Source organism: Helianthus annuus, chromosome 8 (assembly GCF_002127325.2).
Source record: "Helianthus annuus cultivar XRQ/B chromosome 8, HanXRQr2.0-SUNRISE, whole genome shotgun sequence".
In the NCBI taxonomy this organism is placed as follows: Eukaryota; Viridiplantae; Streptophyta; class Magnoliopsida; order Asterales; family Asteraceae; genus Helianthus; species Helianthus annuus.
Genome location: NC_035440.2, coordinates 1219137 through 1273584, shown reverse-complemented (window position 1 = coordinate 1273584; position 54448 = coordinate 1219137). Strand labels below are relative to the sequence as shown.

Sequence of the window (54448 nt, the reverse complement as noted above, 5' to 3'; positions counted from 1 at the left end):
GGTTACTCTCTTATGTCGCGGTTTTTCTCACAGGCGTTCTTACAGGCGTTATTGTCGGTGTAACCGTTGCATTTTTCTATAGTACCCGTCAAAGGAACTGTGAACCCAGAGCTATGCCACTGTCTCCGCTTCCGTCTATGCCACTGTCTCCGCTTCCGTCTCCGTCACCGATTGTATCCCCGCTTTGCCCTCCGGCTATATATAAATCGCATCCCCAGCTTCCAAAGAGACCACAATCTTATCCGAGGTTTCTAGGATATGACTGTAATTCAAAACTAGGGAAGATGTCGCTCTGTAGTCGACAAACGGATGCTGTTTTTTAAACTCAAGTAGTATCGCCCTTTTTTTAAAGCTTGGGAAAACCCATGGGTATCATGAAGATGTCGCTCTGTAGTCGACAAACGGATGCTGTTTTTTAGACTTAAAATGAAAAACCATCTTTTGTTCGACCCAGCCAGGGGCTCTGCCCCTTGGACCCCGCCAGGGGCTGCCGCCCCTTGGACCCTGCTCCCAGGGGCGCTGCCCCCGGACCCCCGCCAAGGGGGCACTGCCCCCTTGGAACCCCCGTAGAGTACGGGCTCCGCACGTACACTTCGAATAATAATAACTCAAACAAGCGTGCACTCCCGCACCTCCTAACTTGCTTGATGTGTATTATTATTCGCTTTGATCACCAAGTCAATCCCCGATTACACTAAAATATCTAACATTCCTCCCCCATTTTAGCGTAATCCTTGATTAACTTAACAAATTCACAACAAATCAAACTTATGCATAAATGAAATATCGCGACGATTGAATTTCACATTAGTATATTACACATTCCAAATATTCGAATATAGGGGTGTCGCTAAGGATTGAACCCTTTCTATTCAGTGAATACATGAAGATAATATACACACAAGTTTACATACTCTAATGTTCTTTCTTGACACTATTTTTACTAGCATGTGTCCCATCCTTCAATGAACATATCAAAGCCAAGTCCTAGCTTCTTGAAGCGGCTAAACTTCATGCTCATATAGGTAGTTCTTTATTCTTGCACCTGCATATGCAATTTTTCAAAGAACTATTAAGAAGGGAACCTTCAACCTCCTTTAACTTGCAGGTCTGAACACATACCTTGGGATGATGCTACTAATGTGTTCCAATTTCTAGATGTTAAGCTTTCCACATTGAATTCAGCACCTAACGTCATATTAGGTGGGAATTGGGTATCTTAACACGAGAAATCTCAGGTGGACTTTAATCCCATCCCTACAGCCGCCTTGTGCACAAGATCTCTACATAACTCTTTGGTTAAGTGGTCGGCTAAATTCTGTTGAGTTCTCACAAACTCCACCGATATCACCCCTTGCGTGATGAGCTCACGAATCATGCTGTGTCTAACACCTAAGTGTCTAGACTTCCCATTATACACTTGGCTATATGCCTTAGCCAAGGTAGCAGCACTATCACATCTAATAGATATTGGTGATATAGGTTTGGGCCACAATGGAATCTCATAAATTAAGTTTCTTAGCCACTCAGCTTCTTTGCCAGCTGCGGCTAATGCTACAAACTCAGACTCCATTGTCGAATCAGTTATGCAAGTCTGTTTCTTAGATGCCCAAGATATGGCACCTCCTCCGAGCAGAAAAGTCCATCCACTCGTGGAAGAATGATCTTCCTTGTTTTTAATCCAGCTTGCATCCGAATAACCTTCTAAAACCGAAGGAAATCCAGTATACGTCAAACCATATTTCATGGTTCCTTTCAAGTACCTAAATACTCGATTCATTGCTTGCCAATGACTTGCACCTGGATTGCTAGTATACCTACTAAGCTTTCCAACAGCATAAGCTATATCCGGTCTAGTGCTAATCATGGCATACATGAGGGATCCAATGGCCCTTGAATATTCAAGTTGGCTTACAGCTACACCTTCATTAGGTGAGAGCTTAAAAGCAGGATCCATTGGAGTGCTAACTGGAGAACTATCATGAAAATTGAACATCTTCAATATCTTCTCAATATAATGAGATTGAGAGATAGATATGCCATTGTTCTCCCGTCTGATCCTTATACCAAGGATCACTTCCGCCTCCCCCAAGTCTTTCATATCAAAACAAGATGACAAAAATTTCTTTGTTTTATCAACTTGATCCTGGTCAGTACCGAAGATCAACATGTCATCTACATATAGACAAATTATGACTCCTTTCCTAGAATCATCAAATTTGCTATATACACACTTGTCTGCTTGGTTTAATACAAAACCATTAGACAAAACCACTTCATCAAACTTTTGATGCCACTGTTTTGGTGCTTGCTTTAAGCCATATAATGACTTAACTAGCTTACACACCTTATGCTCATTGCCAGGCATAACAAAACCTTCTGGTTGTTTCATATATATCTCCTCATCCAAATCACCATTCAGGAAAGCAGTTTTCACATCCATTTGGTGAATTACAAGATTGTGTATTGCAGCCAAGGCAACCAACAATCTAATAGTGGATATTCTTGCTACAGGAGCATATGTATCAAAGTAGTCAATTCCTTCCTTTTATCTAAAGCCTTGGATAACCAATCGGGCTTTAAACTTTTCAATTGAACCATCTACTTTCATCTTCTTCTTGAAGATCCATTTACAACCAAGTGGTTTACACCCAGGGGGTAGATCAGACAGTTTCCAAGTGTTATTCTGCATAATAGAGTCCATCTCATCGTTTATAGCTTCTTTCCAGAAAGCTACATCTCGAGATGTCATGGCTTCACTATAGGTTTTAGGATCTTCCTCAATATTGAAGCAATATTGATATTGAATTTTAATTTCATCTCTAGATCCTTCAACCAAATACAGCTGAAAATCATCACCAAATGATTTAGCTTTTCTTGCTCTACCACTCCTCCTAAGTTCCGAAGGAGTATCAATCACTTGATCAGCCATGTGAGAGTTACTAGAGCTTGGAACCATGTCTCTAGGTCTAGGCATTGAAGAGAATCTATTCTCATCATACTCTGCAGTTCTTGCCTCAATAACCGTATGCACTGACACGTAGTCATTTGGTTCTATAACATAGAACCTGTGAGCAAATGAATGCTCCGCATACCCAATGAAAATGCAGTCAACACCTTTTTCCCCTATGTTCCTTATCTTAGGATCAGTGAGCCTCACCACGGCTCTACAACCCCAAACTCTCAGCTTATGCAGCTCAGGTGGTTTTTTATACCAAAGCTCATAAGGGGTGGTCTTGTTCCTTTTATTTGGAACCCTATTTAGCAAATAGCATGCTGTCAACATAGCCTCACCCCAAAAGCCCTCACTTAGGCCCGAATAGGACAACATGGTATTGACCATTTCCTTTAAAGTCCTATTTTTCCTTTCTGCCACACCATTTTGTTCCGTTGTGTAAGGAGCTATGGTATGGTGTATTATTCCAGTAGATTGGAAATACACCGGATCAAAATACTCACCACCTCTGTCCGTATGTAGGGTTTTGATCAACCCACTCTGATGAAGCTCTACTTCTTGTTTATAAATCTTAAACTTTTCAAGAGCTTCATCCTTAGTATGCAACAAATATACGTAACAAAATCTAGTAGCATCATCTATAAATGTTACTACATATTTTTTATTACCTAGAGATGGTGTAGCATGAAAATCACATAGATCACTATGTATCAAATCTAACACTTTAGTTTCCCTATGAACATGTTGCATGAAAGGCTTTTTGGTTATCTTATTCAACTTGCAAACATGGCATTTATCATTGTTTATGTTAACAGGCGGAATTAAGCTCATTTTAGACATTTCTTTAACCCTTTTGTAATGTACATGTCCTAGTCTAGCATGCCATAGTTCCGATTCAGTCAAGTTGTTTCTACTACTAGTTGAAGCTATACAATTTGCATTACTAGTTGAAGGTATATCATTAACATTACTAGTTGAAGCAACACAAACAGATTCATTCATGAACGAGACATCAACATTCAACATAAACATACCATTACATAGATAACCGAAACCAACAAAGGTACCATGTCTTGACAAGATATACTTGTCACTTTCCAATACTTGTTTGTACCCACAATTATTCAACACAATGCCACTTAACAGATTCTTTCGAATCCGGGGCGCATACAAAACATTGTTCAAAAGTAAAGTTTTCCCAGAAGTAAACACAAGATTAACAGTTCCTATTCCCTTGATTGGTTCAGTTGCAACATTCCCCATCTTTATGATAGACCCGTCTTCGATTGGTTGAAAGTCTTTAAACCAACGAAGATCCTTGCATACATGACTTGTTGCATCCGAATCAACCCACCAAGCAATGTCATCATCCTGCACATAAAATGCCTCAGAAATTAGTGACACATAATTCTGAACCGAATTATTAAATTGTACTAAATTCTGACCTTGCTTGCCCGGGTCCTTGGACCCGCTAGAACCAGCCTCTTGCTTGTCCTTTGAACCAGACTTCTTGTTTTTCTTCATCAACTTACAGTCCTTCTTAAAGTGACCAACCTTACTGTTTTGGTCAAAAATCACACAAGGATAATGTAACCAAACTTTATGTAAACGGGGTATGATGCTTGGTTAGCTATGAAAGTAAAGGATCACTTCTGTGATAAAGATGAAAAGACACAATGATTTATACGAGGAAAAAGCCCTTGATCAATGTATGATCTCCGGCATAAAAAACCTCGGGTGATGGCAACTACCGATCACCAACTTCAATATAATAAAAACGTAGTTACAACTTCGGATGATAATGAGCTGAGTACAAGGATCACTGAGTGTCTAAGTGTTCGAGAGTTGTGTCGTATGTTGTGTGTGTTCTTCCGAATGAGGAAGATGGGTATTTATACATGTGTAGGTAACTTATTTTAGGTAGATAGACCACTAATCAGCTCATTACCCCTTTAGAAATAAAGATAATCTAGCCTAAATTGCTGCCCATTAATCAAGCTAAGTTTCCATATCCGGTACAACGTCTATCTCCAATTTAGCTCTTGCCATATTTGTGAAAACGCGTCCCTGGATCATGATGTGTAGGGCATATCCTGCTAGGTGTTCCTGCAAAACAATTTTGTAACAAGTGGAAGTGACTGTTAGTGTAAGGATCACCATATCGTCCCATGATCCTGATCCTGAAGTCTGGCTGAGGATCACTATCTGCCAAAGAAACAAGGATCACTGGTCAGGATCACGTATAAGGATCATTTATAGTAAAATCCAGCCCCAACAATTGCCCCCAAAATATAAGGAGTTAAATGTAAATAGATGAGTTATATTTTGCTTTGAGCTTATCTCTAACGGACGATTCCGATTTACTAGCCGTTGCACATGGACTAGCCGTTATGATATTTACGTCACTGATGTGACAATCCCTGCGAATCATCATTATAAATAGGAGATAGGGTTAGGATCATTTTGTATTTAAATTCGAAGTATCTCCCTTTATAATCGTCACCGAAGGCTTGATCAGGTATCATCTTCTTCTTTCTCTTCTTTGCTCTGTTCTTTCTTACTTTTACCCTGTTTTTTGTTCAAAATATGTTGCTCCGTAATTCTCCGCACAAGAGTCCCAAGAAGGAGAGTCCCTTAAAGAGCCAGGGAATTATCAAGGATTCTCCCGTGGAGAGATGCTGCTTTACTGATGTCCACATAGACAAGATTCGCCATTGTTTCCCAGCGAATGTTGTTTTCAAACCCTTTGATCCTACTGCTTTGAGCGATCTTGTCTCAGATGTCTGGGTGGCTTTTCCTGCTACTCCCTTCCTCATTGGGTATTCATATCCTTTTCCGATGTTCACCCAATCTTTCTTTTCTCTTACCGGCATCTCCTATATCCAAGCTATGCCGATGATCTGGAGGGTTCTATATACCTTCGAGAGGATCATCGAGCAAGAAGGGATTGATCTGGGGATGGCAGAGCTGGCCGAGCTCTATGATCTTACTACGTTTGGATCACATCGTTATCTGCTGAAACGGAAAGCTGGAGAGGATCACCCTATCTTCAAAGTTACCAAGAATGATACAAACTGGAAACGTCGGTTTTTCTTTGTTAAGAGGGATTCCATCCCGGATGGGAAGGATCTGCCCAAGGAATGGGCCACTCATGGTAGGATAGAGGATCCTCGAAGGATCACTATCAGTTCTGTCTCCTATGATGAGGATCACTGATGTCTTTTCTTTTTTTGTCTTTTTATGCAGCTATCTCCGTTGCTCACTTAAAGTTGACCCCTGCTGCCAAAGAGAGAGTGTTAGCTTTCAAGAAGCTTGATCCTGAAGTTCGAAGCTTCCAGATTATTATCCAAGATTCTCAAGAGATATCCTCTGCGTCTGTCACAATGTCAAGTAAGTATCCTCATAAAAAATAAGTTTTATGTGAAAGTATTTAATTTAACAAGGAGACTTATCTTGTTTTTTGAGTTGTGTAGGTGCCGGAAAGTCTGTCAGGTCCGTTAAGTCTGCCTCCAAGTTTGGGATCAGTGATCTTGCCAATGTCACGTCCTCGAAGAAGAAGGCTCCTGCTGCCAGCCCTTCAGTCTCAGCCCCTAAAGCACCTGCCCGAGGCAAAGGGAAAAAGAGGAAGGCTTCAGATGACCTTCAGGGATTTCCTCTTCTCCGTCAGCAATTCCTTGACTATTTTGATGAGGTTAGGATCACTGCCCCTGTTAATTGTCCTCGACAAGTCCGAGGATCACATGTGTCTGATGTTGCTTTCCTGTTGTCTTCTTTAGAAATTCTCCGAAATGGAGACTTACGTTAATCAGGTTGAGGATCAGGATCGTCAAATTGCTGACCTTCAACAGACGTGTGGGCTGAAGGATCTTAAGATTGCCGATCTTGAGAAGGAGATCCGGGCAGTCAAAGATGAGGCTGTTAAAGCGTTGATCAAGTTTGATTATGAGAAGCATGACATTACCCAAGACGCTAAGGTCTCTGCCGCGGTAACCATGTACAAGATACAACTGCAGATGGCTACGGAGGCTCAGGATCCTTCCTTTGACAGGAGCACATGGGATGTTGAGGGTTGGAAGGCAAGGCTAGCAGAATTGGAAGATGATGATGATGCTGAGGACATCCCAATGTTGGAGGGAGGTGATGCTGACAAGGATCAGGGTGGAGAAGCTGGTGGTGATGGAGCAGCGAAGAAGTAAGCTGCATGATTGGGCGATGATGGATATTTCGAGACTAGGCCGGAGCCCAATTTTTTAGGATTGGTAGTGGTTTTTTGTGGTTGTTGATGTTTGAAACAATTATGGTCTGTAATCTCTGAACAATAGTTTCTTAGGGTTAAGGATCCTGGATCCTTTGAACAATAGGTAGGATTACACATGGTGGAGGGATCCTCTGTTTGGGGGATGAAGCCGTTGTGATCCTGCCGCCTTTTAATTTCCCTGAAATACTTTTGAACCTATTATCATGGACACCCTTTACCTACCCCAGCGGACGGGCCACGTATTGCTGGTAGATGCTTTGGGTAGGTAATTTTGACAACTTTTTGAAAGGGTTAAAGATCCTTTTGTTTAATAAATAAAATCTTAAATTTTTGTCGCTTATCTTGTGTTATTATCCTTTTTGATTTTCAATTGTTTTGACACATGTTTGTTTGAAAAGTTGAGCAAATTATGTTTAAGAAATTTAGGATATGATCCTGGATCAAATATCCTATAATCGAAAGTTTTCAAGATAGTTTATTTTAAGGATCATAGGTTCAGTTGTCAAGGTCTAAAGGTTATTCAAATGAATAATGAAATTAAAAGTAGTTAAGGATCATACCTGAGGATCCAAGTTAGGATCCTAACCTTTAATCAGGATAACCATAAGTAAAAATCTTAATGAACAGTAAGGATTAAGGATCCTTAATTGTTTAACTTCGAAAACCTGAAAAATGGAGTATAACTTGGGACTAAGCCAATATAAAAGATAAGTTAGTAACTAGGGACAAGCCCAAAGGATAACTGGGGACAAGCCCAAAGGATAACTGGGGACAATCCCAAAGGATCACTGGGGACAAGCCCATAGGATAACTGAGAATGATCCCGGAAGATCACTGGGGACAAGCCCATAGGATAACTGGGGACAAGCCCAAAGGATCGTATGTAAACTGGAGTATGGCCCTTTCTGGCAACTATCCAAACTTAGTGACATGAAAATGTCAAAACCTTAGCTAACGTGAAAACGTTAGAAACCTTAGGAACGGATGTATGGTGCGTCCACCATTATACGTAGGATCCCAAGTATAGCCAGTACGATGAGGTCGCCAGCCCCGAAAATGGGTACTGATCCCAAAGACATGAACTATATCAGGATCATCGTGCGCTGCTGGCGGAAACTGGGGATAATCCCAAGGATAACTGGGGTTGTACCCAAGAATCTGTGGTGCTTTTGGAGATCTTTGACGATTTGCTGAAGATACCTGAACTATCATAACTCAAATGGTTTGTGAGTAGAGGATGAAGGATACATGATCCTTATCCTTAGACAAACAGTAAGAAAATGCAATAGTTTTAGGATAAGCATATTACCAGAATGAGGATCATCAATGGCACCGGGATCCTTCAAGGATACTCCAATGTGAGGATCACATGCATGAAGGATCATGTTCACATGAAATATTTCTTTAAGTGAACAGCATTCCATGCTCTTGGCAACAAGTTCCCTTCCATGGTTAGCAGCCTGTATGCCCCCTTTCCTGCTTCGGCTTCAATTAAGTAGGGACCTTCCCATTTTGGTGCTAGCTTCCCGTCAGCAGGATTAATAGTATTTTGAAATGCTTTTCTTAATACCATATCTCCGACTTGGAACTTCCTTATCCTGACATTTTTGTTGTAGGCACCAGCCATTCTTTGTTGGTAGCTTGCCATCCTTATTCTGGCTAGATCCCTGATTTCCTCAATAGTATCCAAATCCTGAGCTAGAGTTGCAGCATTTTCTTCAGGATCACGAGCACTTGTTCTAGCAGTTGGGATCACCATTTCTGTTGGGATCACGGCTTCTGCCCCAAATACTAAAGAGAAAGGTGTTTGACCAGTGGCGTTTTTGGGAGTTGTCCTATCAGCCCATAGCACATAAGGCAATTCTTCTGCCCATTTCCCTTTCTTGGATCCTAGCTTTTTCTTCAGATTGTTGATGATGATCTTATTGGATGATTCTGCTTGACCATTGGCTTGTGGATGAACTGGTGTTGATGTTATCATCTTGATTCCCCAACTGTCACAAAAGTTAGTGGTTCTCCTTCCAATGAATTGAGAACCATTATCACATATAATTTCAGAGGGAATGCCAAATCTGGTTATAATGTTTCTTTTGATAAAGGATATAACTTCCTTCTCTCTGACTTGAGCAAAGGCTTCAGCTTCTATCCACTTGGAAAAATAGTCAGTCATGGCAAGCATAAATACTTTTCCACCAGGTGCTTTAGGAAGCTTGCCAACTATATCCATTCCCCATCTCATGAATGGCCAAGAGGATGGTATGGGGTGTAGTAATTCAGCTGGTTGGTGAAGGATATTGCTATGTCTTTGGCAAGGATCACATTTCTTAGCATACTCTATAGCATCCCTTTTCATGGTTGGCCAGTAGTATCCTGTTCTAAGGATCCTTGAGAATAATGCCCTGCCCCCAGTGTGGTTTCCACAATCTCCTTCGTGGAAGTCTCTCAACACTTCTTCAATTTCAGGATCTTCAATACATCTTAAATATGGTCCTGCAAGGGATCGTTTATATAGCACATTATTTAAGATTGCAAATTGAGATACCTTAATCCTAAAAGCTCTAGGATTTTCTCCCGTTGGAATCTCCCCATGTTGCAAGTATCTCATGATTGGTGAGATCCATGATCCTGAATAAGATTGGGCTTCTTCACTAGGGATCATTGCAGTATCCTCTTCTATTTCCATGGCCACCTGATTTTCAATAGCAGGAGCCAGGATATGGATGATAGGGATACTTATATCTTCTGGAATCTTCAAGGATGATCCTAGGTTGGCCAATGCATCAGCTTCCGTGTTATCCTCCCTTGGTACCTGTGTTAAGCTAAAAGAAACAAAAGAGAGTGCCAATTCTTTGACTATCTCTAAATATTTGGTTAGTTTTTCACCTTTAACAGCATAGGATCCATTAAAGTGATTGGTGATCAATAATGAATCTACATATACTTCGAGATATCTTACCCCCATATCCTTAGCAATTTGTAATCCAGCAATTAAGGCTTCATACTCAGCCTCATTGTTAGTTGCCTGGAACTCACAAGCTATGGAGTGGGGTATTATGTCCCCCTGTGGCGATTTTAGTAGGATCCCTAGCCCTGTGCCTTTGATATTTGAGGATCCGTCAGTGTGCAGGATCCAAGGATCCTTGGTCTCATCCAGCTGCTGGACCTCCAATTCTGCTTCCTTTTGTAGATCACTACTGAAATCAGCCACAAAATCTGCTAGTGCTTGAGATTTAATGGCTGTTCTCGGTTCGTATCTTATATCATGGGCACTAAGCTTCACTGCCCACTTAGCCATTCTTCCTGACATATCCGGTTTCCTGAGGACATTCTTAATTGGAAAATTAGTTTTAACAACAATAGTATGGGTTTCAAAATAATGCCTTAACTTAGTGGATGCCATGATTAATGCAAGGATAAGTTTTTCGAGGTGTGAGTACCTGGATTCGACATCAAGCAAACTTTTACTTACATAGTAGATAGGATATTGTGTACCTTCATGATCCTTGACGAGGACTGCACTTACAGCGGTTGAGGATACCGCTAGGTATAAGGATAGCACATCTCCTTTCTCCGGTTTTGCTAATGCTGGTGCTAAAGACATATATTCTTTTAGGGCTTGTAAAGCATTCTCATGCTTCTCAGTCCATTCGAACTTCTTATTCTTCCTTAGGATATCGTAGAATTCTCTGCATTTTTCTGAGGATTTCGATATGAATCTGTTCAAAGCTGCTATCCTGCCTGTCAGTCTTTGAACATCCTTGGCATTGGCAGGAGATTTGATATTTATTAATGCTTTGATTTGTTCCGGGCTTGCTTCAATGCCCCTCTGGGTTACCATGTATCCTAAAAACTTTCCTGCCTTAACACCAAAATGGCATTTCGAAGGATTTAGTTTCATGTTATAATTATCAAGGATATCGAATGCTTCTTCCAAGTCCCTTAGGTGATCCTCAGCTTTCTTTGACTTGACCACCATATCATCTATGTACACCTCCATAGTTTTTCCAATTTGATCTTTGAACATCATATTTACCAGCCTTTGATATGTTGCACCTGCATTTCTTAGTCCAAAAGGCATGGCAGTATAACAATATAAACCGGTTGGGGTCATAAAGGCTGTATCCTCTTGGTCAGATGGTTCCATCTGGATTTGTTGGAACCCAGATGATGCATCCATAAAGGTTAACAGTTCATGCCCCGCTGTTGCATCCACCATGGAGTCAATGTGGGGTAATGGGAAAGGATCCTTGGGACATGCCTTATTCAAATCAGTGAAATCGACACATACCCTCCACTTTCCGTTTTTCTTTTGGACAACAACCACATTGGCTAACCATTTAGGATATTTTACCTCTCTGATCATACCTGCTCGAAGCAGCCTTTCTACTTCTTCTTGGATAATGGCATTCCTTTCTGGTGCAAACTTCCTCCTTTTTTGATGGATTGGCTTGATTGACCTGTCAATGCCAAGTTTGTGAGTAATAATATTCTTAGATATACCTGTCATATCTTCATGCTTCCAAGCAAAGGTAGATTTTCTTCTTTTGAGGAAGGATATCATATCTTCTTTCATTTTGCCAAGGATCCCTGATCCGATATAGATTTTTGATTCAGGATCACTAGGATCCAAGAGGATTTCATCTACATCTTGTTCCCTCGCCTCCAAGACGTTCCTCGGAGGATACTGTAATTGCTATTGCTCCCTTGGTTTCGATGTTGGCTTCATGGATGATGTATAACAATCTTTAGCTTCTTGCTGATCACTTTCGATCTTGATTATCCCCCATGGGCTAGGGAGCTTCACACATTGATGGTAGGTGGATGGGACTGCTTTCATATCATGTATCCAAGGCCTGCCAAGGATAACATTGCAGCAAGATAAACAGTCAATAACACAAAATTTCTGATAATTATGTAATCCTTCCACATAGATTGGGAGTTTGATGTCCCCCAGAGTTTTCTTCGTTTCTCCACTAAATCCTACAAGCACGGAGGATCTTGGTGTGATGTCTGATTCTGGGATACCCATTTTCTTCAGTACATCAAGCTGGATAATGTTCACTGAGCTTCCTCCATCGATAAGGATCCTGCGGACAAAATGGTTAGAAATAAAGAGAGTAATAACTAAACTATCATGATGAGGATCCTGGATGTTAATGCGGTCATCCTCATCAAAGGTTATCGTTTTCCCTTCTGAAACACTTGATGTTCTAACAGGCCTTTCTCCATTGTCCATTTTTGATTCTTTTGCATATCTTTTGGCCGCTGAGAAGGATGTACCACAGATGTCTGATCCTCCGGATATAAAGTTGATCACTTGTGCATTTGCCGGAGGTGCTGGGGCTTTTTCGGGGATCCTTTCAGGATCCTGGGTCCTTTGCTTTTTTCTCCCCAGCAATTCTTTTAGATGCCCTTTGCTTAGCAGGTATCCAATTTCCTTTCTTAAGGCTATGCAATCTTCAGTCAGATGGCCGAAATCCTCATGGTATGCACACCATTTGGACTTGTCTTTAGTCCCGGATGGTTTATCATTCTTCCTGGGCCACCTAGCCTTTTCACCTAGATTCTGCATTGCAAGGATTAGTTCATGATTATCAACGGAAAAACAATATTCTGAGATTGGAGGATATTCTTCATCATCCTCTTCTTGGTCGACAGCATGCACTTTCTTGTTCTCGTTTCTATGGTAGGATTTGAACTTGTTGCTTTTGAAGGAGGATCCTTGCTTATCTTGTTTTGAGGATCCTACTTGTCTCTCCTGGATCCTCTTGTCATCCTCTAGCAGGATAAACCTGAGTGCTCGAGTTCTTACTTCATCTAAATTCCTGCAAGGTGTCATAACAAGATCATCATAGAATAATGAATCCTTAAGAAGTCCCATTTTGAAGGCTTCAACAGCCGTAGCCATATCCAAGTTGGGAATATCCAAGGATTCTTTACTAAATTTAGTTATATAATCCCTTAATGATTCATTATCATTTTGAGTTATCCTGTACAAATCGCTAGTTAATTTTTCAAATTTTCTACTACAAGAGAATTGGTTATTGAATAAATTAACTAAATTAGCAAATGAAGTAATAGAGTAAGGGGGAAGACTTAGCAGCCACTTAAGAGCTGATCCAGTTAGAGTGGATCCAAATCCTTTACATAGGCATGCTTCCTTCAACTTTTCTGGGATAGGATTGATTTCCATCCTTTCCCTGTATTGTGCTATATGCTCCTCTGGATCCGTTGTGCCATCATACAGCTTCATGGTAGGGATATGGAACCTTTTGGGCACCTCTGCATCACAAATTGGTGGTGCAAAGCGAGATACCTTGTGGCTTCCATCTGCAATCTCTGGGATAGGCTTGACTACCCCTGGAACACTTGAGATCATGTCTTTTAGCTTCTGCAACTCCCTGGCCATAGCATGATTGGTACCTGTATCCTGCATGAATCCATGGTTAGTGGTAGGATAATTGTTTGAAGTGTTACCTCCCATTGGGTTCAAGTTAGGGAATCCATATTGCTGGGATTCTGGAACAACGGAGGGACCAGTGGAAGCAATGGTCTGCATTGGAATGAAGTCCCCTTGATGGACATCTAGATTCCCTATTTGCAAACTTTTTAGGGATCCTGGCATCTGTAAGGATCCTGGTATCTGGGATGATCCTGGAACGGAGGAGGATCCTTGAACCTGGGATGATCCTGGAACAAAGGAGGATCCTTGGCCCTGGAATGATCCTGGAATAAAGTAGGATCCTTGAAACTGCTGTGCCCCCGGATAGGCTCCTGAATTCATAAAGGATCCCATATACTGAGGATAGGATCCTGCTGGCTGAAAATACGAGCCCGATGTCTGAGTCATTGCTGCTGACTTGAGATGTGATCCTCTCGTCTCCCCTGTGATCTGTACGTCTGGGATCTCTGATGGCTGAGAGGTGACCATTGGAGTCTCAAAACTCAAGGATTTTGGCATCAGTGGGGAATGATCCTCTGCCGCTTTCTTTTGTCTTTTGAGATCTCCAATCTCCCTGAGGATCCTGTCATTAGTTTCATCCTGCCGCTGCATACGATCCTTCATCTGCAAAATTAAAGCAAACACTTCACTAGTACTGGGAGTAGAGGAATTCATAGCAGAAGAAGATGGAGGTTTAGAGAAAGAAGGGGTTGGTCTCTTCTCAGCATTTCTCTGGGATCCTGCCGGTGGAGGAGGTAGAGTGGTTTGTGCTGAGGTGACTGCAGACATCGCCGTGGAGGTGTTCTTCAATGATGAAGCCATGTAACTCTTTGAAATGATTTCGAACAAAAGATTTTCTTTATGAATGAAGCACCAATTGCCCCACGGTGGGCGCCAAACTGTTTTGGTCAAAAATCACACAAGGATAATGTAACCAAACTTTATGTAAACGGGGTATGATGCTTGGTTAGCTATGAAAGTAAAGGATCACTTCTGTGATAAAGATGAAAAGACACAATGATTTATACGAGGAAAAAGCCCTTGATCAATGTATGATCTCCGGCATAAAAAACCTCGGGTGATGGCAACTACCGATCACCAACTTCAATATAATAAAAACGTAGTTACAACTTCGGATGATAATGAGCTGAGTACAAGGATCACTGAGTGTCTAAGTGTTCGAGAGTTGTGTCGTATGTTGTGTGTGTTCTTCCGAATGAGGAAGATGGGTATTTATACATGTGTAGGTAACTTATTTTAGGTAGATAGACCACTAATCAGCTCATTACCCCTTTAGAAATAAAGATAATCTAGCCTAAATTGCTGCCCATTAATCAAGCTAAGTTTCCATATCCGGTACAACGTCTATCTCCAATTTAGCTCTTGCCATATTTGTGAAAACGCGTCCCTGGATCATGATGTGTAGGGCATATCCTGCTAGGTGTTCCTGCAAAACAATTTTGTAACAAGTGGAAGTGACTGTTAGTGTAAGGATCACCATATCGTCCCATGATCCTGATCCTGAAGTCTGGCTGAGGATCACTATCTGCCAAAGAAACAAGGATCACTGGTCAGGATCACGTATAAGGATCATTTATAGTAAAATCCAGCCCCAACACTTACCACACTTACAGCAAGGGTAATTCGGCTTTTTGTTTGAACCCGAATTGTTGTTTCCTTGAAACTTGCGTTTCCCTTTGAACTTACTGTTTCCTTTGGATGATTCACCCGTTTCAACCATGTTCACAGAACTTGATCCAGCCCGTTTCTTTTCATCATTGACCAACGCATTTTCCTGTGCTCTCAAACCTTCTTCAATTCTGAAGTGGCTTCCAAGTTCAACCAAAGTTAACTCTCCTTTCTGATGTTTCAGATTGTGTTTAACATCTCTCCAGGAAGGAGGTAACTTGTCAATGATACTCGAAACAGAGATGGATTCATCCATCTTCATATCATGTTGGGCAAACTGCCCCAGAATTTGTAGCAATTCATGATATTGTTCCATCACAGGCCGTTCATCAACCATTTTGTAATTATTGAAATTACTGACAAGAAACTTCATACTAGAAGAATCTTCTGCCATGTATTTGGCTTCCAACGTATCCCACAGTAACTTTGCAGTTTCAACATTTTGATAAACATCAAATAAGGGATCAGACATACCGTTCAGGATGTGGCCAAGACAGATATAATTGTCGTTCTCCTACTTTGACCTCTTCCTGATTTGCTCCAGATTTCCCTCCTCCTGTATCTCCGGAATTGGAGTAGTCAACACGTACACAACCTTCAACGAACTCAGAAGAAAATGCATCTTCTTCTACCATCTTCGGAAGTCCACACCTTCGAACTTCTCCAGTTTGTTCTCCTTGATTATCATATCCTTCATCGATCCGCTTGCCATCTTCACAAAAACTAATTTGATCTTTGTTGGGGAATTTTCAGAAACCGGACGATCAGAGAGGCGTGTAATCACTCTCAGATCAAATTATTTTGGTGGTTCACCCGAATAATTCAATCGGATACAAATCTGATTTCGAGAAATTGAACTAGTGTATGTTGTTTGTGTGAATTGATGAACCAGAAGAATTGTGATCAAAAGTTGAATACGAAAATAGAGTTTTTGGGGTGTAACTGCCCAATGGCAGTTAATCCAATTTTTTGGACAAAACTGCCATTTAACTGCCATTTTCAAACATTTCGAAAATGTGGCAAAATTCAGAAAAATAAAATTTCTGTCACATTTTTATTAAAGCAATTTAATAAAAATAAAATTTTTTATTGTTTGGATAGCTTGTTTACTTAATTTTTTCATTGTTCGGTATAGTAGTTAACTTTTTTATTGTTTGGATAGCGTGTTTACTGTTGTGGACAGGTAGCTGCATTTTTTTTTAAGGTAGCTGCATTTTTTAAGGTGGCTTGTCACTTCATATCTTCACCATTTAATGCATTTCTTCACCATCCCTACTGACATCTTCATATCTTCACCTTCCCTCCCTTCCACTCTCACATCTTCACATCATTAAAATCTTCTTTTGAAAGATTGTATGTTTTTCCCATTAATGTGTGGTTGTTGTGATTTAATTAGGTTGCTACCATCAATAAAATCTTCTTTTCCTTTCCTGCATTATATCTCTTACATATATAACATATCCCACATATCATCTTTTTCTCTATCTTTCAAACTTAATAAGTTATCTATTACATATATAACATATCCCACATATCTTCTTTTTCTCTATCTTTCAAACTTAAGATTCAAGCATGGATTATCGTTCCAGGTTACTCTCTTATGTCGCGGTTTTTCTCACGGGCGTTCTTACAGGCGTTATTGTCGGTGTAACCGTTGCATTTTCCTATAGTACCCGTCAAAGGAACTGTGAACCCAGAGCTATGCCACTGTCTCCGCTTCCGTCTATGCCACTGTCTCCGCTTCCGTCTCCGTCACCGATTGTATCCCCGCTTTGCCCTCCGGCTATATATAAATCGCATCCCCAGCTTCCAAAGAGACCACAATCTTATCCGAGGTTTCTAGGATATGACTATAATTCAAAACTAGGGAAGATGTCGCTCTGTAGTCGACAAACGGATGCTGTTTTTTAAACTCAAGTAGTATCTCCCTTTTTTTAAAGCTTGGGAAAACCCATGGGTATCATGAAGATGTCGCTCTGTAGTCGACAAACTAGTGTATGTTGTTTGTGTGAATTGATGAACCAGAAGAATTGTGATCAAAAGTTGAATACGAAAATCGAGTTTTTGGGGTGTAACTGCCCAATGGCAGTTAATCCAATTTTTTGGACAAAACTGCCATTTAACTACCATTTTCAAACATTTCGAAAATGTGGCAAAATTCAGAAAAATAAAATTTCTGTCACATTTTTATTAAAGCAATTTAATAAAAATAAATTTTTTATTGTTTGGATAGCTTGTTTACTTAATTTTTTCATTGTTCGGTATAGTAGTTAACTTTTTTATTGTTTGGATAGCTTGTTTACTGTTGTGGACAGGTAGCTGCATTTTTTTAAGATAGCTGCATTTTTTAAGGTGGCTTGTCACTTCATATCTTCACCATTTAATGCATTTCTTCACCATCCCTACTGACATCTTCATATCTTCACCTTCCCTCCCTTCCACTCTCACATCATTAAAATCTTCTTTTGAAAGATTGTATGTTTTTCCCATTAATGTGTGGTTGTTGTGATTTAATTAGGTTGCTACCATCATTAAAATCTTCTTTTCCTTTCCTGCATTATATCTCTTACATATATAACATATCCCACATATCATCTTTTTCTCTATCTTTCAAACTTAAGAAGTTATCTCTTACATATATAACATATCTCACATATCTTCTTTTTCTCTATCTTTCAAACTTAAGATTCAAGCATTGATTATCGTTCCAGGTTACTCTCTTATGTCGTGGTTTTTCTCACAGGCGTTCTTACAGGCGTTATTGTCGGTGTAACCGTTGCATTTTTCTATAGTACCCGTCAAAGGAACTGTGAACCCAGAGCTATGCCACTGTCTCCGCTTCCGTCTATGCCACTGTCTCCGCTTCCGTCTCCGTCACCGATTGTATCCCCGCTTTGCCCTCCGGCTATATATAAATCGCATCCCCAGGTTCCAAAGAGACCACAATCTTATTCGATGTTTCTAGGATATGACTGTAATTCAAAACTAGGGAAGATGTCGCTCTGTAGTCGACAAACGTATGCTGTTTTTTAAACTCAAGTAGTATCGCCCTTTTTTTAAAGCTTGGGAAAACCCATGGGTATCATGAAGATGTCGCTCTGTAGTCGACAAACTAGTGTATGTTGTTTGTGTGAATTGATGAACCAGAAGAATTGTGATCAAAAGTTGAATACGAAAATAGAGTTTTTGGGGTGTAACTGCCCAATGGCATTTAATCCAATTTTTTGGACAAAACTGCCATTTAACTGCCATTTTCAAACATTTCGAAAATGTGGCAAAATTCAGAAAAATAAAATTTCTGTTACATTTTTATTAAAGCAATTTAATAAAAATAAAATTTTTTATTGTTTGGATAGCTTGTTTACTTAATTTTTTCATTGTTCGGTATAGTAGTTAACTTTTTTATTGTTTGGATAGCTTGTTTACTGTTGTGGACAGGTAGCTGCATTTTTTTTAAGGTAGCTGCATTTTTAAGGTGGCTTGTCACTTCATATCTTCACCATTTAATGCATTTATTCACCATCCCTACTGACATCTTCATATCTTCACCTTCCCTCCCTTCCACTCTCACATCTTCACATCATTAAAATCTTCTTTTGAAAGATTGTATGTTTTTCCCATTAATGTGTGGTTGTTGTGATTTAATTAGGTTGCTACCATCATTAAAATCTTCTTTTCCTTTCCTGCATTATATCTCTTACATATATAACATATCCACATATCATCTTTTTCTCTATCTTTCAAACTTAAGAAGTTATCTCTTACATATATAACATATCCCACATATCTTCTTTTACTCTATCTTTCAAACTTAAGATTCAAGCATGGATTATCGTTCCAGGTTACTCTCTTATGTCGCGGTTTTTCTCACAGGCGTTCTTACAGGCGTTATTGTCGGTGTAACCGTTGCATTTTTCTATAGTACCCGTCAAAGGAACTGTGAACCCAGAGCTATGCCACTGTCTCCGCTTCCGTCTATGCCACTGTCTCCGCTTCCGTCTCCGTCACCGATTGTATCCCCGCTTTGCCCTCCGGCTATATATAAATCGCATCCCCAGCTTCCAAAGAGACCACAATCTTATCCGAGGTTTCTAGGATATGACTGTAATTCAAAACTAGGGAAGATGTCGCTCTGTAGTCGACAAACGGATGCTGTTTTTTAAACTCAAGTAGTATCGCCCTTTTTTTAAAGCTTGGGAAAACCCATGGGTATCATGAAGATGTCGCTCTGTAGTCGACAAACTAGTGTATGTTGTTTGTGTGAATTGATGAACCAGAAGAATTGTGATCAAAAGTTGAATACGAAAATCGAGTTTTAGGAGTGTAACTGCCCAATGGCAGTTAATCCAATTTTTTGGACAAAACTGCCATTTAACTGCCATTTTCAAACATTTCGAAAATGTGGCAAAATTCAGAAAAATAAAATTTCTGTCACATTTTTATTAAAGCAATTTAATAAAAATAAAATTTTTTATTGTTTGGATAGCTTGTTTACTTAATTTTTTCATTCTTCGGTATAGTAGTTAACTTTTTTATTGTTTGGATAGCTTGTTTACTGTTGTGGACAGGTAGCTGCATTTTTTTTAAGGTAGCTGCATTTTTTAAGGTGGCTTGTCACTTCATATCTTCACCATTTAATGCATTTTTTCTTCACCATCCCTACTGACATCTTCATATCCTCACCTTCCCTCTCTTCCACTCTCACATCTTCACATCATTAAAATCTTTTTTTTGAAAGATTGTATGTTTTTCCCATTAATGTGTGGTTGTTGTGATTTAATTAGGTTGCTACCATCATTAAAATCTTCTTTTCCTTTCCTGCATTATATCTCTTACATATATAACATATCCCACATATCATCTTTTTCTCTATCTTTCAAACTTAAGAAGTTATCTCTTACATATATAATGTTAGGGCTGGATTTTTACTATGAATGATCCTTATACGTGATCCTAACCAGTGATCCTTATTTCTTTGGCAGGCAGTGATCCTCAGCCGGACCTCAGGATCAGGACCACGGGACATTGAGGTGATCCTTATACTAACGGTCACTTTCGATTACTACAATATTATTTTGCAGGAACATCTAGCAGGATATGCCCTACATATCATGATCCAGGGACGCGCTTTTACAAATATGGCAAGAGCTGAATTGAAGATGAACGTTGTGCCGGATATGGAAACATGGCTTGATCTAAGGGCAGCAATTTAGGCTAGATTATCTTTATTTCTAAAGGGGTAATGAGCTGATTAGTGGTCTATCTACCTAAAATAAGTTACCTACACATGTATAAATACCCATCTTCCTCATTCGGAAGAACACACACAACATACGACACAACTCTCAACACTTAGACACTCAGTGATCCTTGTACTCAGCTCATTATCATCCGAAGTTGTAACTACATTTTTATTATATTGAAATTGGTGATCGGTAGTTGCCATCACCCGAGGTTTTTTATGCCGGAGATCATACATTGATCAAGGGCTTTTTCCTCGTATAAATCACTGTGTCTTTGTATCTTTATCACAGAAGTGATCCTTTACTTTCATAGCTAACCAAGCATCATACCCCGTTTACATAAAGTTTGGTGACATTATCCTTGTGTGATTTTTGACCAAAACAGTTTGGCGCCCACCGTGGGGCAATTGGTGCTTCATTCATAAAGAAAATCTTTTGTTCGAAATCATTTCAAAGAGTTACATGGCTTCATCATTGAAGACCACCTCCACGGCGATGTCTGCAGTCACCTCAGCACAAACCACTCTACCTCCTCCACCGGCAGGATCCCAGAGAAATGCTGAGAAGAGACCAACCCCTTCTTTCTCTAAACCTCCATCTTCCTCTGCTATGAATTCTTCTACTCCCAGTACTAGTGATGTGTTTGCTTTAATTTTGCAGATGAAGGATCGTATGCAGCGGCAGGATGAAACTAATGACAGGATCCTCAGGGAGATTGGAGATCTCAAAAGACAAAAGAAAGCGGCAGAGGATCATTCCCCACTGATGCCAAAATCCTTGAGTTTTGAGACTCCAATGGTCACCTCTCAGCCATCAGGGATCCCAGACGTACAGATCACAGGGGAGACGAGAGGATTACATCTCAAGTCAGCAGCAATGACTCGGACATCGGGCTCGTATTTTCAGCCAGCAGGATCCTATCCTCAGTATGTGGGATCCTTCATGAATCCGGAAGCCTATCCGGGGGCACAGCAGTTTCAAGGATCCTACTTTATTCCAGGATCGTTCCAGGGCCCAGGATCCTCCTTTGTTCCAGGATCATCCCAGGTTCAAGGATCCTCCTTCGTTCCAGGATCATCCCAGATACCAGGATCCTTACAGATGCCAGGATCCCTAAAAAGTTTGCAAGCAGGGAGTCTAGATGTCCATCAAGGGGACTTCATTCCAATGCAGACCATTGCTTCCACTGGTCCCTCCGTTGTTCCAGAATCCCAGCAATACGGATTCCCTAACTTGAACCCAATGGGAGGTAACACTTTAAATAATTATCCTACCACTAACCATGGATTCATGCAGGATACAGGTACCAATCACGCTATGGCCAGGGAATTACAGAAACTAAAGGACATGATCTCAAGTGTTCCAGGGGTAGTCAAGCCTATCCCAGAGATTGCAGATGGAAGCCACAAGGTATCACGCTTTGCACCACCAATTTGTGATGCAGAGGTGCCCAAAAGGTTCCATATCCCTACCATGAAGCTGTATGATGGCACAACGGATCCAGAGGAGCATATAGCACAATACAGGGAAAGGATGGAAATCAATCCTATCCCAGAAAAGTTAAAGGAAGCATGCCTATGTAAAGGATTTGGATCCACTCTAACTGGATCAGCTCTTAAGTGGCTGCTAAGTCTTCCCCCTTACTCTATTACTTCATTTGCTAATTTAGTTAATTTATTCAATAACCAATTCTCTTGTAGTAGAAAATTTGAAAAATTAACTAGTGATTTGTACAGGATAACTCAAAATAATAATGAATCATTAAGGGATTATATAACTAAATTTAGTAAAGAATCCTTGGATATTCCCAACTTAGATATGGCTACGGCTGTTGAAGCCTTCAAAATGGGACTACTTAAGGATTCATTATTCTATGATGATCTTGTTATGACACCTTGCAGGAATTTAGATGAAGTAAGAACTCGAGCACTCAGGTTTATCCGGCTAGAGGATGACAAGAGGATCCAGGAGAGACAAGTAGGATCCTCAAAACAAGATAATCAAGGATCCTCCTTCAAAAGCAACAAGTTCAAATCCTACCATAGAAACGAGAACAAGAATGTGCAGGCTGTCGACCAAGAGGAGGATGATGAAGAATATCCTCCAATCTCAGAATATTGTTTTTCCGTTGATAATCATGAACTAATCCTTGCAATGCAGAATCTAGGTGAAAAGGCTAGGTGGCCCAGGAAGAATGATAAACCATCCGGGACTAAAGACAAGTCCAAATGGTGTGCATACCATGAGGATTTCGGCCATCTGACTGAAGATTGCATAGCCTTAAGAAAGGAAATTGGATACCTGCTAAGCAAGGGGCATCTAAAAGAATTGCTGGGGAGAAAAAAGCAAAGGACCCAGGATCCCGAAAGGATCCCCGAAAAAGCCCCAGCACCTCCGGCAAATGCACAAGTGATCAACTTCATATCCGGAGGATCAGACATTTGTGGTACATCCTTTTCAGCGGCCAAAAGACATGCAAAGGAATCAAAAATGGACAATGGAGAAAGGCCTATTAGAACATCAAGTGTTTCAGAAGGGAAAACGATAACCTTTGATGAGGATGATCGCATTAACATCCAGGATCCTCATCATGATAGTTTAGTTATTACTCTCTTTATTTCTAACCATTTTGTCCGCAGGATCCTTATCGATGGAGGAAGCTCAGTAAACATTATCCAGCTTGATGTACTGAAGAAAATGGGTATCCCAGAATCAGACATCACACCAAGATCCTCCGTGCTTGTAGGATTTAGTGGAGAAACGAAGAAAACTCTGGGGGACATCAAACTCCCAATCTACGTAGAAGGATTACATAATTACCAAAAATTTTGTGTTATTGACTGTTTGTCTTGTTGCAACGTTATCCTTGGCAGGCCTTGGATACATGACATGAAAGCGGTTCCATCTACCTACCATCAATGTGTGAAGCTCCCTAGCCCATGGGGGATAATCAAGATCGACAGTGATCAGCAGGAGGCTAAGGATTGTTATACCTCATCCATGAAGCCAACCTCGAAGCCAAGGGAGCAATAGCAATTACAGTATCCTCCGAGGAATATCTTGGAGGCAAGGGAACAAGATGTGGACGAAATCTTCTTGGATCCTAGTGATCCTGAATCAAAAATCTATATCGGATCAGGGATCCTTGGCCAAATGAAAGAAGACTTAATATCCTTCCTCAAAAGAAGAAAATCCACCTTTGCTTGGAAACATGAAGATATGACAGGTATATCTAAGGATATTATTACTCACAAACTTGGCATTGACAGGTCTATCAAACCAATCCATCAAAAAAGGAGGAAGTTTGCACCAGAAAGGAATGCCATTATCCAAGAAGAAGTAGAGAAACTACTTCGAGCAGGTATGATCAGAGAGGTAAAATATCCTAAATGGTTAGCCAATGTGGTTGTTGTCCAAAAGAAAAACGGAAAGTGGAGGGTATGTGTCGATTTCACTGATTTGAATAAGGCATGTCCCAAGGATCCTTTCCCATTACCCCACATTGACTCCATGGTGGATGCAACAGCGGGGCATGAACTGTTAACCTTTATGGATGCATCATCTGGATTCCAACAAATCCAGATGGAACCATCTGACCAAGAGGATACAGCCTTTATGACCCCAACCGGTTTATATTGTTATATTGCCATGCCTTTTGGACTAAGAAATGCAGGTGCAACATATCAAAGGCTGGTAAATATGATGTTCAAGGATCAAATTGGAAAAACTATGGAGGTGTACATAGATGATATGGTGGTCAAGTCAAAGAAAGCAGAGGATCACCTAAGGGACTTGGAAGAAGCATTCGATATCCTTGATAATTATAACATGAAACTTAATCCTTCAAAATGCCATTTTGGTGTTAAGGCAGGAAAGTTCTTAGGATACATGGTAACCCAGAGGGGCATTGAAGCAAGCCCGGAACAAATCAAAGCATTAATAAATATCAAATCTCCTGCCAATGCCAAGGATGTTCAAAGACTAACAGGCAGGATAGCAGCTTTGAACAGGTTCATATCGAAATCCTCAGAAAAGTGCAAAGAATTCTACGATATCCTAAGGAAGAATAAGAAGTTCGAATGGACTGAGAAGCATGAAAATGCTTTACAAGCCCTAAAAAAGTATATGTCCTCAGCACCAGCATTAGCAAAACCGGAAAAAGGAGATGTGTTATCCTTATATCTGGCGGTATCCTCAACCGCTGTAAGTGCTGTCCTTGTTAAGGATCACGAAGGTACACAATATCCTATCTACTATGTAAGTAAAAGTCTACTTGATGCCGAATCCAGGTACTCACACCTCGAAAAACTTATCCTTGCATTAATCATGGCATCCACTAAGTTAAGGCATTATTTTGAAATCCATACTATTGTTGTTAAAACTAATTTTCCAATTAAGAATGTCCTCAGGAAACCGGATATGTCAGGGAGAATGGCTAAGTGGGCAGTGAAGCTTAGTGCCCACGATATAAGATACGAACCAAGAACAGCCATTAAATCTCAAGCACTAGCTGACTTTGTGGCTGATTTCAGTAGTGATCTACAAAAGGAAGCAGAATTGGAGGTCCAGCAGCTGGATGAGACCAAGGATCCTTGGATACTACACACCGACGGATCCTCAAATATCAAAGGCACAGGGCTTGGGATCCTACTAAAATCGCCACAGGGGGACATAATACCCCACTCCATAGCTTGTGAGTTCCAGGCAACTAACAATGAGGCTGAGTATGAAGCCTTAATTGCTGGCTTACAAATTGCTAAGGATATGGGGGTAAAGTATCTCGAAGTATATGTAGATTCATTATTAATTGCCAATCACTTTAATGGATCCTATGCTGTTAAAGGTGAAAAACTAACCAAATATTTAGAGATAGTCAAAGAATTGGCACTCTCTTTTGTTTCTTTTAGCTTAACACAGGTACCAAGGGAGGATAACACGGAAGCTGATGCATTGGCCAACCTAGGATCATCCTTGAAGATTCCAGAGGATATAAGTATCCCTATCATCCATATCCTGGCTCCTGCTATTGAAAAACAGGTGGCCATGGAAATAGAAGAGGATACTGCAATGATCCCTAGTGAAGAAGCCCAACCTAATTCAGGATCATGGATCTCACCGATCATGGGATATTTGCAACACGGGGAGATCCCGATGGGAGAAAATCCTAGAGCTTTCAGGATTAAGGTATCTCAATTCACAATTCTGAATAATGTATTATATAAGCGATCTCTTGCAGGACCATATTTGAGATGTATCGAGGATCCTGAAATTGAAGAGGTGTTGAAGGATTTCCATGAAGGAGATTGTGGAAACCACACTGGGGGCAGGGCATTATTCTCAAGGATCCTTAGAACAGGATACTACTGGCCAACCATGAAAAGGGATGCTATAGAGTATGCTAAGAAATGTGATCCTTGCCAAAGACATAGCAATATCCTTCACCAACCAGCTGAATTACTACACCCCATACCATCCTCTTGGCCATTCATGAGATGGGGAATGGATATAGTTGGCAAGCTTCCTAAAGCACCTGGTGGAAAAGTATTTATGCTTGCCATGACTGACTATTTTTCCAAGTGGATAGAAGCTGAAGCCTTTGCTCAAGTCAGAGAGAAGGAAGTTATATCCTTTATCAAAAGAAACATTATAACCAGATTTGGCATCCCCTCTGAAATTATATGTGATAATGGTTCTCAATTCATTGGAAGGAGAACCACTAACTTTTGTGACAGTTGGGGAATCAAGATGATAACATCAACACCAGTTCATCCACAAGCCAATGGTCAAGCAGAATCATCCAATAAGATCATCATCAACAATCTGAAGAAAAAGCTAGGATCCAAGAAAGGGAAATGGGCAGAAGAATTGCCTTATGTGCTATGGGCTGATAGGACAACTCCCAAAAACGCCACTGGTCAAACACCTTTCTCTTTAGTATTTGGGGCAGAAGCAGTGATCCCAACAGAAATGGTGATCCCAACTGCTAGAACAAGTGCTCGTGATCCTGAAGAAAATGCTGCAACTCTAGCTCAGGATTTGGATACTATTGAGGAAATCAGGGATCTAGCCAGAATAAGGATGGCAAGCTACCAACAAAGAATGGCTGGTGCCTACAACAAAAATGTCAGGATAAGAAAGTTCCAAGTCGGAGATATGGTATTAAGAAAAGCATTTCAAAATACTATTAATCCTGCTGACGGGAAGCTAGCACCAAAATGGGAAGGTCCCTACTTAATTGAAGCCGAAGCAGGAAAGGGGGCATACAGGCTGCTAACCATGGAAGGGAACTTGTTGCCAAGAGCATGGAATGCTGTTCACTTAAAGAAATATTTCATGTGAACAGGATCCTTCATGCATGTGATCCTTACATTGGAGTATCCTTGAAGGATCCCGGTGCCATTGATGATCCTCATTCTGGTAATATGCTTATCCTAAAACTATTGCATTTTCTTACTTTTTGCCTAAGGATAAGGATCATGTATCCTTCATCCTCTACTCACAAACCATTTGAGTTATGATAGTTCAGGTATCTTCAACAAATTGTCAAAGATCACCAAAAGCACCACAGATCCTTGGGTACAACCCCAGTTATCCTTGGGATTATCCCCAGTTTCCGCCAGCAGCGCACGATGATCCTGATATAGTTCACGTCTTTGGGATCAGTACCCACTTTCGGGGCTGGCGACCTCATCGTACTGGCTATACTTGGGATCCTACGTATAATGGTGGACGCACCATACATCCGTTCCTAAGGTTTCTAACGTTTTCACGTTAGCTAAGGTTTTGACATTTTCATGTCACTAAGTTTGGATAGTTGCCAGAAAGGGCCATACTCCAGTTTACATACGATCCTTTGGGCTTGTCCCCAGTTATCCTATGGGCTTGTCCCCAGTGATCCTCCGGGATCATCCTCAGTTGTCCTATGGGCTTGTCCCCAGTGATCCTCCGGGATCATCCCCAGTTATCCTTTGGGCTCGTCCCCAGTGATCCTCTGGGATCATTCTCAGTTATCCTTTGGGCTTGTCCCCAGTTACTAACTTATCCTTTATATTGGCTTAGTCCCAAGTTGTATTCCATCTTTTCAGGTTTTCGAAGTCAAACGATTAAGGATCCTTGATCCTTATTATCCATTAAAGTTTTACCTATGGTTGTACCAATTAAAGGTTAGGATCCTAACGTGGATCTTCAGGTATGATCCTTAACTATTTTCAATTTCATTATTCATTACCCTAACCAACCCTTATACTTTGACAACCAAACCTATGATCCTTGAACCAAAATACTTTGAATAATTTCAATTTGAGGATATTTGATCTAGGATCATATCCTAAGTTTATCAAACACTTTTTCAACTCTCATTATTTTAACAAATATAGCAATTAAGAAATAAGAGGATTATTGAAGGATAACAACACAAGAGAAGCCAGAAAAGTTAAGTTATATTATTTAACAAAAGGATCATTAACCCTTTCAAAAAGTTGTCAAAATTGCCAACCCACATTTCTACCAGCAAAACGTGGCCCGTCCACACGGGTTGGCAAAGGGTGTCCATTGTCTATGCGGTCTTAGCATTTTTGCAGGAAAGTAAAAGCGGCAGGATCACAAAGGCTTCATCCCCCAAACAGAGGATCCCTCCACCTTTTGTAATCCTACCTATTGTCTAAAAGGATCCAGGATCCTTAACCCTAAGAAACTATTGTTTAAGTTACAGACCATAAATTGTTCCAAACACCACTACCACAGAAAACCACTACCAATCCTAAAAAATTGGGCTCCGGCCTAGTCTCGAAATATCCATCATCGCCCAATCATGCAGCTTACTTCTCCGCTGCTCCATCTCCACCAGCATCTTCACCTTGATCCTTGCCAGCACCACCTCCCTCCAGCCTTGGGACATCCTCAGCATCTTCCTCATCATCCAAGTCCGCCAGCCTTGCCTTCCAACCTTCAACGTCCCATGAGCTTTTGTCAAAGGTGGGATCCTGAGCCTCCTCAGCCATTTGAAGTTGGATCTTGTACATAGCAATCGCCGCTGAGACCTTGGCATCTTGGGTGATCTCCTGCTTCTCATTATCCATGTCAATCAGCCATTGAGCAGCTTCATCTTTGGTAGCTTGGAGTTCCTTCTCAAGATCCGCTATCCTAAGATCCTTTAATACACCCATTTGCTGAAGGTCGGCAATCTGGCTCTCCTGATTTTCAACGTGGCCAAGATAAGTTTCAATCTCAGCAAGTTTCTGCAACAAAAAAAAAAGAGACAAGCTCAGAATCAGGTGATCCTCAAGAAGGATACTAGAGACAGATAACCAACAGGGGCAGTGATCCTCACCTCGTTCACATAATCAAGAAATTGCTGACGAAGGAGAGGGAATCCTTGGAGTTCATCAGAAGCTTTCCTCTTTTTTCCCTTGCCCCGAATGGACGCTTTAGGAGCTGAGACTGAAGGGCTGGCAGCGGGAGCTTTCTTCTTTGAGGAAGTAACGTTGGCAAGGTCACTGATCCCAAACTTGGAGGCAGACTTAACGGACCTGGCAGACTTTCCGGCACCTACACAATTCAAAAACAAGATAAGTTCCCTTGTTAAATTAAATACTTTCACATAAAACTTATTTTCTATGAGGATACTTACTTGACATTGTGACAGATGCAGAGGATATCTCTTGAGAATCTTGGATAATAATCTGGAAGCTTCGAACTTCAGGATCAAGCTTCTTGAAAGCTAACACTCTCTCTTTGGCAGCAGGGGTCAACCTTAAGTGAGCAACGGAGATAGCTGCATAAAAAGACAAAAAAGAAAAGACATCAGTGATCCTCATCATATGAGACAGAACTGATAGTGATCCTTCGAGGATCCTCTATCCTACCATGAGTGGCCCATTCCTTGGGCAGATCCTTCCCATCCGGGATGGAATCCCTCTTAACAAAGAAGAATCGACGTTTCCAGTTGGTATCATTCTTGGTCACTTTAAAAATAGGGTGATCCTCCCCAGCTTTCCGTTTCAGCAGATACCGGTGGGAACCAAACGTAGTAAGATCATAGAGCTCGGCCAGCTCTGCCATCCCCAGATCAATCCCTTCTTGCTCGATGATCCTCTCGAAGGTATATAGAACCCTCCAGATCATCGGCATAGCTTGGATATATGAGATGCCGGTAAGAGAAAAGAAAGATTGGGTAAACATCGGAAAAGGATATGAATACCCAATGAGGAAGGGAGTAGCAGGAAAAGCCACCCAAGTGTCCGAAACAAAATCACTCAAAGCAGTAGGATCAAAAGACTTAAAAACAACATTCGCCGGGAAGCAATGGCGAATCTTGTCTATCTGGATATCGGTAAAACAGCACCTCTCCATAGGAGAATCCTTGATAATCCCCTGGCTTTTCAAGGGACTATCCTTCTTAGAGCCTTTGTGCGGTGAATTCCGAAGAAGCATGTTCGAGACAAAAACAGGATAAAAGTAAGAAAGAACAGAGCAAAGAAGAGAAAGAAGAAGATGATACCTGATCAAGCCTTCGGTGACGATTATAAAGGGAGATACTTCGAATTTAAATACAAAATGATCCTAACCCTATCTCCTATTTATAGTGATGATTCGCAGGGATTGTCACATCAGTGACGTAAATATCCTAACGGCTAGTCCATGTACAACGGCTAGTAAATCGGAATCGTCCGTTAGAGATAAGCTCAAAACAAAATATAACTCATCTATTTACATTTAACTCCTTATATTTTGGGGGCAATTGTTAGGGCTGGATTTTTACTATGAATGATCCTTATACGTGATCCTAACCAGTGATCCTTATTTCTTTGGCAGGCAGTGATCCTCAGCCGGACCTCAGGATCAGGACCACGGGACATTGAGGTGATCCTTATACTAACGGTCACTTTCGATTACTACAATATTATTTTGCAGGAACATCTAGCAGGATATGCCCTACATATCATGATCCAGGGACGCGCTTTTACAAATATGGCAAGAGCTGAATTGAAGATGAACGTTGTGCCGGATATGGAAACATGGCTTGATCTAAGGGCAGCAATTTAGGCTAGATTATCTTTATTTCTAAAGGGGTAATGAGCTGATTAGTGGTCTATCTACCTAAAATAAGTTACCTACACATGTATAAATACCCATCTTCCTCATTCGGAAGAACACACACAACATACGACACAACTCTCAACACTTAGACACTCAGTGATCCTTGTACTCAGCTCATTATCATCCGAAGTTGTAACTACATTTTTATTATATTGAAATTGGTGATCGGTAGTTGCCATCACCCGAGGTTTTTTATGCCGGAGATCATACATTGATCAAGGGCTTTTTCCTCGTATAAATCACTGTGTCTTTGTATCTTTATCACAGAAGTGATCCTTTACTTTCATAGCTAACCAAGCATCATACCCCGTTTACATAAAGTTTGGTGACATTATCCTTGTGTGATTTTTGACCAAAACATATAACATATCTCACATATCTTCTTTTTCTCTATCTTTCAAACTTAAGATTCAAGCATGGATTATCGTTCCAGGTTACTCTCTTATGTCGCGGTTTTTCTCACAGGCGTTCTTACAGGCGTTATTGTCGGTGTAACCGTTGCATTTTTCTATAGTACTCGTCAAAGGAACTGTGAACCCAGAGCTATGCCACTGTCTCCGCTTCCGTCTATGCCACTGTCTCCGCTTCCGTCTCCGTCACCGATTGTATCCCCGCTTTGCCCTCCGGCTATATATAAATCGCATCCCCAGCTTCCAAAGAGACCACAATCTTATCCGATGTTTCTAGGATATGACTGTAATTCAAAACTAGGGAAGATGTCGCTCTGTAGTCGACAAACGGATGCTGTTTTTTAAACTCAAGTAGTATCGCCCTTTTTTTAAAGCTTGGGAAAACCCATGGGTATCATGAAGATGTCGCTCTGTAGTCGACAAACTAGTGTATGTTGTTTGTGTGAATTGATGAACCAGAAGAATTGTGATCAAAAGTTGAATACGAAAAAATAGATTTTTTGGGGTGTAACTGCCCAATGGCAGTTAATCCAATTTTTTGGACAAAACTGCCATTTAACTGCCATTTTCAAACATTTCGAAAATGTGGCAAAATTCAGAAAAATAAAATTTCTGTCACATTTTTATTAAAGCAATTTAATAAAAATAAAATTTTTTATTGTTTGGATAGCTTGTTTACTTAATTTTTTCATTGTTCGGTATAGTAGTTAACTTTTTTATTGTTTGGATAGCTTGTTTACTGTTGTGGACAGGTAGCTGCATTTTTTTTAAGGTAGCTGCATTTTTTAAGGTGGCTTGTCACTTCATATCTTCACCATTTAATGCATTTCTTCACCATCCCTACTGACATCATCATATCTTCACCTTCCCTCCCTTCCACTCTCACATCTTCACATCATTAAAATCTTCTTTTGAAAGATTGTATGTTTTTCCCATTAATGTGTGGTTGTTGTGATTTAATTAGGTTGCTACCATCATTAAAATCTTCTTTTCCTTTCCTACATTATATCTCTTACATATATAACATATCCCACATATCATCTTTTTCTCTATCTTTCAAACTTAAGAAGTTATCTCTTACATATATAACATATCCCACATATCTTCTTTTTCTCTATCTTTCAAACTTAAGATTCAAGCATGGATTATCGTTCCAGGTTACTCTCTTATGCCGCGGTTTTTCTCACAGGCGTTCTTACAGGCGTTATTGTCGGTGTAACCGTTGCATTTTTCTATAGTACCCGTCAAAGGAACTGTGAACCCAGAGCTATGCCACTGTCTCCGCTTCCGTCTATGCCACTGTCTCCGCTTCCGTCTCCGTCACCGATTGTATCCCCGCTTTGCCCTCCGGCTATATATAAATCGCATCCTCAGCTTCCAAAGAGACCACAATCTTATCCGAGGTTTCTAGGATATGACTGTAATTCAAAACTAGGGAAGATGTCGCTCTGTAGTCGACAAACGGATGCTGTTTTTTAAACTCAAGTAGTATCGCCCTTTTTTTAAAGCTTGGGAAAACCCATGGGTATCATGAAGATGTCGCTCTGTAGTCGACAAACTAGTGTATGTTGTTTGTGTGAATTGATGAACCAGAAGAATTGTGATCAAAAGTTGAATACGAAAAATAGAGCCAACAAAATGGTATAAATTTTATATTTATTTTTTGTAAAGAATATGTTTTTTAAACTTTATTTGTTTTCCATCTAGCGGTTGATTTAGATGATGAAGAAGTTCCGGAGACCCAGTTCCATGTCGGTGAAAATGTTGGTGAACCTCAAAAAAAGAAACGTTCACACAAGAGGAAACCACCGGGTGAAGAACGCTTGAAAAGCAAACCGATACCATGGACTTCCAACGAGGAAATGAGCTTGTCCAAGGCTTGGCTAGAAATAACCGAAGACCCGAGATATAGTAAGTTGTCTTATAATAACTTATAATTATTTTTATGCTAACTATTGTTTCGTTTTTTATAGGTAACTATCAAAAGGAAAAAACATATTGGTCTCGTATTTACAAAGTTTTCCTCAAGTTGGAAGATCAACAAGAGGGATACCGTGATGCCGATGGTATCGGCTCGAAGTGGCGTAAAATGCGTCCTTTGATTCAAAGTTTCAACCAAATATACACTCGCCTAAATAACTCGAGTGTGCGCCAAAGTGATTCTGACGATGCGATGTTCCAAGCAAACGCCCAAAATGAATTCCGAGCCGAACACCGGAAGGCGTTTCCTTATCTTGCTATTTGGCAAGTTTTAAGAAAGAGTTCGAAATTTCACATAGTCATCGCCTTCGATCCATTTAAAACTCGTAGCCAACCGTCGGCTAAGCGGTCAAAAACCTCATCCTCAAACGACAATCAAAGTCAAGGGTCGGACGCTCGGTGCCAAATAAATCTCAACGACATTGAGGAAGATTTGGAAGAGCCACATGAAGAGGACTATGCGTTTGAACCACCACAACAGCCGGTTGGCCGAGATAGGGCCAAAAAAGCCGCCCAACCGTCTTCTAGCGGTGTACGAATCGATTACACCGAAACGTTCGAAAAAGTCACCAATAAGTTGGACGGCTTGTTGCAAACGAGCCAACAACGGCTCAACTTAAAAAAAGAACACGGTGACCGAAAGCTAAAGCTGAAAGATAGTCGTCAAAAAACACTTGATTTACAAATATTAACAACCGACACGACAAACCTTTCTGGAGCCGAGCTCGCTTTAGCCAAACAAATGAAGCAAGAAATTCGAGAAAAATATAACCTTTGTTGATTGTATTTTTTTTTTTTTGTTGATGTATTTTTTTTTTCGGTTGATGTATTTTTTATTTTGTTGAAGTAATTTTTTTTGTTGAAGTATTAGTTTTTATTTACTTTGATCAATACTTTTATAAAAAAAAAAGTAGGACTTTTTTATATCTTTTACATAAAAAAAGACAAAATAAATCAATGCCACGTGTCGCAAGACGCCCTAGCCAGCCAAGTTGTTCCACTCCCCTTTTTTTGCCCAAAATCCTCTAATCTGACGTGTCGGAAGACGCCCTCTCAAAAGAATGCCCCACTCCCTTTAGTCTTAGGTTGCATATTTTCTTTCGATAAAAGGTATAATCTTCAAGTAAAACTTATTAACAAAAATGACTCTGTGGCCCAATGGATAAGGCGCTGGTCTACGAAACCAGAGATTCTGGGTTCGATCCCCAGCAGAGTCGTATATGTTATATACTTTTTCTTTGAATTTTTAGATCTGTTGCACTGTTTCTTTTGCAATTTTTAGATACTTACACAAAAAGTTCTAATACAGTGAAAAAAAGTTCATTAATATTACATAAAATTATTGTAAAATATCCATAAACAAGGAAATTGTTGCATATAAATGAATCAGGCAATTTAGTGAATCGCCATTTGTTAGGCCATGTGTAGTCATAAAGCCCTCAAAGGGGCGTTATGCGACATGTGGCATGCCACGTCAGCAAGGGGCTTTATGGGGCGTTATGCAATTTGAGGCCGTAGTCATAAAGCCCCTGTGTAATCATTACTCAATTAATTAATTTTCAATTTTTTTAATTAATTTCTAACTTTTTTAAATTAAAAAACCATTACATTAAATAAAAAACATTAAATAAAATAAGTTTTTATAAATGCAGGGACCAATTATGTTAAAAACCAAGTTTTAAAAACAAATTTTAGATATTTGAAAAATGCAGGGACCAAATACGTTAAACCCAAAAAAATTTCAAAATCAAATCGCCTGTGTCTTCTTCTCCAATTCTCCGGCAGGTTTCCGGCCGATTTTCCGGCGGACTTGCAGGGACCAATTGCTGCTTCCTTTCCATTTTGCAGGGACCAAACAAGTCAAAATATTAAACCAAACATCGCACAACGCCGCAAAATTTATAGCGGCGCGAGAATTTTTTGGGCCATAGCGCCCAGGGGGGTGGTGTGCCCGGCGCCATAGCGGCGCTATGGTGGGCTATACCGCCCCACTACGTTCAACCTTAGCTGCTCGGTATAAGGTAACCCATCCCAATTAATACACTTATCATAAGTGTCCATAAATAAGAAAAATGTTTCAAGTTAGTGAATCATTAGTTTCCTGATACATTATCTATGGGAACCGGAAACGGGCCTACAAGCTTCGGTGAGGGGTATCTTGGGTGTGCTTACAGCGCCATCTTGAATGTGACCAGCTACCCATTTGTTAGCTGCTTCGGTATGATGTACTCCGTCCCAACTAATATACTCTAACGGGTTGGCGCAAGCTTTAAGAACGCTCCCATCTTTCCATAAACATTTCCCTAAAGGATCCGTGAAGCCTGCAAAAAGATTAGCATTCGAGTAGATCAATAGGCGCCAAAAATATTAACCGTTGGCAAAAGGTGCATTGGACAATATTTCCCCGGAATATACATATATATACATGAGTTAATTACTGTTTTCGTCCCTGTGGTTTGTCAAAAATCACTATTTTAGTCCATTAGTTTAAAAATTGTGATTTTAGTCCCCGTGGTTTCACTTTCGTAACCATTTCAGTCCATGTGGTTTCACTTTCGTAACCATTTCAATCCATTTATTCTGTTAGTACAGGGACTGAAATGGTTACGAGGTGGACTGAAATTGTTACGAAAGTGAAACCACAGGGACTGAAATCGCAATTTTTAAACTAATGGACTAAAATAGTGATTTTTAACAAACCACAGGGACGAAAACAGTAATTAACTCTATATACATATATGTGTATATGTGTGTCTTAGAAATTAGAGTAAGGTATACGTGGATGGTCCCTGTGGTTAACCAAAATTTTGGATTTGGTCCCTATCTTTTAAAAATTACACGGATGGTCCCTGTGGTTTACATTTTGTACACAGGGACCATCCGTGTACTTTTGGAAAGCTAGGGACCAAAGTCAAAATTTTGGTCAACCATAGGGACCATCTGTGTACTTTACTCCAGAAATTATGCACAATTTTAAGGATTTAACAAGTATGTTAAAGAGAAAATCAAAATATTTGCTTACCGTGCTTGTCGGCTTCACTAATGAGAGAATATTTGACGGAATAAACGTCAACGTACACCAATGATGATTCTTGAAGTTGTGTTCCCAGTGTTGATACTCTATCTTTGAGTTGTTTATTGAATTCTTGTGCTACTTTGTTGTATGAATCCACACAACCGATTTTGTCTACGTTTTCTGGAGCTGGCGGATAATTTTTTACCAAGAAAGGCAGGCATCCAATTGGGCCCGTATTATGAATCCAAAATGTTCTTGCGCCTCCTTGATAAAGTTTCTGTAAAGAAATATCATCGAGTCTGACTAGTCCATTTTGTTTGAAAGAAACATCCAAATTGACTAAAACCATGATGCAGAGGTTAGCTGGATGTAGGTCTGCAAATGAACCGAACGTTCCGAGAACAATTCGTGAATTGTTCGGTGGGAAGTTTGTTTGTGTTCGTTCGTTTAATAAATGAACGAACACGAAAAGAAATTCCGTTCGTTTAGTTAAATGAACGAACATGAATAGAGGTCGCATTCGTTCATTTATGTTCGTGAACGTCCGGTAACGTGTTCGTTTATGTTTGCTTGTGTTCCATAGTTCATTAGTGTTTTTAGTTTGTATATTTTATTTAATTACTTCAAAATTCCTAAAAATAAAATATTTAACAAGTATTAGTTTATCATATATTGTGTTCATGAACGCTTGTTTGTCTTTGTTTGTTTCCATTTGTGTTCATGAACATTAGTTTGTGTTCATGAACGTTCGTTTCCTAAAATTAACAAACGAACACAAATGAACATGAACGTAAAATCTCGTTTAGTAAGTATTCATGAACAGTTCGTGAACACATATATTCCTTAACAAACGAACACGTGTTCGTTCGGTTCGTTTGCAGCCCTATCTGTATAGGTTGAAAATGAAATACCTCAACAGTCGAAGACAACACATTAATTATGTCGGGAATATATTTGATCACTTCATCTTCTTTCATCGATGTAAGCCCAGCATGAAGATCATTTTGTCCAATGTCAAACGTGTAAAGGGCCCGAGGATAATCCTCAGGTCTTGGAAGACGGTCTCTACTTTTACTTTTTTCTGACCCGGAAAAGGACCCACATAAAATTCAAGAATAAACATCAGTTGGTCCGACATTCGACCAAAAATTACAAAAAATGTGTCTACCTTCAAGGTACAAATCAGAAGATCGCCTTTTGAATTGTTCAAACTGTGACAGCTGTACATTGAGAGTGAGGGGGTTCAAAGTCTTGTTTAGCATCAAAGCATCCGCAGGCTGAATGGTGGCCCCACTTGCAGCGAAATTAGCACCGTGTCGGAAATTTGTCCCGATAGAATCCACATATGCACTTAGATATGGTAAACCTAACTTTTCAGCTGCAGATATTGGTTCATATAATGGATTAACTTAAGAGGAATGAGGCTCAAAAGGGGCGAAATTCGAAAGTCGCCCAAAGTGTCTTTTATAATGGATTAAACCTCCGAAATCACTTCATTCAAAATATTATATTACTCATAAAAATTAGAAAGCTTTCACAAAAAGTGTTCCGGATCAATCCAAGCGGCGCTGAATGATTACTAGTTTTGTCCAATTAATTAGGGGTGTGAATTTCTGAGATGACACGAAAACCCGACATAAACCTAATACGAAATTCGCGAGTTTGGGTTTAGTCTAAACGAGTTCGTGTCGAAACCAACAAGTTGACCCGTTTAAACCATTAATATTATATTTTAGATTTTCAGAAAAAAAAAAGAAAAGAAAAAAAAAACTGTCATAAGGTAAATTGGTTGGGTATTTTATACCATGATTATAACTTAAACAAAAATTGACATAAGATTTGTATATTTCTGTTGTAAAGTTTTAAATTTAAAATATTAATATGTGAAAAATAAAATATAAAAATCCGGGCTAAACGGGTTGTGTTCGGGTCAACCCGCGAATATTCTTGTCGTGTTCGGGTTCATGTGTCTGATAAGATTTTCGGGTTCGTGTAAAATTCTCGGGTTCGGGTTCGGGTTGGACCCATGAACCCACGTACACGACCCGTTTAACACCCCTACCGTTAATCAACCAGTATCATAAAGACAGAAGTTACTTATATATTTTTATTAACTTCAACAACTTTAAGCCTTTGAAGTTTGAATCTCTTTATGAAGATTTGATTCACTTCTTTGAAGTAAACAAAAGATTCAACCATGACTCAAAAGTCTTTTTCAACCAACTCATTAAATTTTCCCAAAATCGGGCCCGTATCTATGCATTTAAGGCGAAAAAGATTCGACCTTTCAAGTTAGTTCTGAAAATACAACTTTACAATTAGTTCACTTAAACAAGATTCAGGGGCTGTTTGTTTACTCTTAATGAGTCTCTTAATGATTCAGATCTCTTACTGATTCAGCACTTAATGGTTCAGATTGTTTGTTTCACGAGCAGATGTCTGAATGGCTCAGACATTTGCCTCTGAATGGTTAAGCATTATACAGAGTCTGAATGGTTAAGACCTCTAATCTGAATTGGTCAGACATTTGCCTCTAAACGGTTAAGCATTATACAGACTCTTAATGGTTCAGACCTCTTACTCGTTCAACACTTAATGGTTCAGACCTCTTACCGGTTCAGCACTTAACCATTCAGATGTTGTCAAACAGCCCAGTCATCAGAAACAAAACAGTAGGTCAACAGTCAACTTATATCTCTAATTATTAATCTAATATAAACATCAACAAGTTTAGACCTTTGACTCTCTAAAGTCAACACCAAATCCAACCAAAACATCAAGATTTGATCCACTTCTCTAAACTAAACAGAACCCTTTTCATATCTAACAAAAAGATTTAAAATTCAATAATTGGAGTGATCTTTGGTGGATATATTTACCTATGAAATCAATGATTAGACGCCCATCTGAGAACCTGCCAGAAGGTTTATGAAAATAGGTCATCCCATAAGGAGAAAAGACCGGGTCAAACACAGCAGATACAGCCCCTGTGTCTGAATTTGAGTCACCAAAGTTGTAGATTGCTGGAAACTCACAAGAACTTGATTGTTGATCATTATAAAGATTTGATATTTCCCTATCTTTGAGCACCGTGAAAACAGAGTATGTAGCAACTAAAAGGGCTATAATTGCCACCATTAAACCCCCTCCTCTGCTTAGATTGGTGACCCTTTGTTTCCAGTCCATTGTTGGAGTTTGTTGAAGATGATTATTGGTTGAAATTAAGTGAAATTTTCACTTGGGACTTTTAACAAACACCTGGTGTGCGTTCATGCGAATGTCAAGATTGCTTCAACTTTAATTGTTGTATTGATGGGTTGTTTGATTGATTGATTGATTAAGATCCTTCACCGGCTCAATTTTATTTTAAGGGTATACGGGGCGCATTCGGGGAGGCCCTCGGTGAACGATTTCCCCGATCGGGAACACCGCCGCCGTCCCCGCGGTATCCCGAATCGGGGCTGGAAATGGGTGGGGGTTTACCGCTTGGAAATGCACGATGTTCGAGATTTGACCGTTTACAAACGGTCGAAATTTTAAAAAAAAAAAAAAATCAATTTTTTTTTTAAAACAATATATATACTAACCAATCTTAATCCATTTTTTACCACATTCACAACAAACCAACACCAAAACTCTAAAACTTTTATATCTTTTAAACACAAAATGGATTCCAAGTTCCCGTTTCTTTCTCCCATACCCGACTTTCCCGACGATGACGATACCGGGTCAAGCGATAGTAGCTTAGTTTTCTTCCAAAATCTCATCCAACAAGCGGAGCTACTAGACACGGCATCGTCTAGTAAAAAAAAATATGTCCGTCGGGATCGTGTGGGGGGCCACGAGACACTCATGGCCGATTATTTCGATGAAAATCCAAAATTTAGTGAAGATACTTTTCGTCACAGGTTTCGTATGTCCAAGTCGTTGTTCCTAAAAATTGTTAGTGACGTGCAAGCGTATGACGAGTGGTTTCAAGAAGGCTTAGACGGGAGAATGAAGAAAAGCTTTACACCGTTGCAAAAGGTTACTTCGGCAATTAAACAACTTGCAACCGGTAACCCACCAGACGAGGGGGACGAGTATTTAAATATGTCTGAAAGGACCTCTCGTGAGTGCCTTGAATATTTCTGCGAGACGGTTTGTAAAAGGTATGGCGGTGAATTTATTTTTTTTTTCTAGTTCGAATGTTTTTTTTTTAATTTAATGAAATGTCTTTTTTTTTAATTTAATGAAATGTCTTTTATTTAATTTAAGGTATGGCGGTGAATTCCTACGTAGACCAACGAGCCACGACATCGCGCTATTGTATCAGGCTCATGAGGATAGGCATCACCTACCTGGTATGTTAGGGAGTCTGGATTGTACACACTTCGTCTGGAGAATGTGCCCCACAGAATTGCGTGGACAATACATGAGAGGCGATCATCAATACCCGACGATTATGTTAGAAGCCGTAGCGTCTCAAGATTTGTGGATTTGGCATGCTTTTTGTGGGCCAGCGGGTTCACAAAACGATATCAACGTGCTGCAACAATCTCCGTTATTTCTTGCTCAACGAAATGGAACGGCGCCAAATTGTCCATTTCAAGTGAACAACCATTTATACAAACGCGGGTATTATCTTACTGATGGGATCTACCCTACCTGGTCCGTGTTTGTGAAGTCTTTTCCATATCCACACGACCCGAACGAAAAAAAATTCAAGAGGCAACACGAGGCCGCAAGAAAAGATGTGGAACGGGCGTTTGGTGTGTTAAAGTCGAAGTGGGGAATACTAAATCGTCCAATGCGTTCGAAAACGGTGAAAAAAATAAGGTCCATCGTGTATACGTGCCTTATTTTACACAACATGATTATAAAAGACGACGGAAGGGCGATAGCACCGGTTCATATTCAAGATCCTCCAGTCGAACCCGTCTTCGATGAGACAGCCTATACGGAGCTCATTGACGAAGACACGCATTGGAGGCTAAAACACGATCTCGTTGAGCATCTCGGAAGTTTAGATTTGCCTCACCTTGAAGTTGATTCGGACGAGGAGTAGTTTGTTTTTATATTTTTTAGGTTGAATGTATTTTTTTTTTCTACTTCGAATGTTTTTTTTTTAATTTAATGAAATGTCTTTTATTTAATTTTTATTTTTTACTAATCTTTTTTTAATTTATAAAACATGCATTCTTTTAGAAAAAAAAAAAAAGAAAAGAAAACAACTCACCTAATAGGTGAGTGCCGCCATCAAAACAAGGTATTAGGGGAGTGTATTAGGGGAGTTGACGTGGCTTGATCTGATTGGCCATGTGTAAGATGGGGGACTCACCTATTAGGTGAGCACCCCTTACACCCTAAGTGAATTTCTTTTCATTTAGATCCAAACAAGGTTGCAAACTAAAGCGACATTTAAATACATCAAGAAATAAATAAATAAATAAATAAAAGGTAACAGGTACACAGAATTTTGTTAAAATACTGATTTTTACCTTCATATACCGATTTTGTATCGTTTTTGGTGTCGATTTGATACAGTACCGGTAAAATACCGATTTTTACCTTCATACACCAGTACCGTGTCGTATCGAACATTTCCTAATGTTCGGTCCAGCTTCCCTTGGAATTATAAAATGTTACACAACAACCTAGAGATGAGCATTTAGTACTAGATGATACCGGTATCGAACCGGTATCAATGCCGAATTATTTTCAGTATTAGTACCGATTCGGTGCCCAATTTTTAGCGATTTCGGTACCGATACCTGTACCGAACACTGTTAGTACCCGTACCCAGTTTCGAAGTGTATGAACTTTTTTAGCATGACATGAAACTAGCATAAAATTCGTGAGTTTGAGTTAGTTTCAGGTTGAAGTGTATGAACTTTTTTTCAGAAACTCACGAATTTGTTTTTGGTTGCTCTAGTTAAGACTTCTCAGGATGTCACTCATCCTAGTACTAGGAGCACGTTTAATTGTGGAGTTTCCGTGTGCTCCACAACCAATACACCCAAAACGCGTCAGTGATTTAAGAGGCGGTGCACGTCTTATAAACCAACAAATATACCAGTATCGTTACACTGGTCCACAACTAATACGCCCAAAACGCGATGTGAGATTTGTATAAGGTGTTACACTGGTCCATATTAATCTTCTCGGTATCGTTACACATATAAATCAACTAGAAGGGCCATGTAATTTTTAAGCAAAAATCCTGATTCCTTGCCCCCGGTCCCAACTAAAAATTTAGTCAAGCTCCCCGATTGGCCCTCAAAAAAAAAATCTCAAATCCGCCACTAGCCAATGAGTATAATCCTTTAACCCCTATGGTTGTTGATTCTTTAATCACTTGATGGTATTTGTAATTGATGGTCTTAGATTTGTAATAAAAATTGTTTTATGTTCACTCTTCAACAAATTGTATATAATCTTAAAAGACAAAGTCGGTGGATTTTTCACCGACTTTGCCTTCATACCCCCTGTACTTTAACGATATTGCAATTTTAGCCTCTTGCCTTTGGTACCATTAAAGTTTCATAAAATGACAAATTTAGTCCCTAAACTTTCTACTTTGAATTTCCAAAACCACAACCTCATCTTTCAAACTTTGCCAGCACCAACCCTCTACTTCGGTTTTCCACCATCACCCCCTTAGCTCTTACACAGTTACGCCACCAACCCTCTTCTTTTACATTTCCACCAACACCCCCTCATCTTTTACACATTTCCGCCACCACCCCTATACTTTTACACTGTCTTTTTTAGACTTTGCTCTTTTACCCCTTGAACTATTACTCCATTTTTACACCCGCCAACTTTAAAAAACTTGGAATTGTAACCCCTAGACTACAACTCCTACTTTTGCAAATGCCAATGCATTGTATTTTACGAAATGTCTTAGGCCTTGTGTTTTACACTTTGTGTCTACCTTTGTGTTTTACACTTTATTTGTAATTGTCTTTTACGCACTGCGTTTTACGAATCGTGTTTTGTCTTACTATATGTTTCCACCCGTCGCGCGCCGCCGCAACGCGCGGCGGGCAAACTACTAGTATATCCTAAAGTGAATAAAATTCCATTAAATCAATCACCAGATAACAACCCTTTGGGAATTATATATAAACTTCAAGAACCACTCTAAATCATTGGATTCTTGTTGCTTACAAGTTCAAGACTCCATGATGCAAATATAACCCAAAGAGACGCGATCGCGGCGCTTAAGTGCAGGTCAGAATAAAAAGTGCACAACCATGTGAATCTACAGAAGCCGAGAGCGAATGCTGTAGGGACCCGTAATCTTTCGCGCTCCAGACCTCTTTGTATGAACATGACCCGAAGTTTATAGTCGGAAACGCCTTTGAAAGACTCGATACAGTCGTGGAAATAACCGTTCTTGCGGAATTCAGGTTAAAAAAAGCAAGATACACCTCTCCTGAATCATTAACATATACAAATGATCAGTCAAGTCAATAAGTCAAAGCTTATTCGAGTGATTTTACTTCCGAAATTATTTTTTTGGCCTTTTTGTTGCATAAAACTAAAGATGACAATTTCGAGTTTTCGACCCATGGGTAACGAGTAATTATATCAAATTAATTAGATAATACAGCTTTTGTAATAAACCTTCTATATATTTATTCAAAATCCTTTATTATTAGTATATAAATGATATAAATTTTGTAATTCTAATTAGAGTAAACTGCCATTTTGGTCCCTGAGGTTTGGTCACTTTTGCCACTTTAGTCCAAAACTCAAACTTTTTGCATCTGGGTCCCTGTGGTTTCAGTTTTATTGCCATTTTGGTCCAAAAATCAAATCAGGTCATATTTGTCTTATAAAATCCTGCATTTTTTGTCATTTTCCTCATGGGCAAATCAGGTCATATTTGTCTTATAAAATATGTAATTTATTTATAAAAAAAAAAATGATCATTTTGCCCCTGCGGAAAAGGACAAAATAACAGGATTTTATAAGACACATATGACATGATTTCATTTTTGGACTAAAATGGCAATAAAACTGAAACCACAGGACCCAGATGCAAAAAGTTTGAGTTTTGGACTAAAGTGGCAAAAGTGACCAAACCACAAGGACCAAAATGGCAGTTTACTCTTCTAATTAACACACGCGTTATTTACAAAAATAATTTACATTTTTAAACAAAATGTGTTTCGGGTCAACCCAACATGTCCTCAAAGCTTATTCATTTTGATTTTGATTTGTGACTCGCGCAAAAATACAGTCTAAAGCTTACCTTTCTTTCCGGTTGCGATCCACGAACGAATGCCTCCGGGAGCCGTATTGGCTTTCATTACTTTGATAGAAGCACAGGAACCGGAATAACTATTCATGAGCGTTCCGTTATTGCTCAGCTCCCACATCTGAATACAAAAGAATTTAACAAACACGTTGTGTCCACTAAAAACACTTCTTATCGATAAACACTAGTGTGTTACATATGATTACAACATCATAGTATTTTGTTAATAAGCTAAGGAGTAAAGTACACAGATGGTCCCTGTGGGTTACAAAAACTTTTGATTTGGTCCCTAGCTTTCCAAAAGTACACGGATGGTCCCTAAGGTTTGCACCTTGTAACGCATTTAGTCCCTAGCTTTTTTCAAAAGTACATGGATGACCCTGTGGTTTGCACTTTGTAACGCATTTAGCCCCTAGAAACCTTTAGATTTGTAGGCTGGGGACTAAATGTATTACAACGTGCAAACCATAGGGACCATCCGTGTACTTTTGGAAAGCTAGGGACCAAATCCAAAATTTTGGTAAATCACAGGGACCATCCTTGTACTTTACTCTAAGCTAAGTTTCTGAGTAACAGTTTAGGAGGTTGTACGCATTGAAAATACACTTCGGCTGTCTGTCAACCAATTGCCCAACTTGGGGGGGGGGGGGGGGGGTGGATATTCCACGGTCCTCCCAACCGCCGAGGTGATCCCACCTCGCAGACCGCCACCCAGCAAGCCTGAGTCTGGGGGTAAATCCGCTACCGTAGGGGCATTGGGAACGAGCAAGACTCGAACCCGCCACCTCCGGGTTAGAATGCGGGCTGGTGGCCATTGGGCTGACACCCAATGGTTTGCCCAACTTCCGTTTACATGTTTCTTTATTCTACTATTTGACCCGTTAAGAGATGAAACATATCCCTAAGCGACACATTTATAAGTTAATGGGTCGAATTGTCGTACAAAAAGTTATAAACAATTACACATACCTGGTTGGCATCCAGTCTACAAGGCGAAAATGATGCCCTCTTATGCTCCTTTGACGTACGCTTACGTTTGGACGATGTATCAAAACAAAACCCTTCTCTATTACTTGCATGTAAATGAAGTTTACCTCTATATTTTTCACTATACTCGACGTCTTCATCCCTAACATAAAATTAAAAAAAAAAAAAAACACATAAAAGTAAACAACCAAACATAAAATGATAAAATTATCGATTTTTACATGAAAACATTAAAGAGTTTTAGAAAATTACGACTGCAAAGACGCTTCTGTCTTGTATAGACAAAAAGGTTCGGCCTTTTTGCTTCTTGAACCCCATCTCCAACAAATTTGTTCAAGATTTTCTTCAACCGTTTGCGAAAACCAACCTTTAGCCTCGGGAACGTGACAGCTGGACAGCCCAACGACAAGTTTTTCCGACACACCCATATGATGTGGACTTCGTGTTCGAATTTTAGGACCTTGCTTCGAGAATGGGAATTCATGTGTACTTGTAATATAAGGGAACTGTAAAAAAAACAAAAAATAAGATTGTTAAACCATAATTGACTTTTGCGAGTCAAATGATCTATATACCAATTATGAAAGTGACAAGAAATATAATATCTATTACAAAGGTGATACTATATTTAAAGAGTAAATTACGATTTTGGCCCCTGTGGTTATATCACTTTTACCCTTTTAGCCCAAAAAAGAATTTTTTAACATCTAAGCCCCTAACGTCTTTTTTTTCTAACCCTTTTGGTCCCTAACACTAACCCCATCCATTAAATGTTAGGGGCTAAAAGGGTTAGAAAAAAAAGACGTTAGGGGCCAAAATGGTTAGAAAAAAAGACGTTGGGGACGCAGATGTTAAAAAAAATTGGGCTAAAAGGGTAAAAGTGATATAACCATAGGGGCCAAAATCGTAATTTACTCATATTTAAATAATAAAAATGGTATTAGTATTATATATAATAAATAAGCATGCCTCCTTGTTGTTTGAGCTAAAAGAGTTGATTTCCAATAGAATTGGATTCGTGATGAGTCCATATGTTGTATCGTCGAGCTTTCTCATATCTCCTCCGAACATTAAAGGAGACCGGGCCATTGACCATAGAGTCATCTGTAAAATGTCGAAAAAGTCAACAAAAACTAAAATGCAAGAATGATTAACGAAATTGATTCAAGCGTCTTAAGAGAACGCCCAAAATGGACCTACCTGTGTCTTTTGCTCGTCTAGCGAAAGTCCCGAAGTCCTGTGTGGACCAACATTGGCTCCTATAAATATTACATAAATTAAATAAAGAAACCAATTTTGAATTGAAGTTTAAGATTGCGGGCATGCTTGAACAATTGGTCAAATTGAGAACGAAAACTCACCGGGATCCGTGAGCCATCCGAGCGGAAGCATATCCAAATCGGGCCATGATTTCCCCAACAAACCGTTGCCGCCTATCATACTGGCGGCTGCAAAATCTCTGAAAACAACGAGATTTTTTAAAATTAAATGAAAATGAGAAATGAGAAATCCTCCAAATTAGTATGCCTAATCATCTTTCTAATGATGTAATTACGACACTTGCATTTAATTAGGCATATAATTAAAAACATAAAGCATTTCTCATTGAAATAACAAAGTTTGACCTTTGAAGTCAACCCATGTAATGAACAACTATTAAGTTTCATAACAAGTCCCAGAAACACAAAAGTGGTGATACGCTTACGCTTAATATTATTGACCACAAAAAGTCAACAACATGTACATACCTTGCAACATCAAAATGGGTTGCAACATCTCCCCAATTATCCCAGTCATCACCGGTCACTCTATACATATTAACAAGCGGCGCAACTTTCTTTGCCATGGTTGGTGTGCCACTAGTTCCCGGTGATAGCGAATAAAGAATTGTACGGTTTAATCCCTTCAAGATCTACATTTTTTATTTGTTAAAACTTATATACGAACAAAAAAAATATATATTCAAATTATTGTGTGATATATATATATATATATATATATATATATATATATATATATATATATATATATATATATATATATATATATATGCATACCCCTGACACAGTGGTTATCTCGTCTAGTTGAAAATCTTCTCCAAACACACAGTCGTGTTTAACTGTTACATTCAAACTAAAAGGTTAAAACCATTTACATTACTTACTTGGTTTTAAATTGCGTGATGCGCTCCGATGCGTTTAGTCCAAAAATCTGATGCGTGATGCGTGATGCGAGTGCATCACGTATGTGATGTGTTCTTTATAAAAAATAGTTAAAAATTATTTATACATAAAAACTTATAAAAACATACTTAAAGTAAAACAACTGACGTAATTAGAAGATAAGAGTTGTGTTTTTTGGTTCAAATCAAGCATACTAAGATGTTAATTATGGAAAAAACCGAACACAGTTCATAAAATCTGGAAAAAAAGCATAAGAAACAATGTTGCGTGCATCAGAGCGCATTATGCGATGAGCGCCTTATGCGAAATGCGCGCAATATTCTCGCATCACGTAAACGCATCGCATCAGCTGTTGCGATGCGCTCTCATTAGTGCATCGGGATCATCACGCATTATGCGCGCATTTTAAAACCAAGATTACTTAACAGAGTTTTTTTTTTTAAATTAAATATAATTATAGAGAGAAAATTACCAAAATCTACATCCCATTCGGCATATTGATGATAAAGAGACCTCAAAAACGCTCTACCGGCTCCTAGTGTAGTGTCGACACTCATGAAACCGTTTTTCATCCACGCACAAGCTCTTTCTTTCATTCCTATATCTTTTGCATGCCATATCTTTCCTGATTCCACGTAAGCTTTCCCCTATTTATAAAATTTATTCACAATTATATTTAAAATATACTTAAAATTTGCTTCCATAATTTTATCTCCAACAAATCAAATGGTATCATCCATAATGTCGAGCTTAAGATTTTAGGGAATAATACCGTTGTAACGTCTAAGATTGGTGTGTTTGCATTGACAGCTTGTGTACTTATGCCTCTCATAACATGAAACCCGAACTTCAAACCCATGTCATGAACCTTCTTGGCTACTTCCGAGAACCCTTTTCCGCCTTTCGATGAAGGCCACCTACCAGGGTCGGGAATCACCCGCCCCCATTCGTCAATCACATCATACCCAAGGGAGTCAACGTAAGCACCCGGGACTAACTTTCTATACCAAAGGTAATCCACCACCGCGTACTAAATCATCAAGAAATCAAAAAAAATGAAAAAGTTTCAATTTTTATGAGCTAGAGGATATAGTTTTAACAAAATGAAGAAATCACAAAGAAAATGTTTTAACAATGATTTTCAATAATCAAATACCTAAAATACCTAAAATACCTAAAATACCCTTTAGTAACAGCAAAGTACTGAACTTCATGCTAACATCATCCACCTTTTTCGATGATGAGGCTGGAGGGTGTGGGGGCGCCACCCCCGCCAACTCTGCCACTATAGCGCCCCTAAGGGCTCCATCACGACACCCTCCATTTTAAGAGGGGGGCGCCATGGGTGAGGCGCTAGCATGGTAACGAGCAGACTAAAGTGTTCAGGTGGGGCCCACAACATGTCAACCAATCAAATTTTTTTTATTTTCTAATTTTGTTTAATAGGGGACTCCATCCACACCCTTCAAATTAAAGGGGGCTCCATGGCTGACGTGGATCCTACGTGGCCTGATAAAGCCCCTAGGGGGCTCCAACCACACCCTCAAGGCTGACAATGGTCAAATAGACAATTCTAACTTAAGAACTTTACAAAAATGAAACTTTTACTATTATTTTTATGGGCCAAAGGGATTAAGGGAGTAGTGATTAAGACCTCATAGCCATGAGCATGTAATCTCTGTGAAATAAGTTGAGCATTTTGAAGGAATTCTTCTTCAGAAATGGTCCAACAAAAGGAATCATAGGAATTCCAACCGCGCGGTGGTAAATTGGCATGATTTTCCGATAAAACCCTGAAATAAAAAAAATATCATACATAATCTTGTCAAAATTTGAAATGCTTAACACACAAAGACAAGAAAAAAATAACATTGCATTAAACCAAAGTTAAAAAAAAAAAAAAAAAAAAAAAAAAAAAAATTAAAAGCCAAAAGTAGTGATTTTTATAAAAACAGCAACATTATTCGGCTGAACCCAGATCACACAACCCATATCAATCAAATAAAGAACTAGAATAAATAGTTAAACACTCCACATTTTATAAACTAACTTTGACTTATAAAAGTCAACGCTGGTGGATTTTCATAAAAGCCTCTAAACTATCATTCAAACTAAACAAATCAAACCAAACCCATGAAATATAATGAAACTGTGATTCTATTTTGCAATCTTTATTAAATAAACATAAAGGGTTTTAGCAAACCCATGAAAATCAACCAAAGTTAAGAACTTGAACAACATGAACTGGAAAAAAAGGCACCTTTTTATAAAAAAAAAAAAAAAAGGAAAAATTACAAGTTTTGTCCTTTATCTTTATACCATTTTTCAGGTGGTGTCCTTTTTAACGAATGTTGACAGGCGGCGTCCTTTACTAGGTATTTTGTTGCAAGTTTAGTCCTTTACACCCAACCCAGTTAAAAAACCCTGTTAATTGTTGGGTGTAAAGGACTAAACTTGCAACAAAATACCTAGGTAAAGGACTAAACTTGCAACAAAATACCTAGTAACGGACACCGCCTGTCAACAATTAACAGGGTTTTTTAACTGGGTTAGGTGTAAAGGACTAAACTTGCAACAAAATACCTAGTAAAGGACACCGTCTGTCAACATTCGTTAAAAGGACACCTCCTGAAAAGTGGTATAAAGATAAAGCACAAAACTTGTAATTTTTTGACTTTTGAAAGTCAAAATCAACTCTCATTACTAGCAAACAGTAACAAAAAAGAAGGGAAAACAGAGACAAATACTAAAATCATCTTCACACTATCTTCAAACCCAAAAACAAACAACTTTTGAGTCCTCAATTTCAACAACTAGAGCTCATATTGATCTTTAAACTCCAACACAACATCTTTTTATAAAAAATAAAAAAAAAACAATTAAAAGCCAAAAGTAGTGATTTTTATAAATACAGCAGCATTATTCAGCTGAACCCAGATCACACAAACCATATCAATCAAATTAAAGAACTAGAATAAACACTCCACATTCTATAAACCAACTTTGACTTATAAAAGTCAACGCTAGTGGACATTCATAAAAACATCTAAACTACCATTCAAACTAATCAAATCAAAACAAACCCATGAAAATTAATGAAATTTTAATTCAATTTTACGATCTTTATCAAATAAACATAAAGGGTTCTAACAAACCCATGAAAATCAATCAACATGAAGTGGAAAAAGAAGGCACCTTTTATAGGAAACAACGAAAAGGGTGACGAGGAAGAAGAAGATAAGGTTATTATTCATGGTGTTTGACCATTGGATTAATGATTTAATGAAAAGATGTTGTATTTATAGTGTGGTGATGGTTGAAAGATGTGGGATTATGATGGTTAATGATAGAGATGGGAACATGGGGTATGATGGATTAATGAAACGACGTCGCGGGATAGGTGGAGAATTAACCGGCGTGATGGGGCGGTTGGTTGAAGATATTTTCGTCGGGTTTTGTTCGGCGTGTTTTTAACATCTCCGGTCAGGAGTCATTGTCAGTGGCGTCGGTGGAAGATATTGAGTGTTCCTCAGTGTTTTAATACTACTTTAATTCTTTGTCTACACTTTTTTTTAATATTTTCGTAAAACTTATTAAATTTTTTTTAAATGGAATTTTTGGTTTATATATTACTGTTATATAAGGTCAAACAAATTACACCAAGATAGCCGGTAAGCGGGCAACAAGCTGCGCCGCTATCCCCTTTTGAATAGCGAAACCTAACCTAGTAAAAACGAAACCCCGATCTCTAGGAGACGAAATGTTGCTGTGAACAACCCGTTGGACCCGTTCAAGAAAACGGATGGCTTCTGGGGCTAGTGAGCCAAAGGTATCAAAGGCAAAAGGGATAAAGGAATGTTGATTATCCTCGCAGGCTTTTGCATGTTTGTTCATTTTCTTTGCTGCCGCCCTTGCAATCGCCTGACCAGGGACAAAACCTGTATCCCGAAAGCCTACAAGGGGGGAAACCCCGGTAAGATCAACACAAGCGTGTTTACCTGCATCCCACCCGAAAACTAAAACATCCGCGGGGCGCAATGTGGATCTTCCTTCCCTCGGATCTGTCAAAAAGTTTACGGGGGCTTCTTTCTTCACCGAGATCCCCGCTCGTTTAATATTAATATATTTACTTTGCTATAGCGATCGCATCAAAACCGATCAAGTTTATATCAATCGCAACATGTAAATATTAGCTTATTTTGTTAACTAAATATTACTTTGAGTAAAATGCACGGATAGTCCCTATGGTTTGGTGAAATTTCACATTTAGTCCTCAACTTTTGAGAATTACACTCTTAGTCCCTGTGGTTTGACAAGTTGTTGCTCGGATAGTCCCTAAAGCGGATGAAGGTTACTCGGATAATCCTGTGGTTTGACAAGTTATTACTCTAATAGTCCTTGTCATTTCACACCCACTTAACCAGAAAAACTAACCTCCATCCGCTTTGGGGACTATCCGAGTAACAACTTGTCAAACCACAAGGACTAAGAGTGTAATTTTGAAAAGTTGGGGACTAAAGGTGAAATTTCACCAAACCACAGGGACTATCCGTGCATTTTACTCTATTACTTTATTAGGTTATAGTCTCGTGTATTACACAAGTTAAGTAAATAAAACAAGTAGATATACATGATAGTCATTTTACAAGATTACAAATAATAACAAAATATTTTTAATTGTAGTAAAATATATGTTAATAATAACAAAATATTTTCATGGTTATTTATATCTATAATATAATATCTTCACAGTTATCTATATAATATTTTTAACTAGTTATCCATAAATTATTTTAAATATAAAATATTAGGTAGCATGAGAAATTGTCATGTGACATTTGTTTGAATTCTTTATTATAAGTTAGATTAGATGTTACTGACTACTCATTGAGATGTAACATTTTGTCGGATAAATACTAGCCTCTGTTATGAAATTGAAACCAACATTAATAGTGAAAAATATCCGGCGCACCATGTGAATCGCACTTCTAGCTTTCATTTTATACCACCTAAATACTCGTCTTAAATATTTCAAGTTTGTGTTATAGGTACAATAAAGATATAAATAAAATCTAACTGGTTCGCTTCGGTTACTTATTATCGTTTTTAAATGTACACAATTTTGTTCCATACGCAAGTATTTATTGATATAGAAAACAAAAGAAAGTTAACGTTTCACATTTGTTTTATTCATTACGGAACCTTATACCATAAATGTGATAAACACATCGGTTCACAATATCATACAAACAAAGTTTGCTCCTCTCATAATTGGAAATATTCCCAAAACCAAATGCTTGTTCCAAATACAACTCCAAAATTTAAACCGTTTATACTCGATGCCAAATTCTCATCCACAATCTTATGCCATCACATTTTTACGTAAAAGAATATGCATTAATTACACGAATCAAATTCAAATACTCGAGATTTCAAATTTGAATCTGCATTCGAATTTTCGAATATATATCAAATTAGGTTGATTTGGTACGGACTAGTAAAAGGATACCCTAAAAATGCCTTTCCCGTCTTCTAAATGATATGTAAATTTGATTCACGTATATGTCTTTTTAGATTTGTATATCCAAGAAAATAAACATTTTCATCTCTTCATGTCAGTAGACACGCTTCAACTATATATATAAAACTATTCATAGTAATCTTAGAGTAAACTGTCATTTTGGTCTCTGAGGTTTGGTCACTTTTGCCACTTTAGTCTAAAACTCAAACCTTTTAAATTTGGATCCCTATGGTTTCACTTTTATTGCCATTTTGATCCAAAAATGAAATCAGCTGATATTTGGCTAATAAAATCCTGTTATTTTGTACTTTTCCTCAGGGGCAAAATGACCAAATATTAGTTGATCTCATTAGTTTAATTAATAATGTGTTATAATAAAATTATATTGACCGTTTTGCCCCTGAGGAAAAGAACAAAATAACAGGATTTTATTAGCCACAAATCAGCTGAATTCATTTTTGGACTAAAATGACAATAAAAGTGAAACCCCAGGGACCTAGATTTAAAAGGTTTGAGTTTGAACTAAAGTAACCAAACCTCAGGGACCAAAATCGCAGTTTACTCTTAATCTTATTTTATTTTTACTTTCATTATTTACTCTTTAAGTTTTAGCGAATTAGTGTGTTATGTGCTTCCAATATCAACCACGTTCACATCATGTATTCCAACCACGTTCTGCATGTTGTCAATATGTTACGAGTATATTAAATTTGCTTGTTTATCTTTCATGTTAGTGATTTTTTTTTTTTTTTTTTTTTTTTTTTGCATTTGTGTTCCGTTAGCTTAAGCCTATAAAAGGCATTATGTGTTTCACTATTGGATATGATGAAATGAATACGAATTAAGTGTTTTTCAAAAATCTTCAAGTTCTCTCAAGTTTCTTATTTATTTTCTTTTTATCAATTGAATTACAATTCGGTTCGCATTATAGTGGATTACAGTTAGTGCCTTTGTTTTTGCATAAATAAGCCCCAGTCAACAAACCGGACCTCTAGAGTCTGGACCCTTTTGTCTAGAGGTGTAAAGTACCGGTTTGGCTAATTTGACCCAATTCATTGAGAAAACCGGATTGGGCCAAACTGGCCTGGACCCAACCCAACTACCAGTTTGTAGTCTCAATCCTTTAAATCGGTTTGGGCCTACCAAACCGGTTGATAACCCAACCCAATTCATCAAGAAGACCGGTTTGGGTCAAACCTGTATGTGTAACAACTCTCACAAAAATCAATAATTAGGATAATAATTAGTCAATAAGGAAACCCTAATTGAGACACCCAAGTAATTCTGCACTAACCCTAAAATTTCCAGAACAATCAGAATCCGGATCAGGGCCCCTAAAACTCAGGGGGGGGCAAAACCCTAGTTACGATTATCTAAATAACTTGCTGGCCGTTTTGAATTTTACAATTTCATCAAC

The 54448-nt window shown here is 39.0% G+C and overlaps 2 protein-coding genes and 1 non-coding gene across 3 annotated transcripts; 1 reads left to right on the top strand and 2 right to left on the bottom strand.

Moving 5' to 3' along the window:
• Nucleotides 1-34220: 34220 nt before the first annotated feature.
• TRNAR-ACG lies at nt 34221-34293 on the top strand. The gene has a single exon. It is a non-coding gene; the product is annotated as a tRNA-Arg (tRNA).
• Nucleotides 34294-35093: 800 nt separating this feature from the next.
• On the bottom strand, nt 35094-39625 carry LOC110871659 (GDSL esterase/lipase At5g14450). The gene is made up of 5 exons (XM_022120376.2): nt 38972-39625; nt 37261-37470; nt 37004-37173; nt 36099-36369; nt 35094-35397 (listed from the first exon to the last, which is right to left on the bottom strand). Exons 1-5 carry the CDS (start codon nt 39276-39278, stop codon nt 35186-35188), a joined length of 1170 nt encoding a protein of 389 aa, XP_021976068.1. The 5' UTR covers nt 39279-39625; the 3' UTR covers nt 35094-35185.
• Nucleotides 39626-43134: 3509 nt separating this feature from the next.
• On the bottom strand, nt 43135-51032 carry LOC110871660. Its single transcript, XM_022120377.2, has 13 exons — nt 50706-51032; nt 49165-49303; nt 48283-48540; nt 47983-48157; nt 47385-47446; nt 47076-47239; nt 46689-46786; nt 46528-46586; nt 46297-46431; nt 45580-45833; nt 45310-45469; nt 44335-44461; nt 43135-43512 (listed from the first exon to the last, which is right to left on the bottom strand). Exons 1-13 carry the CDS (start codon nt 50762-50764, stop codon nt 43298-43300), a joined length of 1905 nt encoding a protein of 634 aa, XP_021976069.1. The 5' UTR covers nt 50765-51032; the 3' UTR covers nt 43135-43297.
• Nucleotides 51033-54448: the final 3416 nt, after the last annotated feature.

What these genes read in the sequence shown, in the direction of transcription:
- LOC110871659 (XM_022120376.2), bottom strand. Translation starts at nt 39,278, where the DNA reads ATGGACTGGAAACAAAGGGTCACCAATCTAAGCAGAGGAGGGGGTTTA. An exon ending in TTCTGATTTGTACCTTGAAG is followed by an intron (nt 37,174 to 37,260) that starts GTAGACACATTT and finishes TTTCCGGGTCAG; the next exon opens with AAAAAAGTAAAAGTAGAGAC. An exon ending in TGTTGTCTTCGACTGTTGAG is followed by an intron (nt 36,370 to 37,003) that starts GTATTTCATTTT and finishes ATTTCTTTACAG; the next exon opens with AAACTTTATCAAGGAGGCGC.
- LOC110871660 (XM_022120377.2), bottom strand. Translation starts at nt 50,764, where the DNA reads ATGAATAATAACCTTATCTTCTTCTTCCTCGTCACCCTTTTCGTTGTT. An exon ending in TTCGTTGTTTCCTATAAAAG is followed by an intron (nt 49,304 to 50,705) that starts GTGCCTTCTTTT and finishes TTTTTATTTCAG; the next exon opens with GGTTTTATCGGAAAATCATG. An exon ending in AGATAACCACTGTGTCAGGG is followed by an intron (nt 47,240 to 47,384) that starts GTATGCATATAT and finishes TAAAAAATGTAG; the next exon opens with ATCTTGAAGGGATTAAACCG.